The sequence below is a fragment of the Anolis carolinensis genome, chromosome 3 (genome assembly GCF_035594765.1).
Source record: "Anolis carolinensis isolate JA03-04 chromosome 3, rAnoCar3.1.pri, whole genome shotgun sequence".
Taxonomy (NCBI): Eukaryota; Metazoa; Chordata; class Lepidosauria; order Squamata; family Dactyloidae; genus Anolis; species Anolis carolinensis.
Window position 1 is genome coordinate 195,671,752 of NC_085843.1, and position 72,089 is coordinate 195,743,840.

General features: G+C 41.5%; 1 non-coding gene across 1 annotated transcript; it reads right to left on the reverse strand.

The window, feature by feature from the left end:
* Positions 1-19,465: 19,465 nt before the first annotated feature.
* trnat-agu (transfer RNA threonine (anticodon AGU)) lies at positions 19,466-19,539 on the reverse strand. The gene has a single exon. It is a non-coding gene; the product is annotated as a tRNA-Thr (tRNA).
* Between the last annotated feature and the right edge of the window lie 52,550 nt (positions 19,540-72,089).

Here is a 72,089-nt window from a genome sequence, read left to right on the forward strand (position 1 = left end):
CACAGGCGGCAAGGCCCGCACCTTGAAATACTGCTCAGGGGGGCCGGCCACCGTTGGCCGGCAGGCTTCCCAGAGACAGAGAGAGAAGTAAAATACCTGGAAATGTGGGCGCAAGCCCCTCAGACGTGTCTTCTTCACGTCTGCTAGTGAACTGTGGGCCCAAGCCCCACTGACCAGGGGGGCCGGCCACCGTTGGCCGGCCCCACGCCCACCACAGAACCCACATGGGGAAGGGCGTGTATTCTTCACGTCTGCTAGTGAACTGTGGGCCCAAGCCCCACTGACCAGGGGGGGCCGGCCACCGTTGGCCGGCCCCACGCCCACCACAGAACCCACATGGGGAAGGGCGTGTATTCTTCACGTCTGCTAGTGAAATGTGGGCCCAAGCCCCACTGACCAAGGGGGGCCGGCCACCGTTGGCCGGCCCCACGCCCACCACAGAACCCACATGGGGAAGGGCGTGTATTCTTCACGTCTGCTAGTGAAATGTGGGCCCAAGCCCCACTGACCAGGGGGGCCGGCCACCGTTGGCCGGCCCCACGCCCATCACAGAACCCACATGGGGAAGGGCGTGTATTCTTCATGTCTGCTAGTGAACTGTGGGCCCAAGCCCCACTGACCAGGGGGGCCGGCCACTGTTGGCCGGCCCCACGCCCACCACAGAACCCACATGGGGAAGGGCGTGTATTCTTCACGTCTGCTAGTGAACTGTGGCCCCAAGCCCCACTGACCAGGGGGGGCCGGCCACCGTTGGCCGGCCCCACGCCCACCACAGAACCCACATGGGGAAGGGCGTGTATTCTTCACGTCTGCTAGTGAAATGTGGGCCCAAGCCCCACTGACCAAGGGGGGCCGGCCACCGTTGGCCGGCCCCACGCCCACCACAGAACCCACATGGGGAAGGGCGTGTATTCTTCACGTCTGCTAGTGAAATGTGGGCCCAAGCCCCACTGACCAGGGGGGCCGGCCACCGTTGGCCGGCCCCACGCCCATCACAGAATCCACATGGGGAAGGGCGTGTATTCTTCACGTCTGCTAGTGAACTGTGGGCCCAAGCCCCACTGACCAGGGGGGCCGGCCACTGTTGGCCGGCCCCACGCCCACCACAGAACCCACATGGGGAAGGGCGTGTATTCTTCACGTCTGCTAGTGAACTGTGGCCCCAAGCCCCACTGACCAGGGGGGGCCGGCCACCGTTGGCCGGCCCCACGCCCACCACAGAACCCACATGGGGAAGGGCGTGTATTCTTCACGTCTGCTAGTGAAATGTGGGCCCAAGCCCCACTGACCAGGGGGGCCGGCCACCGTTGGCCGGCCCCACGCCCACCACAGAACCCACATGGGGAAGGGCGTGTATTCTTCACGTCTGCTAGTGAACTGTGGCCCCAAGCCCCACTGACCAGGGGGGGCCGGCCACCGTTGGCCGGCCCCACGCCCACCACAGAACCCACATGGGGAAGGGCGTGTATTCTTCACGTCTGCTAGTGAAATGTGGGCCCAAGCCCCACTGACCAGGGGGGCCGGCCACCGTTGGCCGGCCCCACGCCCACCACAGAACCCACATGGGGAAGGGCGTGTATTCTTCACGTCTGCTAGTGAACTGTGGGCCCAAGCCCCACTGACCAGGGGGGCCGGCCACCGTTGGCCGGCCCCACGCCCACCACAGAACCCACATGGGGAAGGGCGTGTATTCTTCACGTCTGCTAGTGAACTGTGGGCCCAAGCCCCACTGACCAGGGGGGCCGGCCACCGTTGGCCGGCCCCACGCCCACCACAGAACCCACATGGGGAAGGGCGTGTATTCTTCACGTCTGCTAGTGAAATGTGGGCCCAAGCCCCACTGACTAATGTGTCAACCAGACCATAGCAACACAGTCTGTAGCCGCCACAAAGGCACACTCCATGACAGCAAACCGTCAGCGGCCCTGGCCGCACCCGTCCCGGGAGAACACAAGCTAGCTGGCATTCCACAGGGAAATCGTGGACATCATGACATCAATAATGATTGTTCTAATACCACAGTAAGATCTTAATTGTTATTACCCGGCCCATCTTCCCGGAGGGACTCTGAGCAGCTTCCATGGGGCGTGGCTGTCAGCAATACAATGTGAACAATTAAACCCCAAAATTTTATATTTGTTAAAGTAAATGTTGCATCAATAACACATAAAATAAGAAAGCTGTCACAGCATTACCTGCTTAAAAAACAGAGGTGTAAAAACACGGCTCTGTGGCCGAGGGCTGAATAATTGCACATAGATGAGGTAGTTTGAGAGTTAAAAATCAATAAAGTGCGAAATACTCTTTGCCTGGAAACCAATTCTTCATCTGCCAGCGATCCACCCCACAGTCCTCGAAGGCTTTTCGGAACTGGAATGTTTTACGGCTCTGATGTCAGGTTAATGTTTCTATGGCGTTGAACTAGAGGGAAGAGTTGTGTGTGTGTCTGGTGTTATTAAAGGTAAATGACCAAAGCTGGGTTGAGAAGGAAGCCAAAGGGAACCACAGAGATGTATAACTGTCAACAGCATGGATTGGATGAGGAGGGTTTGACAGACCTTTACTTTATTCTTGCAACATCTCACTGTAGGTGTGGACTGTGGTCTGCAAGTTAGTAGAGGTTTTGCAGAGCTGTGTCCACACTACACAAAAAAAGAAAAGAGACTTCATGCAAAAATTGGAGGACCGCATACTGGCATTGTCATCGCAATGCCGTAGTCCAGAAACCTGCAGATGTGAGAGCTTGACCGTTAGGAAGGCAGAGCGTGGGAAAAAACGGCACTTTTGAAAAGAATTCCTTTTTGAAAAACAAGACAGTGCCTGGGAGTGTTAGAAGATCCAACTGGTCCATCCTCCATGTTTTATTGCCCGTCCGATTCAAGGAGGTAGTGATATTACAGGCATAGCATCAGGATGGCATGGACTTGAAGGAAGTGACGCCGTTGATGTCCAACAGGAATTTCTTTTCTGAATCTGTCCGAGAGTTCTCCATGGATAGTTGAAGACTACAAGTCTTACTTCTGAGTGTAAGACTTTCTGCGGTGAGATTCCACCCTCTTCTATCGTCCTACCAACAAACAGAACCTGCGCCCAAGGGTCACTAGCAGCCGCAAAGGCACACGCCCTGACAGGCAAAGGGCACCGTCCTCGGGCGCGGACAGAGGGCGAGGGGAACCTTAGGCGTCTGTCCCTCGGCAACAGCGTCGACAACCGCCTCTCAAGGTGATGGGACAGTGGAAGAAGAAAATTTAAAAAAGAGGTGGACAAGGCCGAGGTGTCCCGCTTTCAGCGGTGCGGTGATTCCACCCTCTTCTATCGTCGCTGCCAACAAGGCAGCAAGAAGCACTTCCGTAGCCAGAGGACATGCGCCCAGAGGTCACTAGCAGCCGCAAAGGCACACGCCCTGACGGGCAAACGCCACCGCCCGCGTGCGCGGAAAGATTGCGGGGGGAACAAAATGCGGTCGTCCCGCGGCCACAGCGTCGAGTACACTGCCTTTAAAGGCGAAGGGAAAGTGGAAGAAGAAAATTTGAAAAAGAGGTGGACAAGGCCAAGGTGTCCTGCTTTCTGCGGTGCGGTGATTCCACCCTCTTCTATTGTCCCTGCCAACAAGCCAGCAAATTGAAGTTCCCACGTCACAGAACCTGCGCCCAGAGGTCACTAGCAGCCGCAAAGGCACACGCCCTGACGGGCAAATGCCACCGTCCACGTGCGTGGCCAGAGGGCCAGAACAACCAAAGGCGGCCGTTCCGCAGCAACAGCGTCAATCACAGCCTTTCAAGGTGATGGGACCCAAGGTTTACATTTTGAGAAATTTGTCCAAATTTGATGGTGTTCCTCTGACTTTGACGATTTGACCCTCTGAGTTATACCAACAAGCCAGCAAAATTTGGTTCGCACTCGACGGAACCTGCGCCCAGAGGTCACTAGCAGCCGCAAAGGCACACGCCCTGACGGGCAAACGCCACCGTCCACGTGCGCGGCCAGAGGGAAAGGGGGACCAAAGGCGGCCGTACCGCGGCCACTGCGTCGACCACAACCGCTCAAGCCGATGGGACAGTGAAAGATGAAACTTTAGAGAAGTGCTGGCCAAAGTCGAGGTGTTGTATTAATCCCCGTGGCAAAACACGTCCTCAAAGGTTCAGATGGACAGATATATCAAAAAAATATGACTCTGGCGTATTCCTTCACCTTAAATGAATATCCGAAGTATCAAATATATCACTGCTCTTTCTGTACAGGAACTCTTAGGATCTGGAGAAGACCAAAAATTCCTGGCTCATGAGGGAAATAATGTTTGAACCAAAAAAATTAAAAAAGGGAATTGAATGAAATCCGTAATGAACCCTAAGAGGATGCATATCCTACCTAGGATTTCATGGAGTAATTTTTCACCAAAAATCCTTCTACCTCTAGAGCGTCACTATTGAGGGAGAGAAAAAACTTTGTGACTTCAGACTACAGAGATGGACCAAAAGTAACTTTATTAAGTTCAACAGGGACAAATGAAAGAAACTTCACTTTGTTAAACATAATGTAACTCCAAGCGACATTTCTTTGGACGCCTAGCTTGACAGCACTGTGTGAGAAAACTGTCTGTGAGTCCTCGTGGACAACAACATAACAATGAGCCTACTATGGTTTGCGGCAGAGCAAATATCCAATGGGCTTTAGGCATGCATTAACAGGGGAATATCGTCGTCTAGATCCAAGGCAGTCCTGTTCCCACTCTACTCTGCCGTGGTCAGACCGCACCTGGAATAATATGTCCAACTTTGGGCAACGCAGATAAATGGAGATGCGTTCAAGCTTGAAAGTGTATAGAGGATTCCGACTACAATGAAAAAGGGTCTGATCAAGCAGTATGAGTAGAGGCTTTATTAGCTGGTAATCATTGTTTAGCCTGCAGAAGAGAAGGCTGAGAGGAGAAATGTTAGCAATGTACAAATATGTGAGGGGTAGTCATAGGGAGGAGGAAGCAAGCTTATTTTCTGCTGCCCAGAAGACAACAGGACGGAGCAGTGTGTTCCAACAAGTGGAATGGTGATTCCACCGGAACATCAGGAAGAACTTCCTGACTGTGAAGACTGTTCTGGAGTGGAACTGTCTCCCCTGGACTGTGTTGGGGCCTCCTTCTTTTGAAGCTTTTAAGCATAGGCTCGATGGCCATCTGTCGGGAATGCTTTGAATGAAACTTCCTGCGTGTCTGTTGGGGGAGAACTCGATGGCCCATGAGTTCTATTCCAACTCTACTTTTCTATGGTTCCATGATTCAATGATTCGGGAAACGGCGCCTTGTGATTGATGAACCCAAAAACAACAGTGGGCAACGGTGAGTGATGATAAAGACGAGAAAGGAAGGAAAAAGAGAGAGGAAAGCATTGTAGGTTAGAGGAGAGAGTTGTTTGACAGAGTCCAAAGGGGCAACCCCACCCCTGGCCACCCACCAAATTAGCCAAAGTTACTCTGAAGCAGAGCTGATTAAAGGAGAACTATTGCTCTAAGAGCCGTCGGTGTCAAAATCCAAATCTGGGAAATTCAACACGGGAAGGTTGGCCTTCAGGAAAACCAGTTTCTCAACTGTTTGGGGGTCCAGCAAGCTGCGGTGGGGTGTGACTACATCTCCCGCTAGGCTGAAGACCCTTTCGCTCTGCACGCTCGTGGGAGGACAGCTGAGGAACTGGCGGGCTACGTGTGACAGGTCCGGCCACATGTGTTCGCGTGAAGCCCAATAGGCCAATGGATCACAAGATATTATCTCAGGAGGCTCCTCAAAGTACCTGTTGACCGAGCATTCGGCCGAGTCTACCTTTTGAGCAGAAGCCAGCAAAGAGGATTCTTCAGAGCAGGCTAGTATGGCCACCGTCTCCGCAAAAAATACGTTTCCTGGTCGCTGCTGGAGATCCGTATCCCTACGGCAAACACCTCCCGGCTCCCCGGGACTTTCTGTCTCGCCACTAGCGCTAGTGCTGGGGGTTACAGGCATTTCCGGAAGAGGGGCCGCTGTGCCCGTTTCCTCCACCCTGGCAGCAAAGACCTCCCTTACAAGGTTAACTAGTTGGGCCTTCCACACGGTAAAGTCTTTTGGGCAGACGTTGTACTTTAGCCGGGGATCACACAAGGCCACCAGCATATGGACTTTGCTGGAAAGAAGTGGCTCAAGGCGTTTCCGTACAGCAAAGGACAACCTCCTCACCACCTCCTGGGCCGGCGGTGTCAGCGGTCCAGCCAGGGAGTCCATTGTTCGACCGGCCCCAAGCCTTTCTAGGTGCCTCCTTAGCCTCAAGACCATGGGCACTGCCTGGCTAAGAAGGGCTTTTGAGTCCGAAAGGGTGTCAGTGGCATGTTTGAATGGCTTTAGTATGTCTACTAGCTGGGAGATGGTGTCCCACTCTTGCTTATTTGGAACAAGTTTGCTAACTGGCGCAACCAAAGTGAGCGAGATGCCGTGTACCGCCTTCTGCTGCTCGACCATGCGTTCAAGCATTTTAAAGGTTGAATTCCACCGAGTTGAGACGTCCTGGAGCAGCTTGTGCTGCGGGAGGCCTTCAAGGCTCTGCCTCTCTCTCAGCTGCCGGGCTGCCTTGATGCTCCTGTGGAAGTAGCCCGCGATCTTTCTACAGCGCTCGATCAGCAGGGAGATGTTTGCGTTGCTGGCTGGCTGCTCTTCCGGGCTCTTTAAACCTTCCTTGACGGTATTGTGAAGCATGTGGGCCATGCAGGACACATTCTGAAACCCGGCACTTTCAACCGCTTTGATCATATTTTTCCCAGCGTCAGTCACCATAAAGCCCCTCCTCATTTCTTCCGGCCTATACTGCATCCACTCCCCCATAATGTTTTCCAGAGAGCTGCAGATGGTCTCTGCCTTGTGATCTCGATCAACAACCTCCAACGCGAGGAGTGCCCAACGATGGGATGTATCCATACTGCCTTCCTTCTCCCACCAATGTGCTGTGAGAGAGAGGTAGGAATGGCCTCCTCCCAAGCTTGACCAAATGTCAGAGGTAAAATGGATGTGTCCTCCCATGGCGCTACGCAACATCTGTGAAATGCGTTCCTTACAGCCCTCGTACAAGCCGGGAATTACTTTTCTGGAAAAGGTGTGACGGGAGGGGATTTTGTATCGGGGGCACAGCCGTTTCATAAGGCGTACGAAGCCTTCTTGTTCAACCAGGCGGAAGGGATGGTGATCAAGGGCAATCATCTCTCCCACAGTTTGGGTTATCTGCTGGGGTGTGAGTAATGTTTCCCCCGTTTTCTTTCTGGGTAATGGAATGGCCCAATCCTCCAAGGTGGACTGTGTCTGCCTTCCACCATCTTCACCAGGAGAACTATGTGTGCTAATGCTGCCACTGGAAGGGCTTGCAGTTCCCCCTCGTACCGATATGGAGGGATGGTGTCGCTTCAAGTGAGAACTCAACCCCGAGGTCGAAAGATGTCTCAGGTCTCTGCCTCTGCTGATATTTGCCCCACAGTGCCTACAAACAGCCAAGGTAGCACTCTGAGAGTGCACATGGAAATGGTCCCAAATATAAGACCTAGGCCTCCCCACAGCCACTGTGGGGACGCCCACTGAGATAGGAGTCGTGGGCACCCTTTCGTCAGCTTGAGAAAGTTTTTGTTTGGATGGTACAACCTCCTCTACCTCCTCCTCACTGTCAGTAGCGGGTGGAGGGGTGGGGTTATCTATATCCTCACTATCCACCACCTGTAGTTCCAGGACGGCTAAACCTGTATGTTCCATTGATCTTCCTGTGGTCTCAGCTCTATAAGACAACTGGCTCGGTGTGGAGGGCTGTGTACTTTCTGCATGCGAACAGCCGGCTTCTTCATCAAGTCCACCCACTCCCATAGTTCGGCGTTCCAGACGGATGGGACCCACCCTTACTTTTTTGGCCCCCCACAGTGTCCTGGCTGTGCCTTTACCACTATCAGGACTTGCTCCCCCAGACCCGCGTACAGCTGAACGTTTCATGACAGCAGGAGTGTTTTCAGGAGACAGATGGGGGGATGGAAAGGTGTCGTGGAAGTGGTGAAAAATATTTCTTGTTTCTTGATTGGCAACGTGTTATGTTATTAAGGGTATCTTAACTGCCGCAAAACCGTCTATGTATTTTTTAGCTAATTTTATTTTTTTACAAGGGGATACCTGTACTTTCCAGTTCTGCCAAGGACTAATGGGAGCTGCAGTTCTTTTTGGCAAAGTTGGCTTTTGAAACACAGGAAGCGACCCTTTCACGGAGAGACTGCCCTTTTTGAGCAATGAAAGGGCAAAAGTGGGTGCCTTTTTTCCCAAAAAGGATTTTTTGGAGTTCTGCCAAGGACTAATGGGAGCTGCAGTTGTTTTTGGCAAAGTTGGCTTTTGAAACACAGGAAGCGACCCTTTCACGGAGAGACTGCCCTATTTGAGCAATGAAAAGGCAAAAGTGGGTCCCTTTTTTCCCAAAAAGGATTTTTTGGAGTTCTGCCAAGGACTAATGGGAGCTGCAGTTGTTTTTGGCAAAGTTGGCTTTTGAAACACAGGAAGCGACCCTTTCACGGAGAGACTGCCCTATTTGAGCAATGAAAGGGCAAAAGTGGGTCCCTTTTTTCCCAAAAAGGACTTTTTGAGTTCTGCCAAGGACTAATGGGAGCTGCAGTTGTTTTTGGCAAAGTTGGCTTTTGAAACACAAAAAGCGACCCTTTCACGGAGAGACCCTGGCACGGAGAAAAACAGCCCTGCATGAGGCAAGGGCCAAATCACCAGGCTCCCTTGTTTCCAAAAACCCTTTAGAAGAAAAAAAGGTGCAGCAGAATAATTGCTGGCCGTGTGGGAAAATTGCAAACGCCAATCTCGTGAGGAAAAAAACACCCACAGGCCCTTTGCAAAAAATTATAAAAGCAACACCCAACACCCAACAGTTTACCCACACCTCCCAAACTCACCCACCCAAAATTTTCTCCCGGTCTTCAGCCTAGCTCAGCTCTAGAAAACAGCCAAGGAGGCTGTGACGCAGCAAAGTTTACTGCCTGCCTGCCTGCCTGCCCAAACTCCCTTCCACCCTCTTCAGAATCCCCGGTGCGAATGAGCCACGAGGCTGAGTGCAGGCTCTTTTCAGGACGTCCTACCAGCCCCTCCCCCTGGTTTAACGTGCTCTCTGATTGGCCACAAGGTGCCAACAACACGCTAGGTTGCCCCAGTGCCATTAAACAAGTTTGGGTGATTTGCAAAAGCATTTTTTAAAAACGAAAAAAAGGCGCCATAACGGAAAACGGCCAATCGCGGTTCGAAACCGCGATATCCAGGCGTGTGGACAACCAAGGTTCAATATTGCTTCAAAACTAACGAAAATAACGAATTAATAACGGGTAACGGGGAAAACGAATTATTTGAGCAAGCCTAGTATTTAGTCTTTTTATCGAGATATTCACCAAGCTAGATGAATGGTAATGAGAATAAAATTGCCAGAGATTCCAAGGACTCTATTTTCTCTTTCTCTCCTTTAAAGGACATGGAGACATTGTGAAGAAATTACATTATTTCCAAAAATTACAAGTCCTCTTGGGAACAATGCATAACCCATGGGCTGTACTTTCCTCACCCTTGATCTCCAATATTCATCAGAATAAGTATTTTGTAAGTTCTGTTTTAATATTGTTTTATACCCAATCCTTTATATTATACTGTTCTAGAAAAAGTGAACATTTGTCCTTGGGAAAGAAAAGGGTTTTTAAAAAAACTATTTTTGTCTCCTCTCCCTTATCTCCTCTTGGTCCACCCTGACAGGCCCTCACATCTCTAACACTGGATATAAATCTATTATATTTTATTATCCTTTATTGTTGTAAAAACTTTCCTTTGGGGAAACAGCCCCCAATGTGCTATAAGTCACTCATATTTTATGAGCTTGGCTTCTTGACAACCAAGATATGGTTTAGTAAGGAAGGAATTAAAAAAGGAAAGGCTTCGTTTGAGATGTTGCTGCTGTTATCAATTGCTACCCATTCAGTCTGATTCAAAACCAAGGCTGTCTTGATTGAGATTACGAACTATCCCACTTACTTGATTTAGAGAATGACCTTGGTGAAATATGTATATAACTCCCTTGCGACACACTAAAGCTGGCAACTTACCTCCCATCTATACTGAAGAATTACAATTGTTTGACACCACTTTAACTTCCATAGGTATCAAATGGAAACTTGGGATTTATCTTTCTTGGGGTGTCACCAGAACTCTGATAGATACAGTATGTCACAAAAATAAACATTTCAGAATTCCATAGTATTGAAGCATGGCAGTTAATGTAGTGTCAAGCTGCTATAATTTTGTAGTGTGGATACAATCTTAGTCAATCTATCAACAATCTGCATTTCATAACTATTGGTCCCTCTTATTTTCCTAACAGTCCAAGGGAAGGAACATCATGCCTGTAATAATAACAATAACAATAATACTTTATTTCTAGACCACCCTCTCTCCCGAGAGGGACTCAAGGTAATTCATATATATATATATATATATATATATATATATATATATATATATATATATATAAAAGGCAAACATTCAATGCCATAATTAAACAACACAGTATCAAAACATGAAAAATGATATTGACAGACTTATTACACTGAAAATTTCAGATTAAACTAATAAAATAACTTATAAAGAATAAGTAATTATACCAATAAAACATGATTGCACAAAATGTACATCCTGAACAATTAAAATGACCAAGCTGCAGGTGGTGCCAAGCATTAATTGTAATTCTTAGCTGAAATATTTAAAGTCTGGATTTTGCGAAAAATCCTCCGAGCCCAGCTCAATTTAAATTCTCAACTTTGAAAGTAGGGAGGAAGCCCACTTCACTTTCTTTAAAGGTAGACACATACAATACTCAGCGATTATGCGAGGGCCATCCAGAAAGTACATTACGTTTTGGAATTAAAAATGAACGAAGTAGAGGATAAAACATTTACCATATGCAGTTGAAAGCTACACCCAAATACCACATCTCACGTAGTCGCCATTCAAATCTAGGCACTTACCATAGCGATGTAGGAACTTTGCAACTCCTTCTCCACTAAATTCTGCCACTTGTCCTCAACGAGCCGGTCACCCCTGCCCGCAGCTGTACAGCATCGCCAAAACGCTGTGTTGCCAGCCACACCCCCATTCTTAATTTTTGTATACTTTTTATCATGTTTTTATCATGTTTTTATCATGTTTTAATTGTTTTGTTTTTATAGTATATTTGTTGCTGGCCCTCATGGCAGAATGTAAGCCGCTCTGAGTCCCCTCGGGGAGAAGGGCAGGGTATAAATGCATGTAATAAATAAATAAATAATAATTGTTGGAAACAAGTGGTTGAGGAAGCAAGCATGTAAATAAATAAATAAAAAATAAATAAATAAGCGGCAGAATTTAGTGGGAAAGGAGTTGCAAAGCTCATTCATCGCTATGGTAAGTGCCTAGATTTGAATGGCGACTATGTGAGATGTGGTATTTGGGTGTGGCTTTCAACTGCATATGGTAAATGTTTTCTCCTATACTTTGTTCATTTTTAATTCCAAAACGTAATGTACTTTCTGGATAACCCTCGTAGCAATAGATGCCTCTTCCCAAATTGCTAGAACAGAATTAATAGCTCTGGTGAAAGAAGCGACTTTTGCCATGGCCAGACAAATCCTGTCCTTACTGAGTGCAGAGGTGTGCCATCAATCTAACATGAAAAAGTGCCCTTCTTGCTTTCCAGTACAACCCTGAATGAAATAACTAGTTACTAAAGTAACTAGGTATACATTTATTCTATAAAAAGAACCAAAAAAAACCATGTGTGCTTGAATTCTTTTGCCTTTTATTTGGACCAAGTATAGCAAATCAAATAGACTGGATACTATTAATTATCCCTGCAGTCTACTTTCTCATGTCTGTAGAAGACCTAGTCCATTATTTCTTTCAGAAAATTACCTGAGTTCTTGAAATGTAAGACATCACTTAGGCAGAGAAAAACCTTGAAATCCTTTGGAGTTATACTATAACAGTTCAGGTATCTATCAAGGGTAAGACATTGGATTTGAAAAGCGTAACTGCCATGCAGGTGCATTTGTGCAACAACTTTATGCAGCTAATGATCCCTTTCAATCTGGCACAGAAGGATTTTTTTTTCACCTATGTCACATCCATTTGAAAAAGGTTCTGCTCTGTAACAATTACGCCTTGAAAGCCCAATAAAGAAATCATTTACAGAGATGCCGGCTCAAAAGATTACACCTTTCATGTGCAGTTGTGGTGACTTGGGGGCATCTGAAGGAGCTATCCCACTCAGCTAAAGAGATTAAAAAGTATTGATGAGAAAGCCAAAACCAGGGAATGGCTGCTTTCTAAGGTATTTGTGCTGCCTCTTCCTATTTACTGCTGCATTAATCTCTCTCTGATACACACACAAAGGAAAGAACTTTAGCAAGCTTAGAAGAAGAAAGCTACAACATACTCCAACAAGGAAGGCAACCTGCTGGCCATGGATAAAGGGCAGACTCCAACCTTATTTGTGTTGTCGATAGATGTCTTCAAGGACATGTGGCCGGCATGACTGCATGGAGTGCCATTGAAGTGGTACCTATTGATCTACTCACATTTGTATGTTTTTGAACTGCTAGGTTGGCAGAAGCAGGGGCTAACAGCAGGAGCTCACCCTGCCCCCCGGATTCAAACCGCCAACCTTTCGGTCAACAAGTTCAGCAGCTCAGTGGTTTAACCCGCTGTGCCATCAGGGGCTGGCCATACCTTTATTCATTCATTTTTATTACAAATAAATAATATATTTATATTATTATATTATTATAGTTTATAACATTATATACTGAAATCAAATGAAGGTTCCAAAGACTGCATGGCTTGGGCAGCTACCTGTATCACAAACACTAGCTTCAGCCAGCAAAGATGAGCGTAAGAAGCAGAATGTGCCTGTGGAAGGGGAAGAACCTGGAAGTGGCTTGGATCTGAATAGTAAGCACTAGCAGCACCCGGCCCCGTCCACAAAATAAACCATGTGGTGGCTTGGAGGAACAATAGGAGACAGGTTAAATGGGTGGAGTATGTCAGGCATCTTTCCCCTTGTCAGGGCAGACCAAATGATTTTGTATGCCTTATATGTCCCATGTATTATACTCTACTGGGAAATTCATGCCGAATTTGCAAGGGCAGAAACAGCCCAAATTGTAGGGTAAACACCTTAGAGGTATAGTAATTGGAACCCTATTATTCACTTAGAAGAAGCAAGAAGGAAAAGACCTAGTTCAAAAATCATGACCTGCCTCCCACCTCCTGCACTACTGCCAATTCAACAGTCCACCTTCATCACCATGTCAGCCCTGCAACCACAACAAACCAAGCAAAAAGGATCCACACAAATCACGACCCGGGATCGTGTAAAGCAATGCAGCACTTCTGGCAATCTAACCCCAAAAAGAGCAAAACAAAAAACAAAACAAAAAAAAGGAGGGCATGTAATATTCCATTTTTGCATGGATTGTTAAAGGTATCAGATCTGAGTCAGTACTTGATAAGTATTTGGGTGGGAGACCAAGGGCCAGAGATCATTTCATCTGACGTTCCTCACCCCTGATCTAGATGCACCCATAGAGTTTCATTTCATTCAAGATCAACGGTAAATGTTCTATTAGTTAAAGTCAATTTGGATAATATTTGGGTTCACTGATACACTGAGCAATGTATTAATAATTAGGTTTGAATGAAAGATTTTATATGTTAAACATCAATTGGGAAAACTTGTCTAATTGGATGCTATGAAGAAGTAATTTTAAATAACAATTGATTTTATGCTATTTTGTGTACATGCAGACAATTTTAATTTTAGCAAAACCTTTAAACCCTCCAACTGTAAAACAAAAAAGCAATAAAGAAAGCTGGCTCTCAAGAACTTGACCAACTCCTGAAATGGCAATCGAAGCATTACAATATAAGTGTGGAAAAAGCAAATATTTAAAATCCCATGCCTTTCTCCCTCAACTCTGGGCTAGTGATAAACAAGTAATAATTCTGTAGAAATTAAACAGTATTGAGATCTTTGTATCTGAGAGTGCTATACAGAGTCAACTCCATCTAAGGCTAAATTTGTGGAGGAGATCCGCACTAGACCTACTAAAATTTGTATTCTGTTACCTCCCACTCAAACATCTGCATGTACTACCCAATATCTAATCCTTATGTGCATACAGCTGGATGCTTATGAATGATGGTCAGACAGTAAAAGTAATTTCAGAAACACATCATCTTAGCAAAATTCCTTTGCCTAAACTGCAAAATCCCAGGATTCCATAGGATAGAACCAAGGCAGTTACAGTGGAATCACAAATCCTGATGAAAACCAGGACAAAGGTTATAATGACAAAGAACACACAAGCTAGGAGAGGATGCATCACATTGCTTTTGCCTGTGTGAACAAGGAAGAGCAAGATCATGTCATTTTCTGTCTCTTCCTGCAAGCAAATTAATTAAATGTAAACTATCTTTGCATTTGAGAGTCAGCATGGTGTAGTCGTTTGAGCATTGGATTATGATTCTGGAAACCTGGATTCAAATCCCTGCTTGGCTATGGAAACACACTGGGTAACCTTGGGCAAGTCACACTCACAACCTCAGGGCCTCAGGGCAACACTCTGAAAGCAGGGAAATTGGGAATTCCACAAAGGAACAATCAGAGCCAGCTAACACCTCCCAAGAAAGGATTCTTCCAGAAGGGAGTGAAGCAGTGTGCATCACCAAAGTCATCATTCCTATTATTAATAATATTATTATTGTGTTGCTGTAAACCATGAAAATGAATACAATCTGGCTCCAAGTATTCAAAAACACTAAAATCACAATATATAAAAATTACTGTGGTATAATAAAACAGAACAATACAATCTCTAAAATCAGAACACTAAATAAAGAAAAACACTCTGAAAACAGAGGAATTCCACACAGGAAACAATCAGGGCCAGCTAACACCTCCCAACAAAGTATTCTCATCACCAAACTCTGGCAAATCCTCTGTTTTCTCAGGGCCACAGACAATAGAAGCACATAAAATATCGCAAACAACACCACTCTGAAAACAATGGAATTTCAGACAGGAAACAATCATGGCCAGCTAACACCTCCCAACAAAAAAATCACTCAGGGAGGAAGCAGCCAGGCTTTAAAGCTGCAAGGCTATTACATGCTAATGTCAGACCCCTGGCACCAGGGCACCAAGAACCATACACGGAGGCCAATCTCTATCTAATATCTTTATTAAGGAAATGTATAAAAGTAATAAAAACAAGTGAAGAATATAGTTCAGAAGCAGATCTTTCAAATGAGGTCAAAAATAGTCCAAAAATGCATTGTCCAATAAATGATATTAGAGTTCAAAGTTTAAATCCAATACCGAAACACACACTATTGCCAAGCAATAGTGTGGGGAAATGCCAGAGTCTTAGGAGTCCAAGGAAGCTTGACAACAAGGCTGGAATTAATCTTGATTCTTTAACAAGGTCCGTGACTAGGAACAAGGCAAACAGTGAATCTTGGAACAAGGTCCGTGACTAGGAACAAGGCAAACAGTGAATCTTGGAACAAGGTCCGTGGTTAACAACAAGGCAAGGCAGTACTTGAATTCTTGATCCGGGAAGCAAGGAACTGGGGTTATGAAGTCCACACACGATCTCACTCCTGAAGCAGCTCTGTTGACTCCGCAAAGATTCTCCCGCATCAGGCACCTATATTGGGTCTCATTTTCCCGCCAACAACCTCTTTCCCTAGAGAACGGGAAGCGAAACCCAACTTTGTCCAGATGCAAGACTCCTTAGAATTTCCCAAGGGAAGCAGGTCTAATCAGCCTGTTGTTTGGCTGCAATCCGTAAACTCCTGTGATTCTGTTCCCTCACTCCTCTGTCAGCACAATAGGATTCTCTCCTAGGGAACGGAGGCGAGGAATGTCCAAGGTCTGTTTTACTGAATTCTTGGGTACAAACATCAACATCCGGCACGTGAAAAGACTCCGGCTCTTATTGAACCGGCGAAAACCCCATGTTTTCGTCTTCATCAGCCTCGATGGCATTAGGAACAGGACTACAAGGCCCATAAGGCATCACAGCTAATCATTTTGCCTAATTGCAGCATTCATACTTGCCTCCAACAGACCAAAAAAAAAAACAATCAGAAATATTGTATATTCACAACCTTTAGGAAATAATATCCCCTGATGGCACAGCGTGTTAAAGCGCTGAGCTGCTAAACTTCTGGACCGAAAGGTCACAGGTTTGAATTGGGGGAGCGGAGAGAGCCCCCACTGTTAGCCCCAGCTTCTGCCAACCCAGAAGTTCGAAAACATGCAAATGTGAGTGCATCAATAGGTACTGCTCCGGTGGGAAGGTAACGTCGCTCTATGCAGTCATCCCACATGACCTTGGAGGAGTCTACGGACAACGCCAACTCTTCTGCTTAGAAATGGAGATGAGCACCAACCACCAGAGTCAGACACAACTGCAGTTAATGCCAGGGGAAAACCTTTAGCCTTTACCTTAACTACCACCAATTCCTCAATACTTTATTTCCCATACCACCATACTTTGCCATAGCACAGCTACTTTTATATAAAGGACACTATTTTACTATGCATTTAATAACTGAACTAAAAAGGGTTATTTATCAAGTCACCACTGGGACTTGAACTTAGCATCTTCTCTTTACTGTAACGGTGCTTTAGCCACCTTTCCCACAGCATCCCATACTGTTGGAATACATTAGAAAGTAGTGTATTTAGCAATAAGTGCAACATATTGCTCCGCAGTAAGCAGCAGAGGTGGCATAAAGCCAGAAAGAAATTGCCTGTCTGGATTGCTAGTCTAGTGGTATGATCTTGTCTCAAGGAGATGAAATGTTAGGTTCAAACTGCAGGCAATCTATCTAAAGAAGAAAGATTAGCTTTATCTTTAGATTTTGATTTCTCTCTCAATTGGAAGACACCTAATTTCCTTTTGCAAGACATTCAGGGGTGCAATTAAACTGCGATAATATTTAAAAGAATTTAACATAACAGTAGAAAAATTAAAAACACAGTTTTAAAGGACAATGCTGTGTACTGTTAAAAGCCCTTTAGAAGCGGTTATTTCCCAAAAGTCACATGCTGGAAATGAAAAGGCCTTTGCTTGTGGAAATAAAAAGTTCTTTTTCTGTTGGTAGAAGGCCAGGAGAGGGGCAGTCTAGCCTCCTTAGTGAGGGAGATCTAGGGCCCTTCCACATAGACCTATATGCCAGAATATTAAGGCAGAAAATCACATATTATCTGAGTGTGGACTCAGATCACCCAGTTCAAAGTAGATATTGTCGGATTTTCTGCCTTGATAGTCTGGGATATAGGGCTGTGTGGAAGGGCCCCTACAGTGTAGGAGCAGAGAAGGTCCTATACTGTGTCTCATCAGGCTTATGTAGAAGGGTGGTAGGATAAAGAGAAGAACAGATCTCAAAATGTGGGACATTTGGCAGAAAGGGAAAGGATGAATTGATGTGGTAGCCTTCATCCTATCCAGTTCAGTGGTTCTCAACTTGTGGGTCCCCAGATGTTTTGGCCTTCAACTTCCAGAAATCCTAACAGCTGGTAAACTGCCTGGGATTTCTGGGGAGTTTTAGGTCAAAACACCTGGGGACCCACAGGTTGAGCACCACTGCTGTAGAAAATGAGTAGTATCCATGCTCAGTAGGCATACAGGTCAATGTTATATCTACTAGACGTGTGTGAATAATAGCATCATAATCCAATGTTATTTGCTAAGCATTGTACAAATTGTTCACATGGGACTTCCAAGTGGTCTGCATTCTCAGAAGCCAGGGGATAAGAGTCTTTTGCCTAGTCAAAACACCTCCCTTGGATATCCCTTTTTATATGGAAGGATGGCAAAAACAATTCATTGTTTCTTTGCTTATTTGTTTGGCTTTCCATGCTGACATTGAGCAAGCTTTCAAACTGGCACTAGACTGTCTAGGTGATCTTATCCGATTTTCTGACAACATTACTCTGGTTACCATTTCACCAATGCCAGCTGCCTAGAGAACAAAGAAGTTGGTTTGGCTTCACGATATCTTGGCTTCCCTCTGTTCTATCTCCTGCCTCTGCTCTAGTTATTTTGGTTGAGTCCTCAGATAAAGCTTATCTTGAAGACACCTGCATTGCCCTTGGGAGACTCAGGATCTCCTGCAAAAGCCGTGGTAGTATAGTGGTTAATACTCTGCCTTGGGGCTGCAGCAACCTCGGTTCGAATCCGAGTCACGGCACAAGCTGCTCACTCTTCTATTTTTTTTTCCTCTATGAGACAGAGTCACAAAAAAACCTCTGGCAACAATACCGAGCCATATCCATGGAGCCAAAAGGGTTCCTTCTGAAGGCACCACTTGGAATTGAACCCAGGATCTCCTGTTTACTAGACAGCTGCTTTAGCCATCTTAGCCATTGTGCTTCACAGTTTATGCCTTCTCCGTTTACTTATGTATTCTTCATTTATTCATAGGAACCATTCTTGAAGTAACCCAGTATAGCTCTAAATAACTGCTTTATCTCCGTATGTTTTGGATGTCTCAAGGACTTGCAAAAGTCTGGCTCTTTAGTGAGGAAATGATTCATCTCTGTTCAGTTAGGGGAGAAAAACACTATGGTATCAAGAGGCTAGAATGTGCAGACCTTCTTCATCCTTACTGATCAGTTATTTTTTCACAAAAGATCATGACATACAAAAAATAATACTGCAACTTTTTTTTCTTTTACACTGAGGCACACTTTCTCATTGAGAGTAAAAGAAATTGAGACCATTCTTTACATCTTTAATGGCATAACTGGTGTACATGCAGATGTTCTTCTTGCCTTGTTTGCTGGTATAGAGCTATGATTCTTGTTTTGGGTACGAAAGGTCCCAGGTTCAAACTCTGACAAGCTGGCCTTCCTGCCTTTTATTTAATTGGGCACTGGAAGTGGGATGTGTAGTTTTACTATTCCTTATCTAAAGAAGCCTAGAAAACTCTTTTGTCAGTTGAGCTGTGATGACGAAGAATACTTCCTATAATCCCCAGACTGGCAGGAGCAAAGATACATATACCTGGTTATAGTTATGAGTGTTCAGTATTTTGCATTGTGGTCCCGGCAAACTTAGTACCCTTCCATACAGCCATATAACCCAGAATATCAAGGCACATAATCCACAATATCTGCTTTGAACTGGGTTATCTGAGTCCACACTGCTATATAATCCAGTTCAATGTGGATTTTATACAGCTGTGTGGAAGGAGCCTCAGTTCAAATATTGAAGGATACAAGCACGCGCACACAAAAGAAACATAAATTTCTTTTTCTGTTTCAACGTATGACAAACTGCTCTCTGCATGGCCTGTTCAGTAACTTCTATACTGAAAGGGCCAAAAATAAAAATAGATTAGTTGTCAAGGCACCACTGGGAGTTGAACCCAGGATCTCCTGTTTACTAGACAGGCGCTTTAGCCAACTTAGCCATGGTGCCTCACAGTGTATACCTGGCCTGATTACTGCCAAAAGACAGGAGCAATGTGATTCATTAGTCTTTCATACTGATTGCAGTCAGGAAGGCTCAACAGCAAAAACTTTGTCGCATGAACCTGCTATTACATGATAGTCATATTATTGTTGATACTGCACGGAGCACCTTTAATATCACGTCTCTTTTAAATAACACAATTGTGCTGATTAACCAGTCTGTGGACCTGCAACCATACTTTTGTAACCCTGCCTTCCTACCCAACAACTATTCCTTTCTTTTATTAATATTTTTAATTTAAGTGCAATTGCACAGCTAGAATTTCAGCATAAAAGCAAACAAAGTCAGAGATACACATAAAATAAAAGGAAACAAACCAGTTTGGGAATAGCAAGCAGGAGGGGGAATAGTGGAGAGAGGAAGAGAATCTCACCCCCTGATGTCATATTACTGTTAGAAGCAGAAGACATCAGTTTCACTAAGGACCCTTCCATACACCCATATAGCCCAGAATGTTGAGGCAGAAAATCCCACAATATCTGCTTTGAATTGGATTATCCGAGGGCCCTTCCACACAGTCATATAACCCAGAATATCAAGGCAGAAAATCCCATAATATCTGCTTTGAACTGGGTTATCTGAGTCCACACTACCATACATTCCAGTTCAAAGCAGATAATGTGGGATTTTATTCAGCTGTGTGGAAGGGGCTTGTGGGCCCTTCCACACAGCCATATAACCCAGAATATCAAGGCAAAAAATCGACTGGGTTATCTGCTTTGAACTGGGTTATCTGTGGGCCCTTCCACACAACCATATAACCCAGAATATCGAGGCAGAACATCCCACTGGGTTATCTGCTTTGAAATGGGTTATCTGAGGGCCTTTCTTCACAGCCATATAACCCAGAATATCAAGGCAAATGATCCCACAATATCTGATTTGAACTGGGTTATCTGAGTCCATTCTGCAATATATTCCAGTTCTGTAGCCTGTGCGCATTCAGAAGAAGATCTACAAGCCACTCTAAACACCTTTGCAGAAGCATACGAGAAGCTCAGCCTCTCACTGAACATCGAGAAAAGCAAAGTTCTCTTCCAGCAGTCACCAGCCAATATCTTTGAAATGCCAGAAAATACAGCTTAATGGTGTAACATTAGAAAATGCTGACCATTTCCGCTACCTTGGCAGCCATCCCTCCACAAGTCAACATTGACACGCCATCTGAGCTCTGCAAGTGCAGCATTTCTCCGAATGAAGCAGAGAGTGTTTGAGGATCAGGACATCTGTAGGGACACCAAGGTAAAGCTATTGTCCTCCTAAGCCTGCTATAAACTTATGAAACGTGGACTGTCTACAGATGTCACACTCAACTCCTGGAACAATTCCATCAGTGTTGCCTCCGAAGAATCTTGCAATTGTCTTGGGAAGACAGGTGGACAAATGTCAGTGTGCTGGAAGAAGCAAAGACCACCAACACTGAAGTGATGCTCCTATGCCATCAACTCCACTGGACTAGCCACGTTTTCCAAATGCTCAATCACCATCTCTCAAAGCAGTTACTATACTCACAACTCAAGAATGGAAAACCGAATGTTGGTGGACAGGAAAAGAGATTTAAAGATGGTCTTAATGCTAACCTTAAAAACTGTGGCATAGACACCGAGAACTGGGAAGCCCTGGCCGTTGAGCACTCTAGCTGTAGGTCAGCTGTGACCTGCAGTGCTGTGGAAATTTAAGAGGCACAAATGGAGGGCAAAAAAGAGCAACGTACCAAGAGGAAGGCACATCAAGCCAACCCCGATCAGGATCTCCTTCCATATGGAAACTGATGTCCTCACTGTGGAAAAACATGCAGGTCAAGAATGTTTGGGCTCTACAGTCACCTACGTATCCATTTTCAGGACACTACACCTGGAAGACAATAATATTCGAACAAGTGATCACCTAAGAAGATATTCCAGTTCAAAGCAGAAAATGTGTGATTTTATTCAGCTGTATGGAAGGGGCACTAGTCAGCTTGCCTTCTCATAGGCTCTATTCAGGTTTTAATGAGCTGACCATCTTGCCCATCTCATCAGAATTGACTAAATCCACCCTCCTGAATTCAGAGAAGATCAACATGTTATATTGTCTGTGATCACAAGGCAAATTGTGTTCTTTCTCCTTTGTTCCTCAGTATGACAGGGACATTTACTTTTATAGATGTCTTTTCCCATCACAGGAACACCTAAAAAAGCTGTTAGTGAAACACACCTGAAGCCACACTGCTAGGGCCAAAAGGATTAGCAGCCTAGGCACCACTGAAATGAACTATCAATATGGTGGAAATAGAGGGATCCTTAGGTGGGAGTGACCATACCCTCTTGGGATTTGCAATATAGAGAATAGGGGAAGCTAAACATAGTTAGACACTCACTCTAGACTTTCAAAAGCTGGTTTTAGTAAGCTTAAGAAAATACAGGGTGAAATCCCATGGTCTGAAATTCTCAAGGAGAAGGGAGTTCATGATACGTAAGAGTTCTATAAGGTGAGAAACTGAAGGCACCATCTCATTTTCAAGAATGAAAAACAGCTGGAGATGTCTGAGGGAATCAAGGTAGATGTACAAAGAACTTTCAAATGAGCTGAGAGTTGAAAGCGAAATGTGTAAGAAAGGGAAAAGAGGGAACTTCCAAAGAGGAATACAAATGAATAACCTCCAAAGAGGAACCAAATGAAAATCAGAAAATCAAACACTCAAAGTAGGTGAAGAGTCAGGACTAAATCACATAAACCTTCTATTCCACTACAGTCTCATCACTGATAGCAGAGACATGCTGCATTGAACACCCGCAATATCGTACCTCTCATCATTTGCCCAATTTATCAATTTGTGGTCCTGCAAAACCTCACAACCCAATTTACAGCACTACTGCTGTTTTAATTTCTTACTTTCGGTTCAAAATGATCCCTTTACATGTGAAAAGGATCTAGGAGTCTTAGTAAATTACAAACTAAACTTGAGTCAACAGTGTGGTGGAGTAGTGAAAAATGCCAATCCAGTTCTGGGCTATATGCACAGGAGTATAGTATTATAATTGAAGGAAGTAATAGTACCAGTATATTTCGCTCTAGTTAGACCTCACCTGGAATATTGTGTCCCATTCTGGGCTCCACATGCCAAGAAGGATATTGGCAAGCTGGAACATGTTTAGAAAAGTGTGACTAAGATGATCAAAGGTCTACAAAACAAGCCTTATGAGGAATGACTTAAGCAGCTGCATATGAATTTTATGAATTACTCTCCTGTTTTAATATTGTATGTTTTTTGTATGCTTTTTGCTGATTTTAACGATTATTTTATTGCTATTGATGTTTTACTGGTATAATTGTTTTATAGTCGTGCTATTGATATTAATTGTCTTATTGGGCTAGACCCCATGTAAGCCGCCCTGAGTCCCTTCGGGGAGATGGGGCGGGGTATAAAAATAAAGTTGTTATTATTATTATTATTATTATTATTATTATTATTATTATTATTATTATTAGTCTAGCATGGCAAAGACAGAGAACAGGCATGATAGATATCAATAGTGGAGGAAAGACTCACTGAAGAGTTTTCATGTAAAAGGTGAAACAAGCTTGTTACCTGCTTCTCCAGAGACTGACCCTTGTGGGATCATGTTATTTACCTATTAAGCAGTAGACCCTCTGGATTGTTTTTAGGATTCATTCAGCACTTTAAGTATTACACCTGCTGTATAATTATCCCTCCCTGATAACTTGATATTGCTTTGCACCTTGGCCTGGATCTTTTGACCCAAATCGGGATTTTAATATTATTGTGTATATTGACTTTTATGACTGTTTTTAATCATGTTGAAGTTTTACTGCTCGGTTTAATGTTTTATCTGATTTGTGCTGTCGTGTCTGGGCATGGCCCCATGTAAGCCGCCCCGAGTCCCTCCGGGGAGATGGGGCGGGATATAAGAATAAAATTATTATTATTATTATTATAGAACATTCACCAATGGATTCAAATGACAAGAAAGGAGATTCCAGCTAAACATTGGGAAGAACGATGGAATAGACCAGTGGTTCCCAAACTTATTTGGCCTACTACCCCCTTTCCAGAAAAAAATATTACTCAGTGATCCTGGAAAGGGAGGTGTGGCTTAGAGGGGTGGGCGGGGCTGAGCCTCTCCCCTGGTCCAAGATGCAGGGCTGGGAGGGGGAGGGGAGGTGGGAGGGGCCACAAATTGGTGACCAGGACTAACATGGGCGGAGTTATGAGCTCTGAAGCAGGGCTGAGCTTCTATCCCTGTCCTGCGGCACCTGCCAGGACACAGGGCGGGGCTAGAGGAGGGGTGGGGCCTCTTCCCAAGTGCCTGATGGAGCTGAACCTCTATAATCCGCCCCCATGTTCTAACAAGCACCTCAGGGGAGGTATACAGAGGCTTAGCCCTGTTTCGGGCTCTTGGAAGGAGGCCCTGCCCCCTTCCCTAGCTCCGCCCTCTGTGTCCCAACAAGCACCTCAGGAGAGGTATAGATATACTCAGCCCTGTCTTGGACTCTTAGGAAGAAGCCACGCCCACTCCTCTAGCTCCACCCCCTGTGTCCTAACAGGCGCCTCAGGTGCTCAGCCCTGTCTCCAGCACTTGGGAAGAGGCCCCACCCCTCCCCTGGCCCCGCCCCTGTGTCCTAATAGGTGGCATCACCGCCCCCCTGAATCACTACAGCGCCCACCAGGGGGCAGTAGCGCTCACTTTGGGAATCACTGGAATAGACTGTCTGAGCAGGTTGTATTTGCCATCACTGGAAGTATTTAAACAGAAGTTTGATGGGCATCCTTCAGAAGAGTTTTTGTGTATCCCTGCTTGGCAAGGGGTTGGACTAGATGGCCCTTGTGGTCCCTTGCAACTCTTAAGGCTGGATCTATTGTAGAATGAATGCAGTTTATCACTTTAATGCTATGGAATCCTGGGATCTGTAACTTTAATAAGAGACTAAACCGCTGAGCTGCTGAACTTGCTGACCAAAAGGTCAGCGGTTCAAATCCGGGGAGCAGGGTGAGCTCCCGCTGTTAGTTCCAGCTTCTGCCAACCTAGCAGTTCGAAAACATGCAAATGTGAGTATATCAATAGGTACCACTTCGGCAGGAAGGAAACGGCGTTCCATGCAGTCATGCCAGCCACATGACCTTGGAGGTGTCTACGGACAACGTCGGCTCTTTGTCTTAGAAATGGAGATGAGCACCAATCCCCAGAGTCAGACACAACTAGACTTAAGGGGAAAACTCAGGAGAAAATGTTAAACTTTACCTTTACCTTTAAGAGACCACAGGCTCTGATTACATCCCAAAAGGTTTATATTTGATTCACATTACTGCAAAAGACATGTCTTGTCTTGGGAGAAAGGGTGACTGAGAGACTGGCAGCATGAGACCAGCCGTGATCGTATAGTGGTTAGTACTTTGCGTTGTGGCCGCAGCAACCTCAGTTCAAATCTGAGTCATGACATGTACTCAAAACTTTCATTTTCCACCTTGGGGAGTTGAAGAAACCCCCAATGAGCTCTTTTGAACCCTCCAAAAATACGTTTCAGCCAAAGTGATTAGCTCCTAAGGCACCATTATGTGTCAAACTTAACGTTTGTTTTTATATTTTGACAATTGCTTTGCCCAGCTTAGCAACAGTAAGAATCTCAACCACTCATTGGCAGAAGATACAACCAACTTATATTTTAGCAACCGGACTCCCCTTTTGCCAGAGAGACTTAGCAGCAAGGCATTTTCAGTAAGCATGACCTGAATGTTTCAGTCAGAAATAGCTCCCTGTCTGGCTTGCTAGTCTAGTGACATGATTCTTGCTAAGGGAGCAATTGGCTCTGTTTTGCTTGTTTGCTTCTGTTTGTTTTGGGACTACAGCTCCTTAAATTATCCAGCCATTGTGTTCAAAAGGATGTTGGAGATTTTAATTGCCCAAAATAATTTTCCGTGCCATTATTCAAATTCTGGACCAGTTCAGGATGCTGCCTGTAGCTTTAAAAGGCTCTTTTTGTTAGGACGGGAATTAATTCAGACCTTCCTTCCCTTATTAAACTATGCAATAGACATATTTGATCGTGTTTCTCAGAGGAATATCCTGCCAAGAAAAGCTCTCTCCATAGCAACACATCAGTTACCTGTCTTGATTTTGGTTCAGCTGTTCAAAGCCAATGTCTCTTCTTTTTTCTCTCTGATCCACACATGCTCTGACCAAATCCCCATGATTTGGTCCATCCTAATAGGAAGGACCTGACATTCTCCTAGATGAATGGCTTTTCCTGCAAAGCAGCATTGTGTTAGATATGATTGGAAAGTGATTCATATTCTGCACTCTGACAGCAGCAACCTTGGTTTGAATCTGACTCATGGCAGAAACTTTGGCATTTTAAAGATTTTTTTAGTCTCTCTCAAGAAGTGCTAAGTGGTCTTCTGTGGATCTCACTAAGTCACAGAAAAAGCATGTGGCAGATCTTAAAAATTATTTATTTGATAACTGCTTATCTGGCCTGTTGGTTTTGTAGGTTCAAATTCTAGAGAGGTGTTATCTAGGTTATGAAGGCTGACTGTACTGTTCAATTTTCATTTTTGCCAGGATGGTGAATAACTTATTTTACTGTCAAAGCCACTCAGGCAATCTTTTCACTTGCTGTGACTTGTTGTGCACAACAACTTTTATTTCCAGCTACTTATAGCAGGGGTCCTCAAACTTTTAAAGCAGAGGGCCGGTCCACAATCCTTCATTCCTATGCACACTGCACATGTCTTATTTGTAGTGCAAAACAACAACAATGAAAGTACAATACAATATTTAAAAATGAAAACAATTGTAACCAGCATAAACCTATCAAGATTTCAATGGGAAGTGTGGGCCTGCTTTTGGCCAATGAGATAGTCAAGATAATTAGGATTGTTGTTGTTGTTGTTGTGCGCCTTCAAGTCATTTCAGACTTTGGGCGAGCCTAAGTCTAAAATTATTTGTTTATTAATTTACTAAATTTATTTATTACATTTATATCCCGCCCTTCTCACCCCGAAGGGGACTCAGAGAAGCTGTATGCACATACAATATATTATATTATTAGCATAGCACAATATTAGCATTATATATTACTATATTGAACTATACTGTAATATTATATGTAATATATATCATATAATTAATATTATTATATGGTATTATTAGTATTATATTGTATAACATTATATTATTATCAATATTATATGTATGTACAGTAGAGTCTCACTTATCCAAGCTAAACGGGCCGGCAGAAGCTTGGATAAGCGAATAACTTTGATAATAAGGAGTGATTAAGGAAAAGCCTATTAAACATCAAATTAGGTTATGATTTTACAAATTAAGCACCAAAACATCATGTTTTACAACAAATTTGACAGAAAAAGTAGTTCAATACGCAGTAATGTTATGTTGTGATTACTGTATTTATGAATTTAGCACCAAAATATCACGATATATTGAAAACATTGACTACAAAAATGGCTTGGATTATCCAGAGGCTTGGATAAGCGAGGCTTGGATAAGTGAGACTCTACTGTACACTATATTATATTATTTAAAATGATATAAAAATATTATATTTTAAAACTGAGGGCGGGGGCCAGGTAAATGACCTTGGAGGGCCGCATCCGGCCCCCAGGCCTTAGTTTGGGGACCCCTGATTGGTGCACTCATCTTACCAAAGCTTTGGCTATAATTGTATCATGACTAGTACTCTCCATAATGACTTAAATATGAATGACTTGTTCATCAAATGTGTTTCACCCCAGGTTTAGGTACCACCATCAATCCATATGTTGCCCCCAGACTTCAGCAACCTCAGTTTGAAACAAGGTCAAGGTACCTGCTCAGTACTTTTGTGGAATTATTATTATCATTATATTTACGTTTATTTATACCCTGCTTTTTCTCTCCACAAGGAAACTTAAAGCAGCTGTTTTGAGAAACACAAAAATCAACCCCACTGTACCACAGCCAAAGTGCCAAGGCCAGATAAATTAGTTGCCAATAGCAAAATGATGTATTATTAGAGTTCATTTTCTCTGCTTGAAATTCATGGTAGTTAACAACAAACCCTTCCACACAGTGATATAACCCAGAATATCACAGCAGAAAATCCCACAATATCTGCTTTGAACTGGGTTATCTGAGTACACACTACCATATATAATATATATAATATATTGTATATACATATAATATTGATAATAATATTATAATGGAATACAATATTAAACCCCTGAGGGTTTTTAATAATCTATCCTGTATTTATCACGGTCTTACAATTTATGTGTTTTAAATGTAATTTTTTATCCTGTATTGTTGTTTTAATTGATATATTATATTACTGTTTTATCTTTTTTTATATTGTGATTTGTATTATGTTGTTTATATTTTGTCCTTATGTTGTTTGGGCCATTGCCCCATGTAAGCCGCCCCGAGTCACCACGCGGAGATGGTGGCGGGGTATAAATAAAGTTTATTATTATTATTATTATTATTATTATTATTATTATTATTATTTTATTATAAACACAGCAAACAAGATAGATATGCTGGATTTCGTATCACAAAATCACAAGTCGAACACTTCCCAAGTGTCTAGGACTGTGTGATGTATTTTCAGATGATGTGTGCAGATCCCAATAGGGTGGCCTTTTGCAGTTGGCAGATCATAATTTTGTCAATGTCTATTGTTTCCAAATGTCGGCTGAGATCTTTTGGCACAGCACCCAGTGTACTCATCACCACTGGGACCACCTGCACTGGTTTCTGCCAGACTCTTTGAAGTTCAATCTTGAGATCCTGATAGCGGCTGAGTTTTTCCTGTTGTTTTTCGTCAATGCGACTGTCACCTGGGATGGCAACATCAATGATCCAAACCTTTTTCCTTTCCACAACTGTGATATCTGGTGTGTTGTGTTCCAGACATATTATTATTATTATTATTATTATTATACTAATAATACAATATAATAATATTAATTATATATTATATATTAAATGTAATATTACTAATAACATTACCATATAATGATACAGTACAATATAGTAATTTAATGCTTATATTGTGCTATGCTAATAATATATTGTATGTTCATTTGATTTGTAAGCCGCTCTGAGTCCCCTTCGGGGTGAGAAGAGCGGGATATAAATGTAGTAAATAATAAATAAATAAATAAATATACCCCAGTTCAAAGCAGAAAATGTGGAAGGGGCCTACCACACCCCCTGCCTAAAGTCCTTGCAAGTGTTTTTAACATATCCATAATAATCAAATCCCTTGTTGCAGAAGTCATCTTCAGTATTGTACATAGTGCGGAGTCTATTTTGGAGGGAATGAAATTTATCACCCATATTTCATTGAATGTTGTATCCATATATTTGTACAGTTTGATCTAGTTTGCTTTTGCAGTTTTCACCGTATCACACTGTGGAACTAAGGGATGCAACTATCAGGGGACTAAAGATGGTAAATCAATGAGGAACAGAAATTAAAAAATAGTGTAAGAAAGTGCTAGATGTTGCATGAAACTGCCAATAAATCTTCTATGATCAACTATCTTCTGAAAATGTCATTTTCAGAAGATTATTTATAATGAGGCATTTTGCCTAATTATTAAAAGCCCTCTGTTTCAATCTGTTATAGGGCAATGTCCAAGTCCATGTATATATAACTGAACTTAAGCCTCATTCCACAGCATGAACACTTTAAAACATTATCTTTGAAACATTTCTATCATGATTAGCATATGGGCAACATTTTTCCTCTATAACTTTAGGCTATTGAACATGTAATTACTGGTTAATTAATACAATTTAAGTTGCAGGCAACTCCGCCGAAGCAAGGAATTGTTAGAGTCAGTTTAGACGCAGCATTAGATCAATGATGCACACAGCTTTTCCTGGAAAACAACACCAGACCTTAGGCATAATCTTGGCCTGAGGGAACAACTGTATTTTTCACCTATCTGTCTACATAGCACATTGGACATTGAGCCTGTCTTCTGTGTTGTTGTTTATTGTCCTTCTTCTTTCAGTCTATACATTTGTGGGAAAGAAAAGAAAATCAATTTTCATAGAGACATCCTGAAACTCTTGTACTCTCTCCCTTCCCAAGAAAGTAGATCCTCTAAAGCAGTGTTTCTCAACCTTCCTAATGCCGTGACCCTTTAATAGAGTTCCTCATGTTGTGCTGACGACCAAACATAAAATTGTTTTAGTTGCTATTTCATAACTGTAATCTTGCTACTGTTATGAATTGTAATTTTTTTTTTCGTGTCACGAGCAACCAGAGTTGCTTCTGGAGTGAGAGAATTGGCCGTCTGCAAGGACGTTGCCCAGGGGACGCCCGGATATTTTGATGTTTTACCATCCTTGTGGGAGGCTTCTCTCATGTCCCCGCATGGAGCTGGAGCTGATAGAGGGAGCTCATCCGCACTCTCCCCGGGTGGGATTCGAACCTGGCAGCTTTCAGGTCAGCAACCCAACCTTCAAGTTACGAGGCTTTTATCCCCTTGGCCACCGGGGGCTCCTTATGAATTGTAATGTAAATATCTGATAAAAGGTAAAGGTTTTCCCCTGACATTAAGTCCAGTCACGTCTGACTCTGGGGGTTGGTGCTCATCTCCTTTTCTAAGCCAAAGAGCCAGCGTTGTCCATAGACACCTCCAAGGTCATGTGACCGGCATTGACTGCATGGAGCGCCGTTACCTTCCCGCCGGAGCGGTACCTATTGATCTACTCACATTGGCATGTTTTCGAACTGCTAGGTTGGCAGGAGCTGGCGCTAACAGTGGCCACTCACGCCGCTCCCGGGGCTTGAACCTGGGACCTTTCAGTCTCCAGCTCAGTGCTTTAATGCACTTCGCCACCGGGGCTCCTGATATGCAGGATGTATTTTCATTGTTACTTCTCTTTCTCCCTGTGATTCGGCCATGAAGGGGCCACTACACCCCAAACTAAGACCTGCACTCCCCTGGGTCCCCTTCTCTCACCTTCTCCCTTCTCACCTCCTCCTCCACCACCACCACCTCTTCCTCCTCCTTCCTCTTCCCTCTAAAGCAAACCTTACCTCTGTCACTCCTGTCTCTTCTTCCTAAAATGGTGGAGCGGGCGGAGTGGGAGCTGAGTGACCTCAACACCTCCCTCCGAAGAAGAAGAAGAAGAAGAAGAAGAAGAAGAAGAAGAAGAAGAAGAAGAAGAGGCCTCTGGGAAGCGAAGGGGGTGGGAAAAAGTTGGCAGTGTCTTGGTTCCTAAGACCATTGGAAATATGTGTTTTCCGATAGTCTTAGGTGACCCCTGTGAAAATATCGTTTGACCCCCAAAGTGGTCGTGAACCACAGGTTGAGAACTGCTGTGCTAAAGGCTCTCTGCCTCGGAGTGGAGTGGAGGCTCCTTTTTTGGAGGCTTTTAAACAGAGGCTAGATGACCATCTGTCAGAGGTACTTTGAATGTGCTTTTCCTGCATAGCAGAGGGTTGGACTACATGACCCATGCAGTCTCTTCCAACTCTATGATTCTATGATTCTATAACAGAAGCAAACTATAGGCTTATAGAGTTGGAAGAGACTATAAGGGATGAGGGAGAGGGCCTTCTCCATGGTGGCCCCCCGGCTCCCCAGGGAAATTAGGCAAGCTGCCACCTTGGAAGTGTTCAGGAAGAGCCTGAAAACCTGGCTCTTCACACAGGCTAAGTACCGCCCATTGTACATTAAACCCTTATACTAGCGGTTACTTCTGACCGGTTGTATCTGTTGGTTAACTCTTCGTCATAGCCACAGGGCTCACACCGGTTTAAGGTTCTCCCCATGATCTTATAGCACCTTAACTTCCTTCATGTTTACAAGTTTCACTCAATGCACTTTGCCCAGTTCATCTTATGATTTCATTGCAGTGTTTTAACATGTGTTTTACAATGATCGTGATTTTATTTTATGCCTTTTAATTTTATTTGTGTGTTTTTCTGTATTTTATACCATTGTATGCTTGTTTTATATCTGTAAGCCACCCCGAGTCCCTCTGGGGAGGTGGAGGCGGGGTATAAAAATAAAATTATTATTATTATTATTATTGACACAACGACGTTGTATGACACAGCAAACAAGATAGTTTATGCTGGATTTTGTTTCACAAAATCACAAGTCGAACACTTCCCAAGTGTCTAGGACTGTGTGATGTATTTTCGGATGATGCGTGCAGATCCCAGTAGGGTGGCCTTTTGCAGTTGGCAGATCGTAATTTTGTCAATGTCTATTGTTTCCAAATGCTGGCTGAGATCTTTTGGCACGGCACCCAGTGTGCCCATCACCACCGGGACCACTTGCACTGGTTTCTGCCAGAGTCTTTGAAGTTCAATCTTGAGGTCTTGGTAGCGGCTGAGTTTTTCCTGTTGTTTTTCATCAATGCGACTGTCACCTGGGATGGCAACATCAATGATCCAAACCTTGTTCTTTTCCACAACTGTGATGTCTGGTGTGTTGTGTTCCAGAACTTTGTCAGTCTGGATTCGGAAGTCCCACAGTATCTTTGCGTGTTCATTTTCCATGACCTTTGCAGGTTTGTGATCCCACCAGTTCTTTGCTGCTGGCAGGTGGTACTTGAGGCATAAGTTCCAATGAATCATTTGGGCCACATAGTTGTGCCTCTGTTTGTAGTCTGTCTGTGCAATTTTCTTACAGCAGCTGAGGATATGATCAATGGTTTCGTCGGTTTCTTTGCAGAGTCTGCACTTTGGGTCATCAGCTGATTTTTCAATCTTGGCCTTAATTGCATTTGTTCTGATGGCTTGCTCCTGGGCTGCAAGGATCAGGCCTTCTGTCTCCTTCTTCAGGGTCCCATTCGTGAGCCAGAGCCAGGTCTTCTCCTTATCAGCTTTTCCTTCAATTTTGTCAAGGAACTTCCCATGCAATGTTTTGTTGTGCCAGCTGTCAGCTCTAGTTTGTAGTGTGGTTTTCTTGTACTGGTTTTTTGTCTGCTGTGCTTTGAGGAGTTTCTGATTTTTGACTTCAATCAAAGCAGGTTCTTCACTTTGCTTTACATATTCTGCCAGGGCATGTTGTTGTTGTTATTATTATTATTATTATTATTATTATTATTATTATTATTATTATTATTATTATGACCATGTAGTCCAACTCCCTAACATGCAGGAATGCACAATCAAAGCATTCCTGACAGATGAAAAATGTTATCTCGAATCAGACTAGGCTATCAGGTCACCTAAGAAATGCTAGCCACAAATTTAAATTTTGTACCACCAAACTTTAACCAAATGAGAAAATTGCTATGTGCAAGTCTTCCTAGCCAAAGAGAATTTCATTGTGTGAATAGAACAGAGTATCTCTAGGCATAACCTTTGACCTATATTATAACTTTTAAATCATATTGCTTACTGAACCCTCAATGCAGTCATGCTGGCCATATGACCTTGGAGGTGTCAATGGACAATGTCGGCTCTTTGGCTTAGAAATGAAGATGAGAACCAACCCCCAGGGTTGAACATGACTAGACTTAAACCTTTACCTTTATTTACCTTACTGGACCCAGGAATGAAAAACTGGTTTTGTTACCAGTACTGGGCCTCACACCTAATGGGAATCAGCAAAGTAGAATGCCTGTAGGGACTACTTCAGAGCTCTGTGTTTCGTTTTGATAAAATAAAGCTTACACTTCTACCTTCACTGCAGCGATAGCAGCTGTTCCATTATGCATGACTTTTAGTACTTACAGTATCAGTGATCAAAGTAAAGATCAGTGAAACATTCAAGCTTTTAACTCGAGTGGAATCATATAGGTTAGTTGTTTTTATCTTGTACAACATGTCTTCTCGTAATAGTGGGATATATATAGTTGCTTGCCATTCAAAAATCTATTCAACACCAGTTCTCTATGTTGGGAACCATGCTGAACAGAATTGAAAAAGTGTTCAAAAAGCAATATAGGATTTTTGCTGTTAGAGAACATGAGTGTTTGGCCTAGAAGAGTACTCTAATTGACATATCCGTTCAAAGTCATGTAAAATGGAATTGATCTGACATTTTATGTAGTGTTGTTCCAGTATTAATTAGTTAAGGCTAGAGAAGGAAAGACTGAGGAAATAACATGATGTGTATATGTCTGATTCCAAGTTTAATGTTAACTCATGGCAACCCCATACATTCCATGGAGTTTTCTTGGGCGAGGAATTAACAAAGGAGGTTTTGCTTAGTCCTTCCTCTGAAATATAACCTACAGCACTCCCGTCCATACTACTTACGAACACCCAACCATACTATAAAAATACCCAAAAAGTCATCACACAGAAAAGACTAAGGACTACTTCTCTGCTGCTACAGAGAACATGGCCAGATCTAATGGGTTTAAATTACATGAAAATAGATTTGGAATGAATACTCAGAAAAGTTTCATGATGCTAGAATAAGTTCCACCATGGGAATAGTTGAGCTCTCGTATGCTGACACGATCATGCCAATATATTCTGCTGTCTCAGAAAAAAAAATAGTAAATGGGGCTTCCTTATCCATCCACATCAAGGTGCTTTGTACCAAAAGCCAAACAAGTGAAAAATCTCTTAAATAGTGCATTATCCAACTGCATAAAAATACAATAATGGGAGACAATAACAACACAAGTATTATTATTATTATTATTATTATTATTATTATTATTATTATTATTATTGTACAATGTTCCTTATAATTAATAATGTGAAGATGGAAACTTCAGCAAAGATGGTGAATACCATCTTAGCTGAATCAACTTCAGCTATGGCCCCATCTACACTGCATAATGCATCTTCAAACTGCATTACGTGTTTTAGCTCAGCCTGCTCCTGAGCTGTCAGGGGAACATGAAGTTAGGCCTATTCAGCCTGTGATTTTCCCTGCTCTTAACTCTGTGATGGTTCCTGCACCTGACTCTGGGTTTGGGCCTGAGGTTCCTATGCAGCTAGAATTGGAGGAAACTGCTGTCCCAGGCCTTGAGTTTACCCTTAAGAGGAACTGTTTTCTGTGAGAAATTCAGAGGTGGTAACTTTGCTCATCGAGTTAGAGATCCCTGCTTTATGATCCATGTTCCTGTGAACTTCTATGCCTATTCATGCAGCCTTGTGCCTTGAGTCTTGTTCCAGTCTTTTGGGGATTTTGGGGTATTCAGTTAGTGTTCCAGCCGTTTGCAGTTTGGATTCCTGCTCTAGTCAAGATCCTGTCTTGTGTTCCAGCATTGAACCTGTTCCTTGGAGCTTTGTCTCCTGTGTTCCAGTTTGATCCTGTGCCTTTGACTAATTTTGATACCTTGTTTGGATTAATTTTGATATCCTGTTTGGACTTTGATCTTCTGTGTGACTTTTATAGACTCTTGCTTCAAGATTATCAAGTATTTTGTTCCTTGTGGACTTGAACCTTATTTCATTGAATTTGCTATTGCTTGCATATAACCTTCAATAAACAGCTTGCTTTGCTTATATTCTGGGGCTCCAGTGTGGTTTTGAGGAGCCCTGCAGCCTAGGGGTGCAACATTACGTGGGATAATAGATAGGTCTATGTCATTAGGAAAAAACATAAATATCTATCATGGCTTATACAGTTGGACTCCCTGAAATCTATTGAAGCTGCCTAAAGCAGAACACAAAATAAAGATAAAGATTGTTAGAAGATATTTGCACTTGAAGTGATAGTCAGGAAATAATTTGGTCACACCCTGTTGAGTTTCTCATAGCAAGCCCCAATGGTTGAAAAACCTGCTGGAATACTGAACAGCAGGTACTGTAGTTATAGACTCTTCTTCTTTCACATGGTGATGATGGGAGTGCTGAATAAGATTTTATTGTTGTTAACACCACCACCCCTAAAATTATATCTTGCTGGAGAGGTACTGCAGATGAATTATGTATGACTTTCTCAAAGTACTTGTAACCTCTAGCAGAGCTGCAAAACAGCACAAGACCCACGTTCAATGCATGGGGTTAAATTGTTCTGCATAGAGTTGTACCTCCAGAACTGAATGTGCTTAAATCATGATCTTTTGTCACTGACAATTTATATCTGGATAAATCCTAGACTTTTGATTGCTTGAAGCTTGCTGAGCACATTGTCTGTTTTCCAACTGCTAGTTGAGAAGAAAACTATGGCTGTTGACACTGTTTGGCTTCCCTTTTGCAATTAAATCCATTTGTGACTAAATCATATCAGAAACCATAAAGTGGTTCTGTTTGTTCACAGCTAATGGCTTATTGATCTATTGCAGTTTATTGATCTACATGCCTTGTAATAAACAAGTGAAGGGTCAAAACCCATCCATTTTAGCTAGAAGACAAGGCAGATCTTTAAATGGTTTCTTTCACACCCTACATTTAATTCATTAAAAATTGCCATTAAGTGCTTTCACATCGCACGATCTTAAACAAGGGCAGAATTCCTTTATCGAGAGGCTTGAGGAACAGTCATGCCATTAGTATAGATGGAACAAATTTTTTTCATTCCCTTGTCAGCAAGGAGGTTAGTATCAAGTTCTTTTAAACATTTATTAGTCTCATTATTTTGCTTGCACACTGCTGCTATTGTTTTAGAGATCCTTTCATGAGGAAATGTCACCAGCAATTTGAAATGCATAGCTTCAGATGTCAAGTAACATCTCTGCAGTTGGTTCCCTGAGAAAAGTGGGAAGATATCCTTTGATAGATGAATAGTATTTCAGTCAGACCCACAGTCCCTGGGTATGTTTTAATTATAGTAGTAAACATAAAGATTATGCATTAGTAGTCATTACCAAAGCTTGGAAAAGTTAGCTTTGGGGCTACAAGCTCCAGAAAGCCTTAGGCACCATGGCCACAGCTTAAAAGAAAGTGCTACATGCCATGGATTGCCAGAAAGACAAATAAATGGATCCAAAAGCAAATCAAACCTGAATTCTTCCTAGAAACTAAGGGCACTTCCAGACAACACTAAATCACAGATTTTAAACAGGGGCAAAAAATTCCAGGACTTCAGAAGAGGTCCACATACAGACCTGGTAGTCCTGGGATTTCTGCCTCCGTTGTCCACACTTGTTCCAAGATTTATAGGCTCCCAAGATGGCCATCATGGGACTTCCGCCAGAAACCTCAGCAGCTTTTTTTTCTAAGCCCCAGGATGAGGATATATGGATATGCTGATATACGGGTATGCAGATCTCTGCAAAAGTTCTGTTCTTTGTCCTGGCCAGAAAAACTGTGGCATCCAAACATTTCATCACATATCTGCCACACAAATAAACCCCACTTCTGCCCAAATCAGCACTGCACAATGAAACAGGAACACACATTTTCAAGCCAGGAACAGAACTTTGTCATTATTGACACTTTTTAAGAGCCTGGCTGCCTAGCCATCTGTCCAGACAGATTTGGTTGTGTAATTGTGGCATGGAACAATGGGGTGCTGTTCCTGGGTTATACATGACTGTTTCTATTAGCCACCTGTATGACATTGGCTCTCAGTATTTACATTCCACTCCAGCACATCCATGACCCAACAGCCAGTAGTAAGCTTTTGCCACTTACTAAATTGTACCCGGAGTCCCCGGTGGCACTCCATGCAGTCATGCCGGCCACATGACCTTGGTGGTGTCTACGGACAACGCCGGCTCTTCGGCTTAGAAATGGAGACGAGCACCAACCCCCAGAGTCAGACATGACTGGACTTAACGTCAGGGGAAACCTTTACCTTTACCTATAACTCATGGCCAGGTGATTCCAGATTGTGATGTACTATTGCTACCTGACAGTTAGATAATGTTCAAAAGTATCAATGCCATACACTACTATCACATCCTTTAAGTGCCATTTTACATAATTTGCATCTCTTTTTTATCGTTTGTCTCTCTCATCAGAATTCTTTCCAGCAAGCTGTGAACATTTGGCTCAGTCTTAACAATAATGCCATATTTACTTTCAAAGCTGTTGCAAGGATCATCAGGATAAATTATGAGCAGCACTCTGAAGGCTTGAAATATCTTACATGAGTGCTTAGTATCCTTGTTACCATTATCCTCTCCATTTCCTACCAGCAATAGAAGTGATTCACCTCCACTGACAAATCTCGAAGCTCCAAAGGAGGCAATTCATCATGGTTCTTGGGATTAGGCATATACTTTTTCTTTTCCTTGTCATTCCCCTTATACTGTAATAGATTCTGGATACATTGGAAGGTAGAAGTTGAATATCCCTTGCCAGAAAAGTTTTGGATTTTGGATCCAAATTTATTTATTTGGCTTTTGTATAAATTAAATTAATGTACAGTAGAGTCTCACTTATCCAACATAAACGGGCCGGCAGAATGTTGGATAAATGAATATGTTGGATAATAAGGAGGGATTAAGGAAAAGCCTATTAAACATCAAATTAGGTTATGATTTTACAAATTAAGCACCAAAACATCATGTTATACAACAAATTTGACAGAAAACGTAGTTCAATACACAGTAATGCTATGTAGTAATTACTGTATTTACAAATTTAGCACCAAAATTTCACGATATATTGAAAACATTGACTACAAAAATGAGTTGGATAATCCAGAACATTGGATAAGTGAGTGTTGGATAAGTGAGACTCTACTGTATTTATTTGAATTTTGGAAAACTTGTATTTATATATGTGTGAATAATAAGATATCTTGGATATAAGATTCAAGTGTCAACATGAAATTTATTACGTTTCATATACGCATAGCCTGGTATTTGAGTATGAAACAAAGTTTGTGTACATCAAATCATCAGAAAACAAAATTGTCACTATCTCAGCTAGCCATGTGGGCAGTTTGGGATTTTGAAATATTTTGGATTTCAGAATTCTGGATAAGTGGTTCTCAACCTGTATCATAACAAATTAAGGCAATTTAGAAATGTAATTGAAATATCAGTATGTTCCATAATTCCTTTCTCCAAAATGGGATGTGATCATCTCCAGATTTTTTTCTCACTGTTTCAAGACATCAGTGTACTAATGCAATGCAGATCAAAATTGTGATTTTCAAATTCCAATCAAAATCATTTATATGATAAAAGGTAAAGGTTTCCCCTGACGTTAAGTCCAGTCATGTCTGACTCTGGGGGTTGGTGCTCATCTCCATTTCTAAGCCGAAGAGCCGGCATTGTCCGTAGACACCTCCAAGGTCATGTGGCCAGCATGACTGCATGGACTGCCGCTACCTTCCCGCCAGAGCGGTACCTATTGATCTACTCACATTGGCATGTTTTCGAACTGCTTGGTTGGCAGGAGCTGGAGCTAACAGCGGGCGCTCATTCCACTCCCGGGATTTGAACCTGGGACCTTTCAGTCTGCAAGTTCAGCAGCTCAGTGCTTTAACACACTTCACCACCGGGGCTCCTCATTTATATGATACAGAGCCCAAATTGGCCTCCTGCAATCTCTCCATGAGCTGTTGTAGAAAAAAAATTAGACTTAATATGAGATGCGAGAAACGGTCTCTAATCCCAGTACAGCCGTAGCTTCCAAATAAACCACAGGGGAAGTCAGTATTTCCTCTGTACTAAAGAGGTGATAACTTAAAATATAAGGAGTACAATGTTGGCATGAAATTTGGTAGCTAATTAGGATCAGATTAAACCAGGGAAAACAGTCAAGATTCTACATACCAAAGAAATTATCTTGCCAGTTGCCCTTTTCTATATGTTGATATGATTTTCTCTATGTAGACAAGTACTAAAACAACTTGGAAATATTGAATTCCTTTGTATAAGTATGGAATGTGCATAGTAGATTTTATACAGTATTCAATTGCTGTATATTGAGAAAATAGCTGGCTGACAAATGTAAACAACACATTTTTACAACTTACATCTTGTTTTTTGCAAGGCGAATGACTGCTTAGCACACCAACCACAATGACTGCCATTTTTGTAGCACCAACTAAGGAAGGTGCTACAAAAATGGCAAAGGGCTTCATTTTCTGCCTGGACACATTTTATAGAAAACTCACTATGGGCTTAGGTTGTTATGCTGATGTTATTTAGCATTTGTATGTTGGTGGACCTGAGGACAACAAAGAGCTGCTACTCTCTCAATAAGCAAAACTTTTGTTTTAGTGGTGGTGGATACACAATTTATTTAAATAAAAAATCTGAGAGGGGATTTAAAAGACTTAGAGAAATATTGCAAGATGACAACAGAGCTCCTTCGGGTTTTAATTGAAGAACAATAGATATTCACAGAAAACTATTGCTATTGTTAATTGCTCCTGAGACTTGGGCCTATGACTATCTTAATTGGGTCTATCCAGCTGTAACACTGTCTTCTTCTTTTCATGCTGCTTCATACTTTACCAAGCATTATTATATTTTCTAACAAAGTCTTATGTCCATTGTGACTTCAAGGGACAATTCAGGCATCAATTGTACTCAGACCAATTTATTTGCCTTTCTGGAAGTCCTCACCCCCACCTGCCACAATTAATTGTTTGAAAGAGTTATCTTCCAAACATTTGAATGTCCAGGTTCCCATTCATATTCTGTATAACACTAGCCAACACATATTTTGGTGCCTCAAATGTTAGCCCTGTTTCTAGGTATATTTGATCTGCTGATTCCAAAAATGACACTAGTTTTCCTCATCAGCTTTAGTTTTTGAGATATAAAACATATGCCATATACCAATCTTCAACTGCTCACCCATAGAAAATCATGATAACCATATCTAAGAAACTAGAGCATCAGCCAAAACACTAGAACTGATGCTGTCTATTAAATGCAATTCTCTGAACTGACACCCCCAAATAACCCCAAGAAGACGTAAAAACTAAGAGCCCTTCCACACAGCCATATAACCCAGAATAGCAAGGCAGAAAATCCCACAATTTTGAACTGGATTATCTGAGTCCATACTGCCATATATTCCAGTTCAAGGCAGATAATGTGGGATTTTATTCAGCTGCGTGGAAAGGGCCCAAGACACAGAAAAAAGTTGTTGGGCCATATAATCGCTACTTCTCCAGGTTAAACAACTTTTTTATGTGTAACCCATACTCTTGAAAAGGTCTCACAAACCACTGACTAACCTACTGGCCAGGAGCCCTAAAAATGGATGCAACAAACATTATTAGGACCCTCTTTCAAAAGAATAGTTTTAAATTCACTACATTTTGCAATGAGGCAAGATCAAGAAAACAGTAATAAACAAAATGGAAGAATGATGAAATTCTATGAAGTGGTAAGCTAATAAATATCTTATTAAGATAATCCTTTGTAAAGCTGAAAGCCAGCTCAGCCTTGAGCTAATTTCCAATAAACAAACAAACCAAACTAAGGGCATGGCATGGACCAAAAGGATTATTGTTCTTTTATCATCCTTTGAACTAAATCCTGCTTGGCATTTTCACCAAAGTCAGGGGAAATATCCAGGGTAATCAAATATATGCAAGTCAAACCGCCTGGCCAAATTTTAACCACATCAGCGTTGCTTTATTCAATAGCACATCTCTTTCTTTCTGGGCATGCATTTCTAATTTCTACAATGCCAAATCCAGGTTTGTTGTATTGACCTAATTTTTTATTCTTAGGTTTGACATTGTAGCCCTAAATTTATGGATTTGAAATTGAACCCTACTCATTTCATTGTAACCGATTTCCATATAAATGTGTATATGATCACAACCTAGCAGCCCTGTCCTGTATAGCTGATTTAGATGCATTTAGATGCATTGGCATAAGTATTCAAAGTACTATCTTGAAATTGGCAAGGAAGGACTATTCCCAATTCAGAGCTGTTCTCACCTCATACATATGGGAAGAGGCTCAAATATTTGTGGAACAGAAAAAGCACATTGTCAAACAAAATCAAATAGTGGAAGTCAAGTATTATCACCTGCCAAAGACTGTCATACATCAAATTTCACATAGAAAATGGCAAAGGTTGTCAGATACTGAATACTGTTTGAATTTCAGCTGTCAAATATTAATTATAACTACATCACTATTCAGTGTTACCTTGTATACATTTTTCTGATATCAGACTTTAGAATGAAATGTCAAATCATGCAGGGTATCAAATAATTATGAGAAGAACTGGAATTTATCTCAGTTCCACTTTTATAAGGTACCTTTACTATGAACCTCTTCACATCACGGCGAAAGGAAAGGCACATGGGGTGGCTTGTGGCGCCCAGAGCACCCTCCTCCCCTCATCACACAGAGGGGACAGGAGAGGGTGCTTTGGCATCCTTTCCCTCCCCCTATCAAATGACAGAAAGGGTGGCAATGCATGACAATGCACATTGTTTTGCTGCCCTTTCTGCCATCACACAACAAAAAGGGAGGAAAATAGTCCTTCCAAACTACACTTTCCTCCCAGTAGTGGAGGAGAAAGCACCTTTTGGCACTTTCTCTCCACCTTAAGAGGAATGTGGCTGGAGCCTGCATCGTGTGATGGTGCATGGCAGGTCTCATCCTTGCTGTGCATAAAAGCGGCAAAATGGAACAAAAATGACCTGTGTGAAGAGATCCTATAAACACCAAGATTAGAAAAAGTCACTTATTCCTCAGTTATAATCTAACATCCCAGTAAATTAGTACATCAAGTCTGTATCTGTATATGAGGTTTGACATTGCACAACTGGTGGGGACGGGAGACAGGGCTTTCTCAGTGGTGCCCCCTCAACTGTGGAGTTCCCTTCCCAGTGAAATTATTTTAATTATTTATTATTTATTTCCAACATTTGTATCCCGCCTTTCTCACCCGAAGGGACTCAGGGCGGCTTACAACAATGGCAACAATTCTATACCCACATAAAAACAATATCAAACAATACATAAAATCAACTAAGACTATTAAATACAATATAAAATTACAATATATAAATTTAAAACATTTGATCAGATCGATTCGTCCAAAAAACCTCGTGCTGTATCCATAGGTCCATCTGTGTCGTCTTTATCATTTATTCCTAGAAAGCCTGGGCACATAGCCATGTTTTTAGGGCTCTTCTGAAGCCCAAAAGGGTTGGGACTTGTTGAATATCTTTGGGGAGGGTGTTCCACAACTGGGAAGCCACCACCGAGAAGGCCCTGTCCCTCGTTCCCACCAGCCACGCTTAGATCGGCCCTTTCCCTCCTGGCATTTAGAAAACAACTTAAAACCTGGCTATTATAAGATAAGGCATATATATGAACAAGTGGAAAGAAAAATAGAAAGAACTATCAGAAAGGAAGAATGGGAAGAAATCTGGAATAAAAAGGTAAAATACACATACCCGATTCAAAGTGCTGGTTATTACCTGTAAAGTCCTAAATGGCTCAGGTCCACTCTGTCTTTGTAATTGCATCTTCTATTACAAACCTGCATGAACTCTGCGAACCATCGGAGAGGCCCTACTCTCATTACCACCCTCGTCTCAAACCCAATTGGTAGGGACGGGAGAGAGGGTCTTTTTGGTCTTGCCCCCCCGGCTCTGGAACTCTCTCCCGAGAGAAATCAGATTAACCCCTACACTGATGACTTTTAGAAAAGCTTTGAAAACCTGGTTTTTCCACTGAGGTGAACAGTAGATTGAATCCCTACCTGTCTCTACAGCCTAGTCTTTTGTACCTTATCATAGACGTTTATGGGCTCGGGCTGTGGCACAGGCTGGAGAGCAGCTGCAATGAATCACTGCAATTAATCACTCTGACCAGGAGGTCATGAGTTCGAGGCCTGCTCAGAGCCTATGTTTGATTGTCTTTGTTCTATGTTAAAAGGCATTGAATGTTTGCCTATATGTGTAATGTGATCCACCCTGAGTCCCCTTCGGGGTGAGAAGGGCGGAATATAAATGCTGTAAATAAATAAAATAAATAAATTTACAATTAGTTCTCTTAATACATTGCACAATTAAAATTATTCCTCTCCCCAAGACTACAGATTGAAGTGCCATGATATTGCATTTTTTCATGGCCATGCTCTTTATTCTGTGAAGTTGTGTTGTAGAGTTGATATATTACTCTGCTGTGATTGTTATGTATTTTATATTGTTGTATTTTATATTGTGTCTTTTATACTGTGTATTTTATACCACTGTATTTTATTGTCTGTTGTTGGGCTGCCATGTGAGCTGCCCTGAGTCGCCTTGGAGAGATGGGGTGGGATATAAAAATAAAATCATAATATTATTGTTGTTATTATTATATGTGGCTGACTTAAAAGAAAATTGAATAAAAATGGCACATAGATGGTACATGACCCCACAGAAATTGGGGAAGTGTTATAAAAACATAAATATAAAGTGTTGAAAGTGTGGAGAGAAAGAAGGAACCTACTACCATATGTGGTGGTCATGTAGTAAAGCCAAGACCTTTTGGGGGTGGGGGGGGGATCCAAGAAAAGATACAGAAGATATTAGAAATAACGATACCAATGAGGCCAGAACTGTACTTATTAGGGATACACGAACAAAAAATGGGAAAAAAACAAAGACAAACTCTTATTTCTGTTAACAACAGCAGCAAGAATTTGCTACTCAAGGCAATGGGAAAAGAAGGACATTCCTGATGAAGACGAGTGGCTAGTAAAAGTTTTAGAAATAAGAAACATGGGCAGACTTACCTTTCTGATCTTGAAAAATAAGGGAAACCCAATGAAAGAGACAGACTGGAATCAAATTACAGGGTATTTAAAACAAAATAATAGGAAGACATTGATATGAACAGTAATAATATACACTCGAGTTGAAAGTAGAAAAGAAGAGAGGGAGAATGACTCATGAGAAAACAAGGAAGAAGAAAAAGTAGAAACCTCAATGAAGATGTTCGGGAGTCAAGACTAAACTAAGAAAACTTGCTTTTATTCTTTACTATTCGTTATTATTCTTTTTTCTTTCTTTTTTTCTCTCTCTTTTCTCTCTTCTTTTCCTTTTTTATTGTTTTACCCACATCTTTTTACTCTATTTTTAACTTGTATAGAAAAACTCTGTAAAGATTATATTTAAAAAACTGGCTATTCAAACAAGCATTTAGCAGCAACAAAGCAGTGAAATAATAACCTCGGGATCGATGCACTTGTTTAATGTTTTATGTCTTATGTCAATGTTTATGGTTGATGTTTTATAGTTTTAAAGGTTTTAATCTACAATTATACGCTATTTTAGATATGTGATGTATTTTTAAATTGTAAGTCACTGAATTTGCCACTCCTCATGTTGTAAACTGCTTTGAGATCCCGTCCCACCCAGGGTAAGAAAAGCAATATAGAAATGCAATAAAAAATTAAATAAAATCTCCTGTCAGTTTATGGGAATTCTATTAATTTCTTGGGATTTTCTTAGGCAAGGAATATTCATTTGTTCTTTCCTTGGAAAAATATCTTACAACATCTGATATTTTTTGGAATTCTCCCATCCAAGTACTAAGCAGGAAATCCTAGGATTTGTAGTTTGGTGGGGCACCAGCACTCTTTGACAGAGAAGTCTAGTAAAACTACAACTCCCATGATTCCATAGCACCGAGCCATGGCAGTTTAACGATCTCTTCGCATGGGTCACCAGAATCACCACGCGTCATGACGAATCTGGAGACCAATGTCAGGGGGCATGTTGAACACGTCACCCACGCCCTGCATCACCCGGATTACCTTTAAGCCAACCTTTCAGTGGAAAGTGTCGACCACAAGGCTTCCCCACATTAATCCTGATGCAACACAGGAAACGTCCCATGTTGCTGAAATAACAGTATATGCCGATTCCTTATTAGTTGACTGACGGAGCCCATTGGAAGTTCCCATTGGAAGTAACCTCGCTACCCTCCTTCAGTTACAGTTAAAGACCTGGATGTTTCGGTTGGCTTTTGGTTAGGCAGTCATTAGATAATCAGTCCCAGATGGTATTATTCTATCCTGTATTTTATTAGGTCCTTACTGTCTATCACTTAACTTATCATTCTATTCTTGTATTGCTGCTCCAGTTTCTCCACCTAAGTAGATGATAGAACTGCGCCTGGTGGTTGACTGATACTATCAACTGTTTTATTCTTGTTTTACATTTTTAAAAGGTAAAGGTAAAGGTTTCCCCCTGATGTTCAGTCCAGTTGTGACCGACTCTGGGGGTTGGTGCTCATCTCCATTTCTAAGCCAAAGAGCTGGCGTTGTCCGTAGACACCTCCAAGGTCATGTGACCGGCATGACTGCATGGAGTGCCGTTACCTTCCCGCTGGAGCAGTACCTATTGATCTACTCACATTTGCATGTTTTCGAACTGCTAGTTTGGCAGGAGCTGGGGCTAACAGCAGGCACTCATTCCATTCCCGGGATTTGAACCTGGGACCTTTTGGTCCGCAAGTTCAGCAGCTCAGCGCTTTAACACAGTGCCACCAGGGGCCCACCAGTAATTTTTACATTACTGATTTTATCTTTTATACTGTGAATTGTATTTATATTGTTGTTTATTTCATTGTTTGGGCCTTTGCCGTCCCGAGTCCCCATGGGGAGATGGTGGCGGGGTATAAATAAAGTGTTATTATTATTATTATTATTATTATTATTATTATTATTATTCCTTTGTGTCATAAGATGGGAGGTGGTGGGCTCCGTGTGTCAACTAGGGCTGAACCGGCATATGCCACTGAAGTAAGAAAGGTTGAAAATCATATCAAGCTGCATCAATTCTACAGTGTAGATGTACCCCTGGAGAAATAAATAGCTGATTGACAATGAAAATGTGAAACTGTTTTTATCATGTCGGAAGTGACTTGAGAACGTATTGCAAGTAGCTTCTGGTGTGAGAGAATTGGCTGCCTACAGAGATATTGTCCAGGGAACACTTGGATGTGTTACTAGCAGGCTTCTCTCATGTTCCCGCAAGCTAGAGCTAGCAGACATGAGCTCACTCTGTCTGGTGGATTTGAACCGGCAACCTTCAGGTCAGCAACCCAACCTTCAGATCCGCAGTTCAGCTGGCACAAGGGTTTAACCCATTGCGTCAACCTGGCTGTGAGACAGAAGGAAAAACTCCCACACAACTACAGTTTTGGTGACAACAGAATTGCATTGATAATAAGATACATTTTGTAAGAAATAGATCAAAAGTGGAAAAATGTAGCATTGGTCTATGGAGTCTATCTTCCTTCCTCACTATCTATGCTGACTAGATATTTTGGCAGTTCAAATCCAATATCATCTGGAGGGCATAGCTGTTCATCTCTGCTATAGAATACAACTTGAATCCAAATGTTGATCCCAGCTAGAATAGATCCATTGAATCAAGGAGACTTGCTTCTTAAATGCTGCTTCATCATTCATGATTTAATGGGTCTACACTATCAATATCAAATCCAATGAAATGGAAAAAGTGACCAAAAGCTTCTGAGGCACGACTTATTGAATTTTACATATTGAAGTGAAATATCAGCTGAAGCTTGAAAGGTCAAAGCCTTTATACTTTAAAATATATTACCAACTATTTCTTCTATTTCTAATTCCAAAAAAGCTAATTTGCATGAAGAAAGTTGATAACCATATTCCAGATTTAAAATGTTAAGACAATACATTAAAAATTAAACATTGAAACCTCTTTGTAAATCGTTGTCATTGTTTATTCATTCAGTCACTTTCGACTCTTCATGGACCAGCCTACACCAGAGATCACTGTAGGCTGTGGCCACTTCCAGCTCCTTCAAGGTCAAGCCAGTCACTTCAAAGATACCATCCATCCATCTTGCCCTTGGTCAGCCCCTCTTCCTTTATTCTTCCATTTTCCCCAGCATCATTATGTTCTCCAAGCTTTCCTGTTTTCTCATGATGTGGCCAAAGTACTTCATCTTTGCCTCTAATATCCTTCCCTCCAGTGAGCAGTCAGGCATTATTTCCTGGAATAATTTCCTTACGGTCCAGCTCTCAAATCCATAGGTTACAACGGGGAATTACAGTGTGACAAAACATTGATAGTCCTAGCTATATTGAATTCTTCTGGTCTTGCAAGCCTTAGAGGAGAACTATATTTTACTACACTTACTATTAGTTTTATAAACATATTTTCTTTAATAGTGCAATTATGCAATGATGAGTCATAACATGGAGTAAGAAAACATATTTTTCTAAGAAAATCCTTCTTGTTTTCCTCAAGTTGGCATGTTACCATATTGAACCAAATCACAGCAATGACAGTAGCAAAAGCAAGATACTTAAACCAATCCTCCTTGTTTTTCGGCAAGAGATTGTAAGACATATTCAGAACTTTCCTATGATCTTAGTTTTCCCATTTATGCTCAACAGTTCAGGAAAACGAATTAAATGTAACTTGATTCAAGTGAGCAAAGTCCTCAATCAGAAGAGTCCTCCATTAATTCAGCAGTGGTCAATACCTTCTTGACCTATCAACAAAGCATTAAATGTAGTCTGGATTCTTAAACACTTCAGGTTTATACTTTAAAAGCAAATAAGCTGATTACATACAAACTGACCTTCAGTGATTTTACCCTTCAGTGAATGCATGCAAGAATTATTTTTATTGATGCATTATTCATGGATTAAAGATAGGCTTATCATCATATTAATGATCAATCAGTATTTTTCTCACACATAATTGGCATATAAAAATGAATGCTGTTTTGTCTGCCTGATTTGGTTCTCTACCAGCTTTGAAAATTTTCTTGGCCATCTCTAAAACATGTTAGCCAATGTCAACATAATGAGAATTGTAAATTAGATCACAATTTAATGAATCCATGTTGCCTCTGTTTCAGATTTTCCATTACCAGAAATACTATCCATCGGAAGTCTGGGAGTTGGATTTAGATCAGGAAGAAATTAGTTTGAGTTCCATGAGTCTTCCAGAATGGCTGGACCAGCTTTTAACCAGAGGTCCTTTGGAGAGATATTATGATCACACTTTGAATTTCTTAGAGCAAAAATAAAATGCAAAAACAATTTGCATGAGTACACCAAGAGAGAGGAAATTGGCACATTCTGAACTAACTGACATTTTTCCATTCAGGTTACAGCGTTCTGGGTTGGGTGCAATTTTCCAGACACCCAGTGTGAAATAAGTAAATGGTTAAATTGACTGTGGCTTCCAAAATGGAGATTGATATTTGCTGTTGAACTAACCCCTCCTTTTAAACAAAATGGCACAAACCCCACTCTTAAATTAATCCCAGCTTAATCTAAAATTGAATGATTCTAATCAGACAGGTGAACTGGAATTGATTTTGATGAAGGCGCAAGCACTGAAATACATCACTGTATTGGTTAGGTAGGCATTGAGAGGTGCTGTGAATCAGAATCAGGAATAATCCATTCAGATTTTTTTGCAACAAGCACTGGCATATAAAGTACACTTCCAGCTTCTTATTCTTTTAACACAACCTACCTTCAGGTGCTGAGGTTACTCATGAAGAATATAATAGCAGGGCTTATCTTTTTTTTTATTCATGCTTACTTCCCTACTTTTCTTGCAGGATTGGGAATCTAAACAGAAAACTGGCTGAAGGAAAGTGAATAAGTTGCCCTTCAACACTCAAGGTTTTCACCTTCCAGTGCTACATTTAACTCTAATTTTAAACTGGTGTTTAAAAGGCAGTAATTCTGTGGTTGTTTAACTGAGATTTGGTCTCTTTGAAGTAAATGGACTGACATTTGAATAGAGATGTATATTGTTCCGTCTCCCAGGGTTTTGATTTTACAAGTTGCCCATAGTTGCAGGAATAGCACCTGTTTGCATTTCTTCCAGGGCTGTTGCAGATTCTGCAGCAACCTGATAGTTCAACTATTAGCAGATTTTATAGCCATTTGTAAAGCCTTGCTGCTATAGGCTTGAAAAGTATCCTTTTGTTCTGGAGACCGCCCCTTTTCCTGGGGAAAGAAGGCTCCATTTTGAGAAGCCCCTTGCCTTCTAGACAGAAGAAAAAAGAACTTAGATGTGCTTGAGTGGCCAAGCCAGGCCAGCTCAGACAAGGCCATCGTAAATACTGACCTGCCTTTAAAACCAGTGCCGAGCATAGATAGGGGAAAAACCTGTTCTTTCTAAAAGCTTAACACTGGGGCAAAGAACATCTCCGGATTTCTTTGCCACTGGAAGAAGTCCTACCAACTTCGCCTCAATAACTAGCTTTGAGCTTAGATAGTTATAGACCTTTTTGATAGCAGCTCAGGGCTAGGGTAAAGAGGATCTCTTCGGCTTTGGTGGAAGTTAACCCAGCAACTAAAGGGGAAAAGCAAGAAAGGAACATCTGCAAGGTTTTATAAGTTGACTGTTTTTATTTGCAACCTTCACTACATGTGCCAAGTCTGCCAAGGACTTTGTGAAAATAAAATGTTGTTTGATTGTTCTACTTGAAGTGCCTTTGGTTACTGGGATTTCCAGAGTTTCTAAGTAAGGCCCCTGCAGTTCACCTGGGCAAAGGAAGAAGCACATCCTAAAGCTTTAAAAGGTGCCTGGGTGTGATGGCATATCTATAGTTGCATCGTCTACCTTTTTAGTAGCTGTTATACTCCAGAAACTTCATTTTTCTTCCTGCCACAAACTATGTTGAATTGTTTGAGACTCTATGAGATAGTCCATGAAAAACTATAGGAAAATGTGCTATAGGATGTCCCATAAAAACAAAGTTTTTGCAGTTTAATAAAAAAAAATCCCTTGTTCTTATGATAGAACCAATGAGAAAATGACATCTGTAACCCAGGAACAAAATTGTGTTACATAGTGTAATACAAAGGAACACCAGCTTGAATCCATGGGCTGTAAAATGTAAAATAGAGATCATTCACAAATGTTACTGAAGTTCAGAGGACCATTTTAAATCCAACAAGATTGTGCAGTAAAGAGTTCAAGTCCACCAATCTAGACTACAATCCCAGGATTCCTTCAGATAGAACGATGACAATTGCAGTGGTACAAAATTAATATAATTGTGTGCGGCAAGTCCCTAATTTCCCTTTCCTCGGCTTCTTCTGCACTGTTCACACTACTGATGTATGAATCAATATAATTCGCCCTACAAATGTTTATGTCAAGTGCTCTTTTCAGTTCCATCACATACTATTACAAAGCACTCTTTCTGGGTGGCTTTTTTCACACTAGCAGATTTGTGGTGGAAAATGATATGCAAAATAACTTGCAGGTTTCCAATACAAAACCACTTACGAGCAACTATGTATGCAGAAGTGTACTTTTTCTCTTGTGTCTTTCATTTGCATCATTTTCATCATCATCCATCACTTTCAAAGGAAATATACCATTTTCCACAGCAATATATGTAAATAGCTCCATAAATCTTGAAGACAGGGAATTTTTCCTGCCCAGTCACAGGTTTCATTAAGACAAGAGAATTTGAATCACAAACCATGGGGAAATGTGTTGGGACTTTTGCTAAGAGCCCAAGTTTACACCAATAGTAGTCAGTCTCAAGTGGCATTCTCCAAAGTTTCATACTTACAGGCCTCCTCAAACTCAGAAATAATGTTCAGAGTGTGATATCTGCAATTGCACTGACCCAAATCCAACAAAATATATCATCTGTAGGGATATTCTAGGTTCTTCAGGTGATTGTATGATATGTTTCTACCAAAATTACCATAGCCATGTTGAGGGATCTAGCAAGTTCATACTGAGAATACCTCATTAGAAATGATCTACATTCTCCAAGGTGATTTCTGGCAGAAGCCACTCATTTCCATAGGCTTCACTATTATCCACAGCATCGTATTCCCATGGAAAGTTCAATTAACCCTTCAGATAAAGGGGTTGTATTTTAATTATATTATTATTGCCGTGCCTCCGTAAGGACTCTCCCCATTTCACCCATATTTAAGTCCTTTTTAGTTAAAGAGGATTAGCATTATGTGTATAGTTTTGTGGGGAGTCAGTCTAGATAACCCGTTTCCCTTTAAGCCAGCCCTCTCCCTGCCCCTTTAAGAATCCTCTCAAGGGCAGAGCCTTGGGCAAAATCCTTCTTGTTTCTTGGAGAATCAACCATTTTACAAGTGGAAGGTGAGAAGAGAGGAAGGCTAGGAAGATCCACAAAATAGCACATCACAAACAGAGTCACGTTGGAGTCAAGTCAGAGTTATTACAAAGTCAAGTCAAATATCAGAATCATTCCAGAGACAGTCAGACACCAACAAGAGGAAGAAAATCAGAGAAGATAAGTAAATTAGAGCCTCTTCCTTAAAGACTATCTATATATCTTCTGAGGACTTTGCCAGTCAGACCTGAGAGGAGAAATGGGTTGAAGCCTTTATCAGTTATTAAATCCTTGTTGACTGTTTGTCTAGGTGTCCTCCATCTGTTCCCTGTGCTACCGGTTCACCTTCCAAGCAGTTAGATTATGTGGAGGCAGAACAATCATGTGGATGCTCAATTTATGACAACTTCAATGGCATCTGTTGGCTTCTATGTCAGTAGGGTGAGGAAATCATTCTGGATTTCAAAGGAGCCATACAAACATCAGAGCTATCCAAAGTACAGAATCTTGGATAGCACTTTTAAAACTCAAACTAAAAGCAGAACCATACTAATATGCTAGATACCAGTCACCAGTGAAGACATTTAAAACAGATTTTATTTCTATATAAGGTAACCTACATCCTGTCGTGATGTCCATATTTGCTTGGATGAACACTGCTAGCTGGTCACTAATAAGACTCCATCAGAAAGCTATGGCTAACAATTGCTAGTACATTTTTGGTACCTGGCAAGTACATACCAATTCAAGTGTTATCAAAACTAGTTTATATTGGTGGATTACATATGTTAGAGAAAAACATATGATCAATGCTCTGCCTAATATGTGCATAATTTGATAGGCATTTATTCCAAAATGATATTTTCTGATCCTCATCTTACGGAGTAATTTGCAGATCAAAACATCATTTCTAGTTTCAAAAAATTCTGCAAGGTGGTCCAAAGGTTGCCTTGACAAAGCTAATATTATTGCTTTTTCAATTGTTGTTTCAGTGTCTACAAGTTAAAGAAAAAAGAGCCTTTTTTTCCAAAGGAAGGCCTTGAAACAATGGAAGTACATTTCACAATTTCACATTGATTTTTAAAGATGTGCAACAGTGTGGAAATGGGATGAGTTTCATTGCAAACTCATTTGAGGAGCCTCCGGTGGCACATTGGGTTAAACCACTGAGCTGCTGAACTTGCTGACCGAAAGGTCGGCGGTTCAAATTCGGGGAGTGGGGTGAGCCCCAGCTTCTGCCAACCTAGAAGTTCGAAAACATGCAGGTATGAGTAGATCAACAGGTACTGCTCCAGCGGGAAGGTAACGGCGCTCCATGCAGTCATGCCTGCCACATGATCTTGGAGATATCTACGGACAACTCTGGCTCTTCGGCTTAGAAATGGAGATGAGCACCAACCCCCAGAGTTGGACACGATTAGACTTAATGTAAGGGGGAATCCTTTACCTTTACCTTTTTCATCGCAATTGCTTGTGAACCAGAATTAGAATGAACCATCTGTCCCTAGAATATATCTCTAGGGAATATATCTGTCCCTAGAATATATGCTTAGTTAGAGGAGGATTGCAGGGCCCATCACACCACTCTGTTATGGCACGATTATTCCACTTTTAACTGCCATGGCAACATTGTATGGAATTGTGGTATTTGTAGTTTGGGAAAGGGTATTTATAATTCTCAGTCAGAGAGCTCTTGAGCCTCACAAAACTGCAAACCCCAGAATCCCACAGGATGTATTATGGCTGTTAGTGGAATAATAGTGCTATAGCAGTGTATTGCAATAGGGATTGTAGTTCACTGAAGGTAGAGCTGGGACATTTAAATAAGAGGTTCTACCATAAATGAAGATGGGTCAAGAGAGAGAAGACACAGGACTGTTCAGTTTTGGTGATTAAATATATGTGGCTTAGCTTCATCTAATCCAGTGGTTCCAACCCTTTGGGCCTCCAGGTATTTTTGACATCAGCTCCCACAGTTCCTAATAGCTGGTAAGCTGGCTGGGATCTCTGGGAGTTGAAGTCCAAAAGACCTGGAGGCCCAAAGGTTGGGAGCCACTGACCTAATCACACCTTTCAGACTATTGACAGGAGAAAGGATCTGTATCACTGAATCACTAGAAGTGCCTTCAAGGACATAGTCATTTTTTCTAGACTTCCTTGCTTCCTTTTCAAGTGCACATTAGGAAGGAATTGTTTCAAGCCTTCCAATATGATTATACAATATGCTGAGATTATGTTGTTGCTTATACATTTCAGTTGTTTCCGACTCTTCATGACCTCATGGACCAGCCCATGCCAGAGCTCCCTGTCAGGCGTCACCACCCCCAGCTCCTTCAAGATCAAGCCAGTCACTTCAAGCCTTATAACCAAGGTGAAAGAAGAAAGTGCAAAAGCTGGGTTGCAGTTAAACATAAAAAAAACAAGATTATGGCAACCAGACTGACTGAAAACTGGCAAATAAAGGGAGAAAACTTGGAGGCAGTCACAGACTTTGAATTTCTAGGCGCAAAGATTACTGCAGACACAGACTGCAGCCAGGAAATCAGAAGGCATTTACTTCTTGGGAGGAGAGCAATGACCAACCTTGATAAAATAGTGAAGAGTAGAGACATCACACTGGCAACAAAGGTCTGCGTAGTTAAAGCAATTGTATTCCCCGTAATAACCTATGGATATGAGAGTTGGACCATAAGGAAACCAGCACAAAGGAACATAGACGCTTTTGAACTGTGGTGTTGGAGGAAAATTCTGAGAGTGCCTTGGACCGCAAGAAGATCCAATCAGTCTATACTCCAGTAAATAATGCCCAACTGCCCACTGGAGGGAAGCATATTAGCAACAATGCTGAAGTACTTTGGCCATATAATGAGAAGACAGGAAAGCTTGGAGAAGTTAATGATGCTGGGGAAAGTGGAAGGAAAAAGGAAGAGGGGTCGACAAAGGGCAAGATCGATGGATGGTATCTTTGAAGTGACTGGCTTGACCTTGAAGGAGCAGGGGTGGCAACGGACTACAGTGATCTCTGGCGTGGGCTGGTCCATGAGGTCACGAAGAGTCGGAAGCAAGTGAACAAATAAAAATAAAAAAATAGGGCAAAAACGTGGAGGCAGTGACAGACTTTGTATTTCTAGGCATGAATATTACTGCAGTTGCAGACTGCAGCCAGGAAATCAGAAGATGTTTACTTCTTGGGAGGAGAGCAATGACCAACCTCGATAAAATAGGCAATGAAGGTCCACATAGTCAAAGCAATGGTAACCTATGGATGCGAGAGCTGGACCCTAAGGAAGGCTGAGCAAAGGAACATGGTGTTGGGGGGAAATTCTGAGAGTGCCTTGGACCACAAGAAGATCCAACCAGTCCATACTCCAGGATATAATGCCCGACTGCTCACTGGAGAGTAGGATTTTAGAAGCAAAGCTGAAGTACTTTGGCCACATAATGAGAAAACAGGAAAGCTTGGAGAAGATAATAATGCTGGGGAAAATGGAAGGAAAAAGGAAGAGGGGCTGACCAAAGGCAAGATGGATGGATGGTATCCTTGAAGTGACTGGCTGGGTAATCCATCCCTTCCATACATGCATCAAGTATGACATCAAAAATATGGGTGAGCCTGCATGATGTAGTGGTTTGAGCACTTGAATCTGAAGTTCAAATCCCCACTTGCTCAGAAAATCCACTGGGAGACCTTGAGCAAGTAACATTATCTTACTCTCAGAGGAAGGCAATGGCAAGCTTCTTTCAAACATATCTTGCCAAGAAACCTTGTGATTGATTCACTTTAGGGGTGCCATAGGTCAGAAGCAACTTGAAGGCACACATCAACACGAACAAATGATTTAATAACAGCTGTAATATATCCCTGGCATCCAAAATCAAGTTTCTGTCCTATGGGGAATTTTTAAAAACCACAAAGGGATATACAAAGACCTCCAGAAATAAACTGAAAAGACCCAGCAGTCATAAAGAGAAGCAGAGAATAAGCTGGGTTTTCCCTCTGAGTGATAAGCCCATTTGGTGTCTATTTAATGCAAAGAATAAAAAGCCTATTGTTTCTAGAACTAAGCAGCCTCCTACACACGCATTGGTTTGGTCTACATAATGCTATAGAAACATGCTGTTAACAGCACCAAATCATACATTGCAAGGACATTAACACAGCATACATAATCACTGTAAGTTGCACAATGTCAGACCCTGGAACAATATAATGCTGTAGGTATATATTTAGCAACTGCATATTCTGGCAATAATAATAATAATTCAGAAGGAAAGTGAACAATGAAGAGAGCCAATTTGGTAGTATATGACAAGGACCTTCATTTCCACAATAGCAACCATTATCAAAACAATGTTTTTGATGGTACTTGGATGCCAACAAACATCAAATATCAACTGTATGTGCCATTTCAGTTATTAAGTATTGCCCTGGGGTTTCCAGTTACAAATGAGGTATCATTATGGCTTCAGTTTGATATATTTAACAATTGAGTCACTATAGCGGAAATCATGCTGAAATGGTGATTCTCAAAGTGTTCTCTATAGAAACTCATCAACCGAGCTGTGCCTTTTTTGACAGAGCTGGGTGAGTTACTTTTTAAAACAGTCAATATAATGACATGCTACAATCATCAATAACTGAGCAGCTGTAAAATAATGTTACACCTTCCTCTCACTGCTCAGTTATGGAAAGCATCAGCATGTCATTATATTCTTTCTTCTTCAGCGTAACTCACCAAGTTCTCCTTTTCAAAAGGCTGCCCAAACAATTACTATTTCTTAAATCTAAGGAAATATTACAAAGGAGGGAGATTGTTCAGCAAATTCCAATACACCTTGTCAAAATGATTGTTTATATATTATAAAGAATAACATCTCTGTCCTGCTCCCACCAAATATGGCAACACAAAACTCTACACTTTCTCCTATTACATGCATTCATAAAGCACAATCTTTATCGACACTTTTGCTAACAAACCTTTTATGTCACAGTCAACACAGTCTATACCGCCATATAATGCAGTTTAAAAATGCATTATATATTTTTTTATGTCAGGAGCAACTTTAGAAACTGCAAGTCACTTCTGGTATAAGAGAATTGGCCATCTGCAAGGATGTTGCCCAGGGGAAACCTGGATGTTTTGATGTATTAACCATCTGTGGAAGGCTTATTTCATGTCCCCTCATGGGGAGCTGGAGCTGACAGAGGGAGCTCATCTGTTCCCTCAGGAAATGTTGGCCCCATTTTAGGAGGCAACCCCTGATAGTGAGACCAGGAAGATGCCTGTTGGCAGAAACCCAGGCAAGTGATTTACCTGAGCTGCCCATTTTGAGTGAGTCCCTGCTATGGTGAGCATTTAGATTAGGCCCAATTGAAATTAGCCAGCAAGCAAGGAGAGAAGGTGATTTTCAGCCAAGGAAGATTTTATTATCTGCAGATAAGATGCTAGCTAGTGATACATTCACAAAGTAGATAGCATACAGAATACAGTTTCATAGCAGTTTTTATACATAGGCTGCAGCCAAGCCTCTAATTATGACCAGTCACAGCTAGTGTCGATAAATGGGGTTCCTTTTACTGAACAGGAAAAATAACAAAGTGATCGAGGGCATCTTTGGCCCTACCCAGGAATGCTATTGTCTTATGAGATGAACATGGCATGGCCCCTTAATAGGGCTAGCCTAGCAGTTCCAGACCCCAGAGAAACAAAACATCATATATTAATACAATAATGCAAAAATGACAGAAGATGGGTTTGGCTGTAGACATGCAGATTTCCTTCCAATGCGAGAGGTCCCGTTCATCAAAGGCGCAGTGTGGTGAAATTGGTTCTTCCCCAGAGGGCAGGGAGAGGTGATCTCCCCCGCCTGAATAGAAATATTGTGTTGCAATGTCCAGGTAAAGTCCAAGAGATGGATGAGGCTGGAAATTGATGAGGAAATTTCCAGCTTGGTTTCTTTTCCCCATGCTATGCAATTGTGTGGGATGCAAGACATCTTTGGGTTCAGGAACAAGGTTTCCTCCAAAGGGAAGGAATGGGGATCTCAGGAGCATAAAACATTAGGTTAACACAACATATAAGCAAAATAGGAACACATAGGGGAAAAAACATGGAGCATTTTTTTCTATACATGAGAGACATAGTTTTACAAAGTACCTTTAACAAGCCAAGCTTCCCAGGAGAAAAAGGGGAAGGAAGGCAGGTAGAGTGGAAGAAAAGGAGGAAAGGGAAAAAAGTGAGAAAGGAAGAAAAAGGGGAAGGGAAGGAAAAGAGGGAGGAAAGCAGAAAGAAAGGAAGGGAAGGAGGAAGAAAGGAGGGGGAAGGAGGAAGGAAAAAAAGAGAAAAAAGGCCCAGGTAAACTAGACATCCCAAGCACCCAGAGCTGGTTTTCTCATGCAACACCTCAGATTCAAACCACCGACTTGTCGGTCAGCAGTCCTGCCAGCACAAGGATTTAACCCATTGCACCACCAGGGATCCAACTACACTATATGATCAGTATAGATGCAAACAATGCAGTCCAATGAGGTTAAACTGCATTATATGGCAGTGTAGATGGGGCCAATGTTTCCTAAATCTTAAATACTCAAAGAAATTCTTTCTGAATTAGAATTGAAGATGGAATTCACTCTTTTAGGTATCAAAGATTTAAGAGTAAATATTACACCCATCTTGGAGACACTTGTCCACAGTGTGAGCCATTAATCCGAATATACTCAGAAGAATACATGCAAACCTACAGTTGAGTAGAATTGTCTAAGGGCAGCTGTAATAGAAGAATGAAGGAAGGATATTCCTAATTTTGGCATTCTGACTTTGGAGGAGGTAAGCACACCCACATATGCAATTTGGTGGCGACACTCCCACTTCAAATATATAGAGATCCCCAAAACATGTCTCTCATTTCAGTCCTGGGTCGCATCAGCCTTCTGTCCTTTATAGATTTTCAGTTGGTGCCAATGTGAGAAAACTGTGCACTCATAATTGCTTTCTAATCTGTGCATGTTGTGTTCCCACAGCAATATGGAAATGTTATCTCAGAATATTCTGGTTATTTAATAGGTCAGTGATAATGTTACCACCCCTAAATTCTAAATGGATGTGTTGGTATCAAATCATATCATGAAATACATGGTTAGTATATAACGTAGAATCTGTGTAATTTTTAATTATGAAAGTGTCTTTCAATTTATATAGGATGTTAATATGACATTTTCATTTTTTACTGAAAATGTTACATCTTTAGCCAGTATGTTGTCATAGTTATGCATGAAATGTATACTTTCCTTTGAAATAAACTGTAAGTAATGACCACTTAATACTATTCTAGCACTGCTAAAGGAGACTCTTGACCAATTTAGTTATATAATACAATCTTTGTTTATTCTTTCATTGTACTCTGGCAGCACACACACATTGCGGTACTCCAACACACCAGACATAGTGCATTTTTTCTTACCTTCACAAAAACACTGCCATTTGAAAAGATGTGTCATTGCTAGGCATATCTGGCTAAGTAGGATTTTTTTTTCTATATGAAATGTTCAAATGTCACATCAACAATAGCAACAATTCCAGCTTTGAATTGCACCAGTAAAATAAATCAATTTCCACATCATTTGTAGCAAAGTGCCCCTTCCCCACGCATCCAAAAATATTGGCTTTAGAAATGAAAAGAACATTTCACTGAAACACAGAAGGTTCCTGTGTGCTGTTGCGCCCTGCTAGAACATAAAAGAAACACAAAAGCCCAAACACTTGTCAATATTTTGAAAGTTTCAAGGTTATGTTTTCTTCCCAAAGTTTGTTTTCCCTTAGATATCTAATGGGAGCACAAGCAGTCAAAGCAGCAGAAGAATATTTTTAGGGGGAGAAAAACAACAACAAATGGAATTGTGGGAAAGTACAGAATAGGAGGGAAATGTCAAGATGCAATGTTTATTCAAACCAGCGCTGACCTTAAATTTAAGGCGACTTCTTGGAGCTTCAAAGAAAAAGATCATCGGAGGAATGCACACCTGCCAATTTTTTTTAATCCAAGAGAAAGATTTTGATTCTGTTCTTGGGCTTTGAAATCTTCCTCTCCGCCCCCAACATCTAAAATGGGATTAGAGTGATGCCAAGAAAACTGTCCTGTAGACTTGATTTTTTTTTCCTGGCCTAACTATAGAGTAAAAGTAGTCTTTTTTTCCATTGTCTACCCACATGTCCATCCAATGCACATAAGGAGATGAAAATTCCAGCCACTAGTTCTTCCCTAAGCCTTTTGAAATTCAGTGAACTGCCCTCTAACTTCCATATATTCAAATCATTAGAAGGACAAACCAGAAAACTGAGTATCAAGCATAGGTTAAGACCTTGAGCTAGACTCTCAAGCTAAAACACTGGGGAAAATATATTTCCCACTCTGGAATGAGTTGTCCAAATTTAATTTATATGTCGGGTCAGAAACAAATTGAGAATGCAGTTAAAATGTATAAAAAACACAAACAAAGTAAAAAAAATTGCATTATACTAAATTTCCTTTACCACAAGCTGATTCCTTCGAATGCCTCTGGTGTTGCTGTAAGAAGGTTCTTCATTGTGGATGTGGCAGGGCTCAGGCTGCATTGAAGTAAGTGGTCTGTGGTTTGCTCTTCTCCACACTCGCATGTCATGGACTCCACTTTGCAGCCCCATTTCGTAAGATTAGCTCTGCATCTCGTGGTACCAGAGCAGAGTCTCTTCAGTGTCTTCCAAGTTGCCCAGTCTTCTGAGTGTCCAGGAGGGGGTTTCTCATCCGGTATCAGCAATTGATTTAGGTTCCGGGTTTTAGCCTGCCACTTTTGGACTCTCGGTTGCTGAGGTGTTCCTGCGAGTATCTCTGTAGATCTTAAGAAGCTGTTTCTTGATTTAAGATGTTGACATGCTGGCTGATATCTGTACAGAGGATGGGACTGAGATGTCCATGGCTTGATCATTTCATTGCTGGCTGCTACTTCCCAACGGATATCAGGTGGTGCAATACTGGCCAAACAGTATAATTTCTCCAGTGGTGTAGGGTGTAGACAACATCCTGTGATAATGAGGCATATCTCATTAAGAGCCACATCCATTGTTTCAACGTGGTGAGATATATTCCACACTGGGCATTCGTATTCAGCAGCAGAGTAGCAAAGGGCAGATGTCTTCACTGTGTCTGGTTGTGATCCCCAGTTGTGCCAGTCAGTTTTTCGTACAATGTTATTTCTAGTACAGTAGAGTCTCGCTTATCCAATGTAAACGGGCTGGCAGAACGTTGGATAAATGAATATGTTGGATAATAAGGAGAGATTAAGGAAAAGCCTATTAAACATTAAACATTATGATTTTACAAATTAAGCACCAAAATATCATGTTATACAACAAATTTGACAGAAAAGGTAGTTCAATACACAGTAATGCTATGTAGTAATTACTGTATTTATGAATTTAGCACCAAAATATCATGATATATTGAAAACATTGACTACAAAAATGCGTTGGATAATCCAGAATGTTGGATAAGCGAGTGTTGAATAAGTGAGACTCTATTGTACCACTTTTTGCATGATAAGCAAGCAGTTGTGTTTCACAAGCAGTGCTTTCCCAGGTATTTTGTTGTTCTGCAATGCTCCAGTTGTCCAACTGAAGTAAGTAAACTCCAGTAGCCTTATATCTTATGCAAGACCTAAGACATCTCTTTTGCTTACCATGTTTCTCCAAAAATAAGACAGTGTCTTATATTAATTTTTGCTCCCAAAGATGTGCTAGGTCTTATTTTCAGGGAATGTCTTATTTTTCCATAAAGAATTCACATTTATTGTTGAACCAAAAAAATAACATTTATTATATACTGTACAGTAGTTGTCATCACAAACCAGCATAACCATACAAACTGTGAATCCTATCAAGAATTTCTTGCTACTACCACTATTTCCATGTACAACAATCTATGGTACGTACATAGATAGAATGCTCTGGTATTCTGTTAGGCAGGCATGCTTCCAAACAAAAGCTTTGCTAGGTCTTATTTTTGGGGAGGCCTTATATTTAGCAATTCAGCAAAACCTCTACTAGGTCTTATTTTCAGGGGATGTCTTATTTTCGGAGAAACAGGGTAATCAGGCTGTGTGGAAATTGGAATTAAGTGCACCATTTTGAAACCTGCATTTAATGCCTTTTTCCATCTCCTTTTTATGTGAAAAAGTTTTTGGTTCACCTATTTCTCTTGCCTCTTCTCTCCCACACATCTCTTGTTTTTGTTTTAATTACATTATTCCAACGCTCATCATTAAACAAAGATTTTCCTCAAGGGGGAAAAACCTGCTCAACAGGCAGGGGGTTTTTTGCTCTTAGCTTTGGGAGTCACAAATTATCTTTATATTTGGGAGCATCTGTTTGTGTCCTTGTTATGATGATTTTCAATTTACATTAATGGGGAAATGGGGAATGAAACAACAAAAGCAGCAAAAACTAAGGCATGTGAAGTGGATATGAATGGATCCCACACCTTCTGTTGCCGAAGGCTTTCATGACCGGGATCACAGGGTTGTTATATGTTTTCCAGGCTGTATGGCCTCAGAGGATGCCTGCCATAGATGTGGGTGAAACGTCAGGAGAGAATACTTCTGGAACAAGGCCATACAGCCTGGAAAACATACAACAAACCGGTGATCCCACACCTTGCAATATTTCATAGATGTGGTTAATCAGTCAGAATGACAAATGGTATTAATAGGGAAGAACACTTAAGCTAGGAGAGGCTGCAGCAGTTTGCTTTTACCTAAGCCTACTCAGAAGAGCAAAATGTGGCCTTTTCCTCCTCTCCTCTCAACTATATTGAGTACAATTAGTTATTGTTCAGCTTCTGCCTTGCAAATGGATTACCCTGCTCAAGAGATCTAGTACTGGCACTCAAATGTCCCAAAACCATCCGGCATCCATGGTAAACACTGTTGTAGCATAGTAGCTGACAATTTAAGTTGTTGCAAGCCAAAAATAACCCATTTCAAGTATCACCTACGTAAGCTATTTATCCAGGCTGTTATTTAATCTCTTACACTCTGATATCTCTAATGTGGGGGATTAAAAATATTGACCCCGCTTACTGTACTAATTACTCAAACAATTGCATTCCAAGCAAAACAAATATGACATAATGAAATCTACTTTGCTCTTAGTGGAGCATGTCCTAAGATAATGAATATCAAGTCAAAATCTCTGATCATTTTTTTGTATTTAAGAATGCACCTCTCTCCTCCAAATTGCCAGCATCCTTGATTTTTAGCCATCGTCACATAAATGCTTTATTAATCCAAGTGCTCATGTGTAAGAACATTCCCAGATGTGCACATTTAAAAGGTCTCCAAGAGCTGCAAGGAGGGAAGGATGAAGAATTGACTAGCAATAAATCAAGGTGGAAAACAGGCTGCCTTGCCTCATTCTCATCCCATGAATTTACATCTTGGTGCCAGCATTCACAGCACTTGAAGGGGAAAAACAACTACTTTTAGCTCTGTTTTGTCTCCTGTCACTTTCCCTTTCCTCTAACTGGAGACTGGGAAAGAGAGCACATGGGTGCTTTTTTAAAAAAAATAATAAGAATAGTTCTCATGTTGGCACACTTCTGATGAGTGAAGGAAAGGTACTTTAACTCCAACATCTTTTTTATAAGGCTCTAGAAGCTAATGATATTGTTATTTGGATATAGGTAAAGGTAAAGGTTTATCCCTGACATCAAGTCCAGTCCTGTCCAACTCTGGGGGTTGGTGCTCATCTCCATTTCTAAGCCAAAGAGCCAGTGTTGTCCGTGGACACCTTTAAGGTCATGTGACTGCCATGACTGCATGAAGCTCCATTACGTTCCTGCCAGAGTAGTACCTATTGATCTACTCACACTTGCATGTTTTCGAACTGCCAGGTTGGCAGAAGCTGGGACTAGCAGCGGGAGCAAACCCTGCTCCCCAGATTCGAACCGCCAACCTTTCGGTCAGTAAGTTCAGCAGCTCAGAGGTTTACATTTGGATATAGTGTTATATAAAGGCATTCGTCACATAAGTCAGTCCTTCTCAAAGTGCTGTTCCATGGATTAGTGCTGGTACATTGCCCATCAGTTGCCAATCCCTGGAGAGTTTCCAGGAAAGAAATAATTAATTGCACCCAATGGGCATAAATATGGTTTGGTATATTGAGGAAAAATACCCAATCACCCACATTGACTAAACTTAAGAATTATTTTTACCCCTTTGTATATGAGTAGACTCCACTGAACATAAAAGTACAGTAGAGTCTCACTTATCCAACATAAACGGGCCGGCAGAATGTTGGATAAGTGAATATGTTGGATAATAAGGAGAGATTAAGAAAAAAACCTATTAAACATCAAAATAGGTTATGATTTTACAAATTAAGCACCAAAACATCATGTTATACAACAAATTTGACAGAAAAATTAGTTCATCACACATTAATGCTATGTAGTAATTACTGTATTTACAAATTTAGCACCAAAATATCATGATATATTGAAAACATTGACTACAAAAATGCGTTGGATAATCCAGAACGTTGGATAAGTGAGTGTTGGATAAGTGAGACTCTACTGTACTTACATCTTTCATCTTACATCTTGCAAGATACTTCATTTCGGCAGAAAAAATGGAATGCAAAGATACAGAATGGGGGACGCCTGGCTAGACAGCAGTACATGTGGAAAAGATCTTGGAGTCCTTGTGGACAACAAGTTAAACATGAGCCAGCAATGTGATGCGGCTGCTAAGAAAGCCAATGGGATTCTGGCCTGCATCAATAGGGGTATAGCGTCTAGATCCAGGGAAGTCCTGCTCCCCCTCTATTCTGCCTTGGTCAGACCACACCTGGAATCACACTGTGTCCAATTCTGGGCACCGCAGTTGAAGGGAGATGTTGACAAGCTGGAAAGCGTCCAGAGGAGGGCGACTAAAATGATCAAAGGTCTGGAGAACACACCCTATGAGGAGAGGCTTAAAGAACTGGGCATGTTTAGCCTGCAGAAGAGAAGGCTGAGAGGAGACATGATAGCCATGTACAAATATGTGAGGGGAAGTCACAGAGAGGAGGGAGCAAGCTTGTTTTCTGCTGCCCTGCAGACTAGGACACGGAACAATGGCTTCAAACTACAGGAAAGGAGATTCCACCTGAACATCAGGAAGAACCTCCTCACTGTGAGGGCTGTTCGGCAGTGGAACTCTCTGCCCCGGACTGTGGTGGAGGCTCCTTCTTTGGAGGCTTTTAAGCAGAGGCTGGATGGCCATCTGTCGGGGGTGCTTTGAATGCGATTTCCTGCTTCTTGGCAGGGGGTTGGACTGGATGGCCCATGAGGTCTCTTCCAACTCTACTATTCTATGATTCTATGATTCTATGATTCATCTGGATCTTCATATGGAGGATTCTGCTGCTGTTCATGTTAAAGGCCAGTCAAGGTTCATGAAGGCCATTTCATTTGTATTGCAGATGAAAATTCTGCTATGTATTATGTTCATATTCAATACAGAAGAAGAGAGATAAAGGCTAGCCTTGCCCCATTTGTTCCCTATTCCATTGATCTCCACAAAAAAGGGGCAACTTTGTGGAAATGAAATTCATCTTTAAAAGCTCTCCTCACAACCCAGAATACTGATATTGTAGACATTAAGTTTTATCTATGAAGAAAATGCACACATTTCCCCAGTCCTAAATTCTTATGCACATCTATTTTGGAGGAATATGAAATAACTATGTTGCAAGTGAGTCTAGAAAAAAAGTAAAATGGAGCAATTTCCCTCAATCAAGTTAATGCAGCTCCAAGCTGAGACCAGATATTTTGTTAGCAAGACAAACCTAAATTAAGGCAAAAAGGAAACTTGATTCAACAGGCAGAAGCCTTTTTAAAAAGTTTTAATTTTCACAATATCTATGGTATAATAAAAAGAAAGAATGCTATCTACATTTTTTCTAGATTTATTTTTTGTTGTTGATTATTCATTCATTCGCTTCCGACTCTTCATGACCTCATGGACCAGCCCACTCCAGAGCTCACTGTCGGCTGTTTCCACCCCCAGCTCCTTCAAGGTAAAGCCAGCCCCTTCAAGGATACCATCCATCCACCTTGCCCTTGGTCAGCCTCTCTTCCTTTTTCCTTCCATTTTCCCCAGCATCGTTATCTTCTCCAATCTTTCCTGTCTTCTCATTATGTGGCCAAAGTACTTCAGCTTTGCCTCTAATATCCTTCCCTCCAGTGAGCAGCCGGGCATTATTTCCTGGAGTATGGATTGGTTGGATCTTCTTGCAGTCCAGGGCACTCTCAGAACTTTCCATCAACACCACAGTTCAAAAGCATCTATCTTCCTTCGTGCTGCTTTCCTTATGGTCCAGCTCTCACATCCATAGGTTACTACAGGGAATAATACCATTGCTTTAACTATGCGGACCTTCGTTGCCAGTATGATGTCTCTACTCTTCACTAGTTTATCAAGGTTGGTCGTTGCTCTCCCCCCAAGAACTAAACGTCTTCTGATTTCCTGGCTGCAGTCTGTGTCTGCCATAATCTTCACACCTAGAAATACAAAGTCCGTCACTGCCTCCAAGTTTTCTCCCTTTGCTTGCCAGTTATCAATCATTCTGGTTGCCATAATCATGGTTTTCTTGATGTTCAACTGCAACCCAGCTTTATTTAAGAAATGCTAAATAGGGTAACAAGACCATGAGGTATGAATGGCTAAACTTTAAAGTTTTTTCATGCTCATATTTAAAACAGTGGTTCCCAACCTGTGGTTCATGGACCACCAGTGGTCCCCAAGAACTAAGATATGGTCTGCAGCCCCACTGTTAGTACACTGTTGAAATGAAAGCAACTGGTCTTGCAAAATTCTTTTTTAGTGCCGAGGCAACAGGGATGTTGGGAAGTCTCCCAAAGGGACTTGGAGCAGCTTACAAAGGCATTCCAGGGTGCACATATAACATACAGTAAGTAAAAAAAAAAAGTACCTAAGTATTAAATAAGTCACATAAAATTATAACAACAGCCCCTGTAAACACATATAACATAAAATCAGAATGATACAATTTAAAAATCAAGGCAGAAAATCTCACAAACTGGATCTCTGGGGCCTCTGGTGGCACAGTGTGTTAAAGCGCTGAGCTGCTGAACTTGCGGACCAAAAGGTCCCAGGTTCAAATCCCGGGAGCGGAATGAACGCCCGCTGTTAGCCCCAGCTCCTGCCAACCTAGAAGTTTGAAAACATGCAAATGTGAGTAGATCAATAGGTACCGCTCCGGCGGGAAGGTAATGGCGCTCCATGCAGTCATGCTGGCCATATGACCTTGGAGGTGTCTATGGACAACTCCGGCTCTTCGGCTTAGAAATGGAGATGAGCACCAAACCCCCAGAGTTGGTCACGACTGGACTTAACATCAGGGGAAGCCTTTACCTTTACCTATTTGAGTCCACACTGCCATATATCCCAGTTCAAAGCAGAAAATGTAGGATATTATTCAGCTGTGTAGAGGGGGCCTTAGAAAGCTCTGTCCATTTGAGGTTTTCCTCGGCATTCTCTCCATAGCCCTTTCCCCTTCCAAAGAGGCAAGTTGTTTTTTTGAAATCACATGGCATCTTGCTTCTCTTCCCTCCAAGGACTGGAGAAAACATCATCTGTGTACAAGAAACAGGAGTAAAAATGCTGTGTTCTCCAGATGTTGAACTGCCACTTCAAGCAGTCCAAACCACAGGTTATGCAGGTTAAGGCTGATGAGAACTAGAGTTCAACAACAGCTAAAGTGCTAGGCAATTCCCAGGCCTGGCATAAAGAGAGGATCTTCACCAAAGTCAACAAATCTTACAAAAGAGAACTTCTGGAATCATCACCAAAGTCGTACAAAAAAGGCAATGTTTGGCTAACAAAGTGTCTACTGCTATCATAGGGAGACCTCTACCTGTGACGGAGCAGCAATTCACAAGGTCCCATTTCCACATTTTTTTACCGTATTATGCAAATGTTTTTTATTCCTCTTTTCTATGCCCAGGGCACAGTACTTGAAAGGAACACTGTTACTCATAACTATTGGGAGGGTTTTAAAAAAAGTAAAAAAAGTCATGTTTTAAAGCAATGTAACAAGTTTCTTCATTAATGGTCTAGATAATATCTAGTTGTTTTAATAGCATTTTGGAGGCATCCCGACCAAACGTTTTCAAGCTCAATACCATTCCCTTATCAATCCTAAGGTTTTCTTTCCCCTCCAAAAATACCAAAAACTAATACAAAGTAAATCCACTCTTTTAAAATGAAGTGCTGGAGAAGACGTGGTGAGGCTGCAAGATCCAAGCAGGGCAGTTGATAGTAGGGTGACTTGGGGCCCCTCCACACAGTTATATAACCTAGAATATCAAGGCAGATAATGAACTATATCTGCTTTGAACTGGGTTATCTGAGTCCAAACTGCCATATAATCCAGTTCTTTGTGGATTTTATACAGCAGTGTGAAAGGTGCCTTAGACTCACCTTAAGTCATAGGCCCCATCATCTAAACTGCCACATAAAATTCATATTATCTGTTTTGAACTGGAATATATTTGTCTACACTGCCATATAATCCAATTCAAAGAAAATAATTTGGATTTTATATGGCAGTGTAGATAGGTCCAAAGTCAACTTGATAGCAGTTAATAACAAAACAGAAATAACTGGTTCAAGTAAAATGTTTCCTTTTTTCATAATTGTAATGCTGAGTAATGGAAGGAAAAACTTTTGAAAAGTAATTTTCCAAACTGAAAGATTTAATCTTGTATTTTTGGAAGTGATACATGCTACAAGTAAGACATTTACATAAGTGACCCCACCCCTCCAAGGCTGGATCATTTGATTTGAACTAGATTATATGGCAGCGTAGACTCATAATATCCAGTTCAAATGAGATTATCTGGATTATCTGCTTTGATAATTTGGATTACAGTGTTCCCTCACTTATCACGGGGGTTACGTTCCAGGACCACCCGCAATAACTGAAAATCCGTAAAGTAGGGATACTATATTTATGGAATACCATATTTTACGACTAATAATACAATATAATGATATTAATTATATATTCAATGTAATATTACTAATAATATTACCATATGATGATATAGTACAATATAGTAGTTTGGTGCTTATATTGTGCTATGCTATTAATATATTGTATGTTCATTTGATTTGTAAGCCGCTCTGAGTCCCCTTCGAGGTGAGAAGAGCGGGATATAAATGTAGTAAATAAATACATATATTTATTCCATGTGTGGAGGAGAGCAAACCACAGACCACTTACTACAATGCAGTCTGTACTTTATTTTAGCAGTTACAATATACAGTACACCGGCAGAGAAGAAGAATGGAAGCTAACCCTAACCCTAACCCTTTTTATTTCCAACCCTTCCTCTCCTCCCCCCCCCCCCTTTATTTTTCCCTTTTCCCCCTGCCAAAACCATTTGCACCCGCAAAAACCCACGAAACAGCAAAAATACCGCGATAAATGTGTACATTAATATTAATTGAAAACCCATGAAACAGCAAGGGAGCAAAAAGTGAACCGCGAAGTAGTGTAGGAATACAGTATATGGCAGTGTAGATCCAACCCAAGTGTTATGAATAACTTTTCAATAACTTTAAAAGCATAGGTTCCTTTTATTTCAGTTTCAGTGTGAGAGGAATATCAGAACTTTTACAGAACAACAAAGAACAAAATTAGACATAGAGACATACAGATTCTATGCAACTACATTGGATTCACAACCACCCTATTACGTTGGCTAACAAACAGACAAAGGGAGTTTACATTTTCACTCTGCAGTCACACACAACATGCATCCATCTTCATGCATACCAAAATTACCATATTCTTTCTCCCTCCTTGGAGAAGCACCTACTTAGGCCAGGCCCTGCTTTCCCCTACAGCCTGCCAACACATAGTTCCAAAATACCAAAATGCCAAAACTTCTCTTTCCCTAAGAACAATGCCAAGGATCAGAGCCCTGTTTTCCATACAGCAGAACTGACTCCCTGCAACACGCATCATGATTCCAAAATGCACTCCTTCCTCTTCCCTTGAGAAAAAAGGAGGCCCAGTGACCAGACTGTAAATCTGTCACTTTCCCATATATCACCTCCACTGAGCATGGCGTGTGAACAGCGTTGCTATCTGTCACACTTTCTGGATCATCATAAGATCACCTACATAGCAATATTTTGCTGATGTTGTCCCAAAGTTGCAAATGAATGATAGACGTCTTCCATCTTGGCTCCATCTCAGTTTCCTGGACCAGATGTTGACTCTTCTTGATCAGCGTTGGCCTTGTGTTGACTTCCTTCTTAACAGATGTAAACATTTCCTTAACTTGATGTAAACATTTATCTTATAATTGTCACAGTTCTTATCACAGTTTACCAGACAGGTCAACTATTTCAGGTCTCATTAGCAGGTTTTAATTACAGTTCAGCAAGCAGGTAGTAAGTCATTGCAGCCCTTAATATTAGAACGGTGTCTTCAAAATTTAGCTCTCATTCATTCATCTTCCATTTAGTTCATTCATACCCACACATAATATATTCACATTTTTGTCACACAAGAAGCAACAGAGATAGAAACACCTAGTTTGGTTACCTCTTTGGCCTCTTCTTCACTGTCCTATATCCCAGATCTAATCTCATTTGAACTGAATTATATGAATCTGCACTGTCAGATAATCTGGGATAAGCAGATAACCTGGAATCAAGTCCTGGGATATAGGGCAGTGCAGATCCAGCCAAGGTCACCTCTTACCTAGTGTTAAGGAGAAATCTGGCTGTTTGAAGTTACTCTTATTTGAACCAACTTTATTGCAACCACAACAGAGAACACTAACCATGACATGACAATAACTTGAGCAAGGAAAATTGCAGGGTGTTCAGAGAACAAGAGCGCCACTGCCAGCTGGTTTGGCAGGCTGCTTGTAAAAATTGCTTTCCCGGGGAGTAATGTTGTTTCTACCTATAATGTAAAACTCTCCATAGTTTATTTCTTCCCTAAGAAAAGAATGGGAAGTGTTAAAACTGAGCTGCAATCAGGTTAACACAGGCCCCCATCTACACTGCCATATAAAATCCAGATTATCTGATTTGAACTGGATTATATGGCAGTGTAGACTCATACACATACTGGTGGCACAGTGCATTAAAGCACTGAGCTGCTGAACTTGCGGACCAAAAGGTGCCAGGTTCAAATCCCGGAAGCGGAATGAGCGCCCGCTGTTAGCCCCAGCTCCTGCCAACCTAGCAGTTCGAAAATATGCAAATGTGAGTAGATCAATAGGTACCACTCCGGTGGGAAGGTAACGACGCGCCATCCAGTCATGCCGGTCACATGACCATGGAGGTGTCTACGGACAACGCCGGCTCTTTGGCTTAGAAATGGAGATGAGCACCAACCCCCAGAGTCGGTCATGACTGGACTTATCGTCAGGGGAAAACCTTTACCTTTACCTTAGACTCATATAATCCAATTTAAAGCAGATAATGTGGATTATCTGCTTCAATAATCTGGATTATATGGCAATGTACAAGAGGCCTCAGAAAGACACCTGGAAATTAAAATCAGTCTGCATACAAACACCTTCTTGAAGATATTCCTCAAACCACCTTTTCTCCCATATTTTAGCCTATATCCAAAACTTTCTAAATTAACATTTTTAAAAAACAGAACAATATAAATTATTTGGAAGAGATTTAAATAGTGCTACCCTACAAGTGACAGTACCAATGGCACCAGTTACAAATCAAACACTTTCGGAATGGATGTCAATAGGTGCCCTCCTCTTCTTCCCTTTCCAATATCTACTTCTGCCTTCAAGCCCTTTGCCCCCAATGTTTCCTGCTAACTAAAGCAACTTGCTTTCACATGCTCCAGGACAAACCTAATAGCTGTTGGAAGCAAAGAGGCATCATCACTTGTATAGAGAAATTGGAGAGAGGAAGCCCTCAATTGCATGCCTGCCCTTTTCAGTTTCACCTCTCTCTACTTTCATCGATCTGTGTATTGAAGCCTTTTCTGCTTTTGCAGAGGTCACTTGCCCCCAAAGACAGCCTTTTATAACCCTTTGTCTAGGAAGAGATCAAACCAGGAGGCTTTTTTCCAGGATGGTTCAAACTTTTACAGCTGACAGAGAGCTTTTACCAAAAAGCTGACTGTTGACTCTTGAACCAAAAAATCTGGGAATTCTTTTTTTAAAGTTTTTTTCCAAATTGTATTACTTGTAATAATAAAATACTGTCTTTTTTTTTTTTTTGCTTTTTAACCTTACCAGATGATTCTGAGCATTGTTATCATATAAGGCATGTGGTGGTATACCAGGTTAAACCACTGAGTTGCTGAATTTGCTGATTGAAAGGTCGGCGGTTCGAATCCGCAAAGCGGGGCAGGCTCCCACTGTTAGCCCTAGCTTGTGCCAACCTAGCAGTTCAAAAGCATGCAAATGTGAGTAGATCAATAAGTACCACTCTGGCAGGAAGGTAACAACGCTCCATGCAGTCATGCCAGCCACATGACCTTGGAGGTGTCTACAGACAACGCC